The sequence below is a fragment of the Sipha flava genome, unplaced genomic scaffold (genome assembly GCF_003268045.1).
Source record: "Sipha flava isolate LNK unplaced genomic scaffold, YSA_version1 34_pilon_pilon, whole genome shotgun sequence".
Lineage (NCBI taxonomy): Eukaryota > Metazoa > Arthropoda > Insecta > Hemiptera > Aphididae > Sipha > Sipha flava.
Genome location: NW_020273045.1, coordinates 1,324,480 through 1,396,568, shown reverse-complemented (window position 1 = coordinate 1,396,568; position 72,089 = coordinate 1,324,480). Strand labels below are relative to the sequence as shown.

The window sequence follows — 72,089 nt, the reverse complement described above, 5'->3', positions numbered from 1 at the left end:
AGATATTAAGTATCACACACCGAGGTTGAGTTCCCTAGACCTCGTAAAAATAAACATAACTTTAAAAGAGTTTGATCAGCTAAGAGGTCGAAGGAATTTAAAGAGGGGTCTTTACAAGATAATAGAGAAAAATATTTTAATTGTTAAGTTTTTAATCATTACAGTATTTTCATCAGTTAGAATTTTGATATTGATCAATTTTCCTAATGTTAATATTAGGATATTTATAAATATTTTATTTTGTTCAATGAAATAAGAACAAAATTATATATCTTTCATTGAAATCAAAAGAACTGAAAAAACAATGTTACTTAAACACATTTTGTTAAAAAATTAAAAATTAAATGTAGAAATATTAAAAAAATAAAATTTATTGCTCAAAATAGTTCTAAATCTTTTTAAACACAATTTAGGTATTTTATTTTTAATTTTAGCCTTTAATTTACTAAAATGTACAACCTTGATCTTAATAAATTGTAATAACTTTTATTCATTAACAGAAAAAATTGCTCGTTTATTTGGTTATTAATTTATTTTTCTGGTTTTCTATTTAAAGAAAAAAAAAAGAGATTAACTTTTCAGTAATAAACTTTTCTAAATATGTCATTACATTTTTAATAAACACAAAAACAAAATATAAATATAAATATATATATTTTAATTAATGATTAACAAAAAAAAAAAAAAAAACCAATAAAATATTGGTTTGTTTCATTTTTGTTTGGGATTTAAATGTATAATTATATATCTATATATTTATTATTAAATTTGAGGTAACAATAGGTTTGATTAACATTTCTGAAATTTGTACTTTAAAAAAAAAACAATTATAAATTAAAACAAAATACAAACAATTGTAAAACATTGATGGAAGCAAAATTTAAAAATCATTGAGTATTTATATAAAAATATGAATATTATTAGTCAAAAGATAATAACTAAAATATATGTTTTTAATAATGGTATAATGTCAGTATAAAATCGTATCACATTCAGATTTAATTTTAAAAAAATGTTCAGTTAATATAAAATATAAATTTTCAAAAACAATGATAATAATGTAACATTTCTCTCTCTCTCTCTCTTAAATGTTGTAGGTTTAAATAAATAGTTCTTGTATGGCTAATATAAAAGTTAAGCAAAGAAAATATGAAAACATTATGGTTTCCTTAATAATGTAAATCGTATACCCAATATTGTATACTCGTTGAAAAATTATAACAATAAAAATTTGTAACGTATGTTGTGCAGTAAATTCTACCATTTATATCATAACATGTAGTTCATGACTGCACGCAAAGCAAATAGAAGTTCTGATTGCATTCGAGCTTCCATAATCATTAAATTTATGTGAATCTGTAAAATTTATAATAATAATCATAGTGTTACCAGAAATTCAATAGATTTCAATATTTAGATTTTTGTTAACCAATTAAATATTTACCTTTTCACTTAATTCAAAATGTTTTAATGTATTCTCTGTATGTGTTTTGTTCAAACGTTCTGGATAACAGGTAGCTGTTTTAACAAATACTCTTAATTGGCTTTGAAGTAATTGAGTAACTTCTTCATAATCATAATCATCATTTCTTATCCCATAAATACAATAAATGTAGTTCCAAATTGCTCTACGAAATCTTGTAGTGTCTATATGAGGGCGGCCACCCATTGTATAGTATGTCATGTTATAAGCAGTCTTGAATTTTTTATCCAATAATGATCCAATGTCATTAAATAAACGGTTAATCAAAAAGAAGCCATGATGATCCCACGAAAATTCCTGAAATATATATAAAATAATAATTAGTTGACTTATCAATTATTTCTCAATAATAAAAACAGTATGCCATAATAATAATAATAAGCATGCCATATCACAATTGATAATTAGATAAATCTTAGAAATTTTTATTTTTAATTTCACAAATTAACTCAGTATTTATATGAAAATAGTACATTTTTTTTAAACAAGATATTAACCGTTTTAAAATTATTTAAAATTATATTTTTTCTTATACATTAAATAATATCCTAGTCATCTGATAAGGTTTGTCAGTCTACTGCAGAAGTTATTAATTTTTTCAGACTCTTGTACAAAACATTAACTTATTATTAATATTAACTTATATTAAATGAATAAATGTTTAATACTAAATATTATTATTATATAATGTTTATACATTTATTAAAAATAAAAATTTAAATTATAAATTAGTAGCATATGAATCTTATTTATTCAATATATGGAATAGTTATACACAAAATTGGTAGTGTACAATGAAATAATAAATAGAAAAATGTAATGCAAATTCTATCCAGGAACCTTAGCTTTACTCACAAATGCCAAAGTATCAATTTGACCTTTATAAAGCTTAAGCTTCTATTGATAATTTATTAGCTAAAAGCCTACATACATAAGTAGTAACTCAGAAAATAAAATAAATCAACTGAAATACTCCACTATACAAGAAAACTTCCTTGTGAGTTAGGTGACATACAATAAAAATCACCAAAAATGTACTAAATTTTTATAAAAATTATTTTTAAAAATAAAAATACCTGCAAAATAAAAGATGACTGTTGAGCAAATTGTCGACGTGAGCAATCCAAGTAAAAATATCCAGAATCTTCAACAAACGGTTTAACATCTGGATCCAAACCATTATCAGAAGAAGTATCACTATCACATAATTGACTCTGAACCAGCTCATACCGTTGAATACGTTCTTGTTCTGAAGCTGGTACTACATCACTTAACTTTTTCATTCGTTCCATTATAGGTTCAAGACCTTCGTCATCAGATATAGCATTGTCGTCATAACCTTCAATACAATAATTATTTAAGATATTAATACACTATAAATAATATAGTAGATATTTTATGAAATAATTCATAACAAATACTATCACAAAAACATTTATAAATTATAAATATTGAATTTATGTAAGTGACATACCTCTGAAGCTTGTTTTACTCCTACGTCTAAAGTAAACACCAGTTACTTTAACAGCTCTTGGAATTTCATCATTTAAGTTGCAAGCATACACAAAGCTACACAAACTGTGAAAATGAACAAGTAGTATGATGGCATGTCCCAAATCTGACATGGACCAAGAGTTTGGACCTTTGACAACTTTCTATTAAAAGATATATCTGTATTAGTTTTAATACATACTAAAAATATTATTAATGTAAACATGAATATTACATTAAATGTAATATTAACTCGTACTATAATGAAGCAAATACATTTCAATTCTTATAATTATACCGTAACTATATTAATAATTAAGACACAGATTTCTTAAAGCATTTGTCATAAAAGATGCTTTCCAAGTAATAAATGTGTTTCCAGTAGTCAATGTTGTAATCACAGCATTTTTTTTTTGTATTTTTAGGGGATTCTATATGGTACTTTATATGTATTTTTGACATTTTTTAATTTTTTAAGACATTTTTGATAAATTTCTTGTATTAAAACTAAAAAAATTGACTTCATTGAAATAAAAGTTGTTGTAAAAAATAGTTTTCATTTTGAACTTTATAACATTTGGCAATCAGGTTTTAATTCAGACAAAGCTGAAATATATCTTTATGTCACACCAACTAATTAGCCATATAAATTACATACAACTTTTATTAGAGTATTCTCTCATCGAGGGATAATATTATACTAGTAGTGCATATGGCCGAATATAGTATGTTTTTAGTTGTTTAGCGGATATATTAAAAGTACGGGATGTGTGTTTCATATGTTACATATTCTACAAATGATTACATGTTTGCTTCTATCACCTCTGTTGATGTAAAGAGGTCATTTTCAGTATGTAAAATTTGTTGGCAGTTAACCGTCGATCATTTAAATTTATAAATATTAAAGAAGCTTTCATTGTACATTACAAAACAAAAAAAATTTGTGAAATTTAAGTTTTACTTGTTTTTTAATATTTACAAAATTATAAATAGTAAATGTACCTACATAATTTTAAAATGTTAAATGAATAAATAAAATATAATAAAACATTTAATGTTAAATGCATTTTTCAAAAGGGTATTTTATAAAGTTTTTAGGTCATAAATACAATTTTTTTTATATTTTCAGGGCATTTACAACCAAGCTCTATATAATATACAAATTATTTTCATGTATAAATGCATCATCAATAATGCAATTGACACACAGAACATTATACCATGATAAACGAATAAAAATACATTTTACATACAGTAGCTAGTACTTTGACAATAGTATCAACTGTTAAGTAACAGTAAATATAATTTAAAGTATTATCATAATGATTATAACTTTAAACTAATGTAGTTAATAACTATGTAATTGACCTATAGTGACAAATTAGAAGACCTTTAATACGTTTTTTTTTATAAATGCTATTTAATATGTTTAATCAGTTCATCACCCTCCCAACCTAAAGAAAATTATACTATTAAAATTATAACTACAGATAATATTTTTTATTTATGTTCTTTTACTAAGATTATTTTATTCTAAAATTTACAAATGCAAATAAAAATTTATCAGAATATTTTTTTTTTTTGCATGCTAAGAAACAATCACACCACAAAGAGCTGTGCATAAAACTGAACTATTATAAAACACTGACAACAGGTCAAAAAGCAATATTTTAATTTTAAATTAATATTATCACTAAAAATTTAACATAAAATAGTTTTATATATCAATGATAATATTATTATTTTTAATATCAAACTGGATGTAATAATTTTTGAATAATTAACTAAAGCTATTGTTTAGAAACTTTAATTTTTGTTGATATTACCTTGATTTACTTTGATTACTTTGGTATTATCTAATAGTTACACCATTCATCACCTAGATCACATATTTTCCCATCACCCTTCCTTTTCAAACTTTTTAAACTTGTAATTCATAAACTTGTTTCTTCTTCTTCTAATATAGATACAGTAGAACCTCAATTATCCGTTTTCGTGATTAACCATGCTCATACTTCCAAAAATTTGTATGTACCAAAATTAAAGTCATACATATGCCATATATTGTACGAAGGTAAGAGATGATAATTATATAATATTAATTTAATGAAAAATGTGAGGATTATCTTATAAACAGATTTATGGAAATAATTAATATCCTCCTGAATTTCTGCGAGCAGAAAATTGTTGATTTCCATAATGTCATAAATTTAAGAAAAATTAAAAGTGAAGTAAGAAAAATAATATTAAACCGCAAAAATCAAGGAATGATTACTTCAAATGCCAAGCCTTAATAATTTTAAAACACAACTATACTTATACAACATAGGATAAATTTTATATAATAATAAATATAAAGTCTAAATTAACCGTAATTTTCATTTAGCAGAATGACTTCTCCTCACCATTATTCCGTATATTGAGGTTCTACTGTAGTTTTTTTTTTACTAAACCGAGGACCGAGCAGGTGCTGTTTATTACAATACTGCCACTCAATGTATACTTTCAATAAAAAACTCTTTATCAACCATCTTATTGTATCTTATTTTTGAACATTTTCATACTGAAAATTCCAGCTACATTTATTCTTACTCGATTTAACTCTTCTGCCATTAATTCATATACATACATATTTATCTTATACTTATATAACTTTTCTCTCATTTCTTTTATAGGTACATTTTAATTTTATATTTTAATCATTATTTATGTTATGGAAGGTTCATCACATAAATGCAATTAATAAAAAAATAATACATAAAGATGAACATTTTTTAAATACCTACATCTATCCATCATTTGCAAGATATATTTTAATATCAGTAGGTATATATGTACAAATATTGATATATAAAAAAACGAATTATACATTTAAAAATGTACTTTTAAAACCGTCTTTAGATAAGTCACATTGTAGATAAACTATACGTAATATGTAATGCAGTCGCAAAAGTAAAATACACAATACATATAATAACTGACTGAATTTATCTTTTAAACTTAATATAACATTTGTTCTTAGTAGAAAATTATATCAATTTAAGAAATATTTAAGTCATTATTTTGATATATTTAGTACAAATGTAATAATGTACCTGCAATTTAAAATTCATTAAAAATAATGTAAATATAAACATAACATATAAAATAATATTATAAGAAGTAGAATAGGTACATACTTTGATATCTTCTTTTGTTACTAGCCAAGGTCGATGTGCTAAAATCTTATTGATTTCATATAAATTACGTAGTTTACGCGGTATATGTGACAGACCATCTAACCAATTAGGATCTCCATCATGTTCTAAAAATTGTTTTTTATGAAAATTTATCAGATAGGTACACTTATGACGCCCAGCAGCCTGTAAAAAAATTGAATACTAAAAATAAAGATAAATTTATATAAATAATCTAAATACATGTAATAAGAATGAATCACTCATAAATGATTAAATAGAATAAACACTGAACATAAAAACTTAAATTTAGATGTAAACAATTTAATTTTAATTACATAATACTTGGTATCATTCCATACCTCAAATAATTCAAAAAAAAATAAAGAAAAGCACATATTAAATACTAAATGAGTTTAGTAAAAAATAAAAATTAAAAAATTAAATATAAAACTAAAACTTTTTATACTATAATTATAAATATGAAGTAAACCTAGGAAGTTGGTTTAATTTTATTGTTTAGGTTTAACAATCAACATTTATTTACCATTATTGCGATATAATGCCGATAATGAATTGGCAATGGTCCTTCCCCATAAATTATGAATTCTTGCAAGCTCAAAAATGTTTCAAGGTATGAATTATGAAATTTCATAATATTTGTCACATGATCCAAACCAAAAACTGTATTAGCATTTGATATCAAGTTTTCCATTTCAATTTCTGCCTAAAATATAAATAAATTTTACATATTACTCATAGAAATTGGTAGTAATAGTATTTAATGAATACACATAGCTAAAATTATTTGATTAATTCAAATTAATTTTAAAAAGTGGGAATATTTTAAATATCTATGATAAATTCAATATAGATTTGCAAGGTAATACATAATATTAATAATAATGAGCTATTAAGATTAAATATTGTAACATTACAATTGTATTATGAATTTAGAAGTGATGATAGGTGCTAAAAACAAGCATACATTTTAATTGGACACCATTACAAGATAAATTTTAAGAACAAAATATGAATGTTGAAGACCAAATTGCAAGAAGAGAAAATACAAAAACATCCACAGCAAAACAATACTAAGCTAACCCTATTAGTATTCAATTATTCTTGTGAACCGTTGACATCGAACGGTAGTATATCATTTACAAAGGTATGGTGGTTAATATACAAACCGTAAAAGAGACAAATGGTGCCTAAAACAAGTAAAATCGATGCAAGTATTGAACAGAAAAGTTGATGTACATTTGTGTCCACATTCAAAACCGTTACGAGGAAAAAGGAAAAAAAATTAAGAAAACAGAAAACCGACTACTGAAAAATTACTTGCTACTAGGTTAATTTCTGCCTACAGGAAAATCTATCAAAAAAAAATTAACTCGTTATTCGAAGCAGATAGGAGGCGTTACCTATAAAATATATAATATATGTAATGTAGATATATGCTCACTCGAGCCAACGGAAAACACTCGACGACTGAACAAAACCGGCGGCGAGAAGAAGCGTCGAAGCAGCAGCGGCAGTGGTGAGCAAGCGCGGACGAGATCAGTTTCGTCCACCCGACTAAAGGTTATGGAACGCGTAACAAGTCGGATTAATCGCGGCGAGCCTCATCAACGGTTGTCGTCGAACAAAGGACCGCGAAACGGGAGGGGGGCTTTTGAAGTTCTTTTTTCTCTCCATTTCTATCGCCCGACACGATTGCTCATGCGGTAATAGAATAATTACCCGATACGGTTGAGAGTCGTAAAAAAAACAATATAATATTTCAAACGCTGCTTACTGCCGTCAACGGGATTCGTAGATTTTCAGCCGTGCGCACGGCGCCGTCGCCGTTTGCGTGCTGTTGTGCCGACGGAGAAGGTGGTGGTGGTGGTGGTGGTGGTCCGCACGCGGTCTGTTGCGCTGCATCCGTCGACGTCGTCGTCGTCCCGCCATCGTCCTGTTTCGCGTTTAGGACCTCCGTTTTCGCGACGAAAATTTATCACCGTAAACGGGGAAAAGGAACAAAGAGAAAAAACAAAATGTCGTATGGACGCACGGCGAACCCGAGAAACAGCTGACGGCAGCGGACAGATATTCGATTGCGGCGGCAAACGGAGGAGCAGCAGCAGCAGCAGCACGGACCTCGGGTTGAGTCGGCGCTGTGAACAGCTCGAGCGACGGCGGTGGCGGCAACGGGCGAACTACGACGACGACGACGACGACGACGAGGACGCGAGTGATAATTGGCGGCCGACGCAGCTGCAGTAGTTGTCACGCGACATAATTTCAATCTACCGATATGTACATAATGTAAACGATTATTATTATTATTATAATAATAATGCGCGTAAGACCGGATCGCGGCGGCGGCAGCGGCGGTCAGATGACGGGTGTGATAACGTCGTCGTCGTCGTCGCGGTCACGATGATGTTTTCACGGTAATCGACTTTTGACCCGCGCGCGCTCCGCGGTTACGACACCAGCTCGCAGCACGTGCACCACGAGCACGGCTCGCTGCTGCTCTTTATGTGCGATTTCGATCTACGTAATGATAATAATAGTAATAAAATAATGGTAATAATAATAACGGCAATGATGATAAACGAAAATAATGTAATACGGTTTTTAGTACTTGTGTTGATCGAGCGCGCGCGCGCGCGCACATTAAGATTCAATTAAAAATATCTTATCTAGGGTTAAAAGTACGATATTTTTAACCATCATTACGACGACGACGACGAAGAGAACGAGGGGAAAAAAAAAAAACAGTGTGACCAGACCCGACCCGTTCGGTTTGAGGTTAGGTTTTAAGCGTTCGGGCGGAATCCCGAACCGAATTTGCCGACGACGGGCCGCCCTTGCGAGCGCAGCGCACGTCACGTTAACACTGGTTGCCGTTCCTCCCCCGTTCGCCGTCGTCCATCGACATTCGTCGAACGTTGTTGTTATACGATAATGAAAAATGACGAACAGGCGCTGTTATTGTTGCAGTAATGTTATCATTTTATTATAAACGTATCTCCTTATCATCATCATCATCATCGATTATTACATTGTACAACATTCGGCACTTTTTTGCTTGATTTTATATCATATGACGTTATATCGCAGTGACCGTTGAATTCGATATCATGTGAACAGTACATTCAATATTTACGTTGCATTACATCAGAATGTATAATTTATACTTGATGCGTGCGACCGTTGAACAAATACTTAAAACGAATTCGACGACATTTTACGCGCTTTGCATACGTGCTTACGTGCTGTGCGGTACGTGCAACAGCGTTGTTTTCATTTTCACAAATAGCGAATCGGAACAGTTACCATTAACTGGATTGTAATTTTAAATGCTAGTCGATAGAACGATCGATCGTCAAACTTCGAAACTCAGCAATTGTAGTGAATATTACGATTAACATAATAGTTCGTATCAGACAGTGTTGCTGCGTAGAAAAATATCACATAATTACGTCTATTTTTAGCCATGTCCTTTATGTGTAGGTGTTTGCGCTGCAATAAAACCGCGTCAACAAGAATATTACGACAATCGGTGTTCGATTTTTGTTAAATGTCCAAAAACGTGGAACATTACCTACCGTGGCTATCGCAGAGTGTGTTAACACGTTAACTAAATATATGCAAAGAAAACATACTAATGCACCTATAATTGGGATTATTACTTTTGAGTTTACAGTGAAATGTAAACAATAGTGATTATTTCAATATTACGTGAGAACGTAAATCAACAATTACTGATTGTACAAATCGAGTAAATAACATTCGAAATTTAAAGTAGACGTACAGTTGTTTACCGGTTTATTCAGTAGCATGTCCAGGAGTTTCTTTTTAAAGAATAAAGATGTCACCGTTAATTGTAATCACGGATTATATCATCATTAGGGCTTGAATTTTGTAGCAAATGCTTCTTTTAATGAGTTTGTGATAGAAAGATAATTCTTATATAAAACACGCTTTGAATTATTAGTTGATTTCAATGTAGTAAACTTTATTCTTTTTTTTTTTCTTTTTTCCCCATTTTGTTTTATTTTTTATTTTTTACATCATTTTCATGAAAGTTTAACATATTTCTATGTATATTATGCTTTAACTACATTATTATTTCCATAAATGAAAAAGGCGAACCTTTGGCAAAAAATATAGCTACTGTGTTAGAAGCAAAACACAAATTAAAAGAAGCTAATGGTGAAACAGCGAAATTAATTTAAAAAAAATGCAATAGTGTTTTTTCAAAGAATAATGAATGGGTAGAACTTCAAAAAATCAATAAAATTCATAATGGCACTGCACTAAATATCAATGTAAAACATTATGATTTAAATTATTTAGTTTACGTGAAATATGCACCAAATACTTCAGATGAAGTATTTATTATTTATTTATTATATATAAAAGGTCATTTTTTATATATAAAAATCTATTAGTATCTAATAGGATGACTTTTAATTAACCAAATGCATGGTCGTAAATTTCTTTTTTATTATTTAATTTGTATAGTTTGTGTAAAATGTGTGATTTCAATTTGTTTTTTTTTTTAATTAAATGTAATGTTTTTTTTTGCTTTTTTTTTTTAATGTGTAATTTCAACTTGTGTTTTAAAATTTAATTTAATAAAAGCTTTGTTTTGCTTTTTTTAGCTACTTAAAATACTTTTTTAAGGATTTATTTTGCTATAAAATCCGAGCCCTAATCATGACATATGTAATTAAGTAAAAACTATTTGATTATAGTTGAGCCATTAAATTATTTAATATGTTGATAGAGTTTTATGAGATTTTTTTTTTTTATAAACTTACCAATCTAAACTATAATACAAATTTTAAATTTAAGACGGGATGATCAACCGTAAAGTATCCGTGTACAGAAAAAAAAATCTTACCGGGGTGAAATATCACCAGTTCTTAAAAATAATAATAAAATACAGAGTATTTATAAAGAGTATACAGTATATATATATATATATATATATATATATATAATTAAATGTTATAATTTTTTACGTCTTGAGTTGAACTCAATAATTTTTAGTCGGAATCAGATATTATACTAAATTTATAAATGCTCCATACGAGTTTTTGTGTTTAATATGAACGTTTATAATATGATCTTAAATTTAAGGATGAATCGACAAACTTGTTTACACACGTTTCCATAAACACATTATGCTTATTAATAGTATATTATAATATAGTGCGTCAGCAAAAACAATCTATCATTATATTTTAAACAGTTTAATAATTAATATTTATTTCGTATACTACAGCAATCATTTAAAGCAACGATACCCAAATTTTTTTTTTCCGCGGTGCTTTTTTTTTAACTCAATTTAGTCACTGTTATGAATAACATAAACGACAGAATAAAATAAAAATAAAAAAATACTCATATATTTATACCCATAGACTAACCAATTTTATTAATTTTATTAAAATGTAAACTTAAAAAATAAATAAATAAAAAACATTGTTATTATGATTATAGGTTAAAACGAGAATGTCTGAATATACAATAGAAAATATTACAGTATTCGCTATAAAGATTTTACGAAAACAATAAGGAAAATAAAATTCTATACGTTTTAAACTATTCGTTACGAACCGTAGACCACAGTGCCCTAAGATAGTGCTCGCGGTGCTCCTAGGGCACAGCCAGTGGCGTATTTAGGAATTTCAGGGTAAGGGCAACACATATTTTGCCTCCCCCCCAGTCAAAAAAAAATGTTGTTACTAATTAATATTATTTATTAAAACCTCTAATAACTGCTAGATATACAATATAAATACAAAATTTAAATCTTTTTCTTCCTTAATTCAGAACTAGCAAAATCATTAATTATTTTTTCAAAATCTAATAAAGTGGTTATTTCAGCTTCAATTGTTAATACCGCTAAAACCAAGCACTGATCTTGTGCCATTGCAGAGCGAAAATATTTTTTATTCTTTTAAGTGTTGAAAAAGAACGCTCTGCATTACAATTTGTAGATGGTGTATACAAAAAATACATAAAGCTACTCCAGTATAAAGATAAACACTATTAAAATTATGTTCTCTTATAAACTGTAATATCTGTATTGTAGTAAGCTTAACTTCAATATTTTTATATGGCCTTAAAATTGTACACACTCATTTAGAAAACACGTTGCTAAATCATTTGCGTAAGTTGTATAATTGTGTAAAGTACGAAATAAAAATTTCCGCCCCTCTAAATCTTTAAAAATATGCCGCTCTGGGCAACGGGACCCATGGCCCCTATCTAAATACGCCCCTGGGCACAGCAGTGCATGGTTCGGGAACCGCTGGTTTAAAGTGTAACGGTGCGCATTCGAGGTGTTTAAAATCTATTAAAAATTCGAGCGTTTCAATGCAACCGATTAATTCGCACTAAACACGTACGTACGTACGTACCGCAATGGTCTATAGCTGTGGTGAACAATTATTATTAATATTACTACACGAGACCATACTATTATAATAGACACAGGTTTTCTGTTTACAGTCTGAAAAACGACTACGAATGTCAGAAAATTTAGCGACCATAGTACCATCACACGGTTGGCATCTTTGATCCGCAAACGACGCCAGCGTGTTGTTTTCGTGTGCAAAGATCAACGTTATACGTGTACGGACGAAAAACGTGTTTATCAAGTTAAGTATTTTTTTGTGTACAGTGGATTTATTTTGTGTATAGTAAAAAAATAAAAGTAAATGATCGTTAAAGTCGGCAATTGTGATAATAACTATCGATTATACGAATTCGTGCCAGAACGACGTACTTCAATACCTGAACATTTAAATTTTTGCGCATTCGAATAGTGCGGACGCACAAGTGCACGATACAGTATAGGTCTTTATAATTATGTGTTAGATCTTTCACGTTCGTCGTTAGTAAAAACGAAACAAGCATGTCCCGCAGCGGTCCCGTGTACTCGTGGTAATGTACACGTAAACTCAAAGTCTACGAGCGGATAATTATTATTTGTTTGACGTGTTCCGTAATACGGTTTTTGTTGCGTTTATTTGCATAGGCTTAGGTGTTATATCTACATGTAATACGTCATGATTCTTTCGATACACCAGAGCCACAGCGAAAAATGAAATGATAATAAGTAAATAATCGCAAATTTGTACCACGAGTGAACTCCGCTATTTCATTAGAAACCCAAAACATAGCGAAACAACCAATTTAACGTTTTGATATTGTACTATTTATTACGTGCACGATCCTGTGCACAACGATTTAAGTACTTATTTAGGTGTATATAATATACATTTAATACACATGATATGTGTATTAGTTATGTATTTGTGGAAGGGAAAAAAACGAATAACGAACATGTTCGGTTAACATCATACAAGTAATTACTAATAAATATGTAGATATTTTAAAATGGTTACTTACGTTATTTTCGTCCATATTGCAGCAGCAAGGAAATTTCACAGTGACGGTCCAAAGGCATCCAATGGAATGCCTAATAAATTGTTGTTACTATCAGAGTATATAATATTCCGAGATAATGTAAAGTTTTATCGGTCTCGAGACCCAATAACATAAAGTAATGTCAATGGCATCAAATTATTTACAGTATAATTGATATTAGAAAAAAAAACAATTACGGAATAGGTATATATTGGATATTAAGGAACTATTAATACTACTGTTGTACCGCAATGAGAAGGAGAATATTATTCCATAGAACAATATACATAAATAAATACGTACGCACATGTTTATACATAAAATGTTTTATCTATATTACAAAGGAAATTAGAATCAACAGAATATTTTGTTCGAATTACTAAAACACTTATAGTAAAAAAGACGGTAGAACAACAAAAAAAAAAAAGTGTACAAAATTGTTAAAATGAACATTTTGGAGGGATAAAACTCAAGACATGAAAACAAATAAAATTATATAAAACAAATTGCACATTTTTTTCATTTCAAATAAAATTAAGTATAAAAACAATTTCTAGACATTATATCTTATTACAATGCATATATATATATTTTATGTACCTATAGGTAGTAATTAAATATTACAAAATAATATTAGCAACAGTAACAGTCCCAATTTGTTTTTTTTTTAATTCACCGTAAATTAAAATAAAAAAAACTTAACGATATTTCTATATGGTAGACAATTTTGGAATGTGCTTAATGTTTCTCTTTTATTAAAACATTTACAAATTATATACTTTTATGGCGAAAATAAAATTATGAAAATTTGGCACATAAATTAAAAAAAAAACATGTATAAAAAACGTACATTTTAGATTTAAATCTGAAATCAAATTATCTTAACTGTCTTCAGTCTCATTTCAAATTTGAAATAATAATGTATATAAGTGGGTTCTGTACGTTAATAAATCTGGCAAAAATGACTAGCGTTTTGCCAAGAAAAAATAATAATAATATTAATAATAATAATAATAATATATTTATTACATATATATGTATATATATATAACTTAAACAAATCTATAAGTACAATTTTTTTCCAATTAATCTGAATTACATCTCTAAAATATTATAGTATGTTTACAATGATTCATTTGTTACTTTAATCATTTTTATTTTCACAATAGATAATTTTTACAACTGGCACAACCATAAAGGGAGATAGAAACACAATTATAGGGCTGCATATCAGATTTATATACTTGTGTATAAATGGGTCATAATGTATTTTACTGATATCTACGGTATATAATGTAACGTTGAAACATTACTAAGGTGAGGCATAGGAACATATTAAAAATAACAAGTGATTTAAATGTTAAAATAATTGCGTTGATCTTATGTGATAACACGATATATAAGGGCATATATCGTACACGGGCACATTATAGAAATATGGACCACAAAATCACAATAAAACATATCATCTGTAATATTCTCGAATACAACCCTATACATGATAATATACGAACGAATCAATCACACGTAAATGAAAATGTATTTTTTTCTTTTTTTTAATCGTACCGTTTCAATTTAATTTTAAATCAGTAAAAGAGTATTTCAAAAATAAGTTTGCTTGGATCCTTTCGAGAAAAAAAAATAATAATAATTATAATAATAATAATAAAAATAAAAATGATAATAATAATAATAATAATAATAATAATAATAATAATAATAACGAAGCAATAGTTTTTTTAAGGTGTATTTTATTTTTAGTGGCAAACAAATGACATACATAATATATATTTCTCGAATTACACACAACATAGGGTTAACAACTAATTAAAACGATTACGTTTAGTCTTTAAGGTACAAAGGGATTATAAAGATTCTCAAAATGGCAAAAAAATAATAACGTATTTTTTTTTTTTTTATAAGAAGGAAGAGTTTCAATCAAAAATATTCAATCAATGTATGCGTCAATTGATTTTCCGTGGTCATTATTTATCGTTATATTTTCGGGCGCGCGTTTACACATGAATACATTATGTACGAACAAATGAACGGACAGAGCTACACTCATTTGTACGTTCATGACACGATTTGCTATCGTATTGCAAAAAGTACTGTTGAATATTTTCATTTTTTATTTCGTTCACGTATCATATAATATATAATATTCGCATATACTTACGAGTATATCGATTCGTCCCAATGCAGCAGTGAAAAAGAGAAAGGGAGAGAGAAACAGCCAGGTAGACGGGCAGAGATGATGAGAACACAAGTATGAGAGTAACATAGAGCCGAAGGTAAGGGGGGGGGGAGATAGGGGGTTAAAATGTACGATAAATTGAGCGAGTGTCAATGTACTATTGCTTCGCGTTGTTTACGCTACGTTACGCTAATGGCGGGCAGGGCCCGGTTGTTGGGGTGTTGTTCGGATTGCTGCTGTTGTTGGACGACAACACCAGTTTTCAGATCGCTTTGTTCCTTGGCATGGCACTTGTTGTTGACGCCGCCCGTGAGCTGGTTGACGCTGAGCGGGTTGTTGATGTCGTGTGGGTTGGTGCCGACCGGCTGGTGGTGCCTGGTGGGCACCACCACGGCCAGTGGCATGCGCACGGCCATCGGGCACTCGTACTCGGACACGTGTGGGGTGAGAGGTGTGGCCGGCGACAGGCTGGCTTGCGTCAGCATGCCGGGGCTGGTCAGGCTGGACAGCGCGCTCAGGCCGCCGGGGCTGGACACCGAGTCGGCCTCTTCGTTGTCCGAGTGGCCCAGGCTGCCGTTGGACTGGTTGTCGTCCGACTGGTTGCCCGAGTCACCGCCGCTCTCGATGTACCGTATGCAACGTTTTTTACGCCTAGAAATCAAATCATACCAACTGTCAGATGTGTTGTCACGGCATAACGCGCAATATTTCATACGGGTTGGCGACAAATAATAATAAAATAATAAATATACACATATTAGCGGTAAAATTATAACGCACGCACAACCCTCAGAAAATGTGGGTTTATTCAGTAATAATAATAATAATAATAATAATAATAATAATAATAATCACAACAACCATAATAATAATAATAATAATAATAATAATAATAATAATAATAATAATAAGACTATAAAATTAATAATAAAAGGCGCGTTCAAATTCTCCTCATTTAAATATTAAGAATATCATAATTATTACGAGATGTGTGTAAACTGTTTCACGATAAATCGATGATTATGAAATATTTAAGCTGAATCGATATATTTAAAATAATTTATAGTGCATATGGTATAGAATATAACGGCGACTAAAGAAACACTAGTGTAGTTTTTCATTAAAAATTGCACGGGAATGAGAACGAGTGATGATTAAAAATTAATAATACAACATTATATTCGAGTAAATGCCATGTTCTTATCAGATAATAACTTAAAAACTACAATTTATGGTTCAGAAAATGTATAAACAGATAAGCTGAATATGATTATCTGCTGAATAACCTATATTATAATGTAAATAATTTGATATAAAATATAATTAACCATACCTAACCATGAGAAGAATTTGAACATTTTTTTTTAACAAAAAAATTGCTAGCTAAAATAAAACGGTAAAAACAATACGAGGGTTCACACAAACTTCTACGCTAAACTATAGTCAAATTCCGATATATAAATACAAACAAATCCAATAATTAGGTAGCTAACTAATTAGTAGTTAAACGGTTAATGCAATGGTAAGAACAACAGTGAAATAAAAACAACAACAAACTAAAAAAATAAAAATAAAATAAACGAGAAAAAACGGATGAATAAGGCATAATACATCATACTGACAAAAAAAACACACGCATTAATATAGGGAAAATGAACTCACGAAATTGATGATTATTTGGGTTATTTATATTTGGATTTGTTTTTTTTTTACAGATTAACATATGTGGGCCCCTGTGGGGAAGCAGCGTTGGAAGAGCCGTGAACGTGTTGTGCTAAGATGCTTCCTCCGCCTGTTCCATCAGGGCTATAAACCATATCAGTCGTCATACACACAATACATAATACAAAATTCGACAAATATTATAGGTATCCTAATTATCTTATATACATAGTAAAATAACACTACACAAGACTATCCAGAGTTAAAAAAAATTGACTCAGTAAATTAAGTCATTCTTATTTCATCTTCTGGATGTCTTGCAAAAAAAAAAAAATGAATAAAAAAAATACACAAATCGAAATATATATTTTTACTAAATGTTCAGAAAATGTGTCTACATGCTCTAAAATTACTCAAATAAGTGGGCAATATATTTTTATACACATAAAGTATTTTCGTGCTTCAGACTGATATGGTTAAAAAGCTTTGTATTATGGATTAAGCTAAGGCTTAAAGCTTTATCATTAAGATTACTTTTCTCTGGCAAGACACATTTTCTGAATAGGTTTGCGGCGGTTAATATGACATTTATATTTTTCAAATCATTTTGATAAAGAACTCGAAGCATTAGAAATTATTTAAATAAGAACAAATTTTATGAAAGCATCAACAAATTGATCTTAAAAGTATCTGAATATTAGAAGTATGCAAACAAACAAAACATTATAATTGTATTGTTAAATTTGAAAACATAGATTAACTGTAATGCTTTTTATTTTTTTTAATGTATGTTTATCGAACACCAATTATTTGAATAATTGTTTCATGAATAATATTTAAAATATTCTTTGTCATTAATAGTTAAATACATGGTTTTGTGTTCATTGGTTCTATATTATAACGATGATGTTGGAAATGTAGAAAGCCGAATGTATTCAGACATAATTATTTTTAGCTTGAAACATACTAAAAAGTAGTACACAAATGAGGATATAATAGGAGCCAGAATAATTATACTTGTATTAGACATATTCTATTTATTGAGTTATGCTAAATTATTAATAAAATTATGGCAAAATATCATTGTCAATAATTACCTGCAGGGTTTACACCATTGGCTCTGCTGGTCAAGACCGTATCTCGCACGGCACTTTTTCATGCTGTTATTACCTATTTTATAAAAATGTTTGTATTAAAAATCAATAAGATAAGTGTAAATTAAAAGAAAAGCATAGGCCGAGCGTTCATAAGCAAAATACAACAACCATTATTTTAAAACTGCCTTGTTTGGGTACCATGCATATTGCGCCAGACAAACACCTCGTTAAACTCCAAAATTAAACAACAACAAATAAACAAATATTTCTGTCTTCGCTTGTTTTTCTGATTTCGGAAAAGTATATAGGGGGAACGTGCATCAAAAAAGCGTCTAATGTTCAGGAAACGAACGCATTAGCGTAAAATTAAAAGTATGAAGATAGAAAATAAATAAAATATATTCATTTTATTTATTTGATTTTTTTTTTTTTTGGGTTCTACCTCCGTCATGGGTTTCTTGTTTGCGCTTCCTCTTCTTGGCCCGTGTCGCATTAGTGCGCGACGACCAGTCCGGATAGAGCTGCATGTGTATCTGTCTTTCACGACGCGCCAGCTCATAGTACTTGGCCTGTTCTTCGCGACCTAACGCGTGCCACTATATAGCCACACACAGATACACAAATGTAAGGTGACAAATTGCATGAGTAAAAACAAAAAGATTAACACTAGGTATACATTTGTCTCGTACAAATAACCACCAAGAATTAAAACGGAAGAAAGAGTATGACCTAGTTGGTAACAATAAAAAAAAATAAATAAAAAAAAAAAAATTTATTGTGTTATTGTATTATCGTTTCACCTCACGAAAGAAAAATTGACATTCTGTTTAATTATTTGGAGCTAAACGTGTGTTTGTACGGCAAAGTTCTTGTGAAACAAATCTCTTGGATAAAACAAACGTTAAAAGCAAGCTACCAAAAAGTTTTTTTTTTTTTTTTTTTTAAAAAAAACATCCCAAACTATATTATATAATATATATCTTTTGGTGCACGACCACCACAAGCACGTATTTCGTTTTAACCATTATGCTCGAGCTACGACCAGGCTATAAGATTGTTAATAGTTAGTATAACGATTCATTATATCATACACACATATACGTATGTATATAAATACATAATACGTATACATGTATGTACATACATTAAAAATAAGAATAAAAACATATTGTTCAGGTTAGATGCACATACAAGACACAATTTACGTAGACAAAAATTTTTGTCTAACATGCGGCTAAATATGTATTCAATTATATTGAAATGGTAGAAATCATTAAATAAATGTTTAGAAATGAGTTTAGTGGCTGAATAACAGTTCGAGAATACAATTATATATAAATATATACAAATTTGTGAACAAATAATTCCATTGTATGAGTATTAATTTAAATATTGAGTACATGTATATATGGATATTGATGTGAATGTTAGTATTATTGCCCATTGTTCACACCAAAATAATGCAAGATGTTACGGAATATTTTATAAGACGGAGGAGGCTCGACATTATAAAACCGATCAAATATAGCATAAAAAGTTATATACTATATAACTTGTTTTCGAATCGCATATTACTTAGGAATAACGTTTAGATAAATATGAATACAAAATGCTATGTTTGTAAAAGGTAACCAGCCAGAAAGTACGTGTGAATTGAACAAGAACCATTATATCAAGCACAGGAGCTACAACCAAAAGGGAAAAATGTGGTTCTCGTTATGAATAATAAACAAATATGATAAAAATGAAGATAAAATCTTTAGCCTGGATCGGTACTGCATGCTGCTATTTGCACGTTGACACGAAAAACAAAAATAAAAATATAATGCCGATTAATAACGAGGGACTACCTCCTGAGCCAGCATCTATGACCGGTACGCGCTCTTTCTTCCGTTTCTTCTTCTTGGCGCCGTATCCATAGTTATCCCGAGCGCTCCAACCAGGATACAGTTCCATATGGAGTTGTCGTTCCTGGCGCGCTTTCTCGTAGTACTTGGCCTGCTCGTCTCGCGACAGAGAGTGCCACTATATTACACAAAACCACTTTTTCAATTCGGTTTTTCCCACTAATTTTATTTTTTATTTTTAAATTTTTTTTTAACAAGTGTTCTCCATATCTTTCTTAGATTTAAACATGTACATAAATATATACCACATTTTTAAGAATTGTATTATAGACACTCACCCGTCGCCCTAATATCTGGTTGATGGCTGCACTTTCTTTAAGCGTACACTCTGCCACCACCTTTGCCCTCATTTCTTTCATGTACAACATAAATGCATTCAGAGGTTTCTTTATGTGAGGCTTCTTTTTATCTACAAGACCAGGGAGAAATATTTAAGTAACTACTTAGTTCTCTTAAACATGCGCATTACACTGTAAAAGTCATTACCTTGGTTATTACTGTTTTGGACAGCGTCTTGGTGCTTTGAACCATCCGAGCACGATGAATTTTTACCATGGTCGTTTTGTGGCCTGAAAAACAAATCGTGAACATTAAGCAAATAACATAAAACCATTGGCGTGAATTAAAAACACGTAAGACATAAACCGTTGGGTTCACATTATGATTCAATGTTGTACACGAAAAACGAATAACTAACTACTAGAACAACCTTTTCAGCTGAAAGGTATATGTATCCCAGTAATGAGCATCTTCTATTTTCGTTAAACGTAGGGAAAAAATAAAATCGTTAGTGGAATGCAATCTGTATCAGCTGGCCTATAAATATTACTGTTTTTTTTTTTTTTTTTGTTATCAAACTGCAAACGAGACCGACGACCATTTAAGACTTAAAACGACGATAGTATAGACGACTAAAATATGAAAGCTTAACGCATATATTAGATCAAAAGACCAACCGAACTGCGGATGAACTGGTGCAAGAATTGGCGGGCGAGACGGACCTTTTATCGCGGTCCCGGTGATCGACGGCGGACGGCGTGCTGATCACAGCAGCGGCCGAAGAAGTGCTGGCGGTACACGAGGAGGAAGTCGACGATGACGATGACAAGGAGGTAACGGCTGCGGTCGAAGAGGGGGGGTTTCCCGCGGCTGCGGCGGCGGCGGCGGCTGCTGCGGCGGCCGCCGCGTAATGTTGCGCGGCCGAATTGTGCTGCTGCATCACCTGCCAGAACCTGTTCGCCGGCGTCCAGAAGGACGCGGCGGTGCCGTACTGAGCGGCCGCGGCGGCCCGCTGGAACAACTGATCGTTGAGCACGCTGTTCATGTACAGGCTGGACAGCAGCCCGGACGGGAAACCGGGCGCCGTGGCGGCCGCCATGACGGGCGGCAACACCACGGTGGACGGGGCGACCACGGCCACCGGTCGGTTTTTACGTTTCACGAGGTTCAGCGGTTCCATATAGTAGAGCACCGGATAAATCGGATAAATCGTGTAGCGTCGCCAACGACTTTTGACCTCACCGGAGATGATTCGTCGTCGTCGTCGTCGTCGTAATGGCTTGTTACGCAGTAGTGTTCCGTACCATCGTCGTACCGAGCGGACAGCGAACGGCGGCGACGGCACCGCATCGACGAGGCGCGAGCCGCGGCCGACACCGCGCGCGTGCACCCGGAACACCAGTCATCGGAAAAAACGTCGCGCCGCGGACGACCGAGACCGTTTTCATCCGTCTTCGACAAGAACACTCGCGCACCCGCACACCGCTGACACACACGCACATACGAGCGCGCGCGCACGCACGCACGACCGCGAACGCTAACGAACGAACCGACCGACGGGGCACTGCCGCGCGTGCACGGTGCAACACGATCGACCGACGAACGGTGTTCGCCGGGACGGAATACGGATAAAATAAAGATACCGACCGGTGCGTATTACGGTCTTATCGTTACATCGCGTCGTATTACTATTATTTCCGCGTAGTCCCGTTGTCGCCGCCACCGCAGCCGTCGTGACATTTGTGTCTTTCTCCCTCTCTCACGCCGACTCCCCGCGGCCCGCCGCCTGCACCCTCAGCATTGCGCGCCCGCGGGGTCACTGAGCTCACCCCCATAAACGTCAATAATGATGGAATGCCGAAGGCATTACGTCATTCATACCACCCTTTAGATATGGAAAAAGAAAAAAGAAAAAAAAAAACACCAACAACAACAAAAACAATACCCTTGCACTACGCCCTGCAAGTGTACCACACGCCGAACGGTTTTCCGATCGAACAGTGTCAAACGAATGAACAACCGTTGTCGGTGTTCACGTTATTATACAGCACCGATTCGAATATTTCTTAGAGTGTTTGAACTGTTTTCGCACACCGTTACGATTTGACGGACAATCATTGCCACGTAAAAATTTTGTTTTCTTGTTTTTTCGTTGTTAAATTGGTATTTTGCGAGCGATATGTGTGCATCAATACTAACGACTCATAGAGTGCGTTTGGTTAAAAATCATTCGTTATTATTCTCAGAGATGGCGACTTTCTAGGGGATGAAGTTGACACCAATAGATGGCACGTACGGCTTATAGAATTATTTTAATAGTGGAGCGCGCTAGTTACCAGATGGGGTGGTTGTATACACTTTTATGAAAGCATTATTTCCGTACATTATTTCAGAACCATTGTGTTATCGAGAAAAAACAAATTGGTCTTAAATGTATATCAGCAGGGCTGGCGTTAAGATTGGGGATGTAATACCACCTAATTCTAAAAGACCTAATTATATAGTCAGTAATCATCAATAAATTAATTAATTTAAGTATTGTAAAATTTCGTTTTACAAAATAGTCGGCGAATTAGTTTATATTTATAAACCTCCATCAATATTTGCTAGCAACGGTTCTGGTTATAAAAGAATCAAATGATTACCATCAAACAGATTTTTAATAATTTCAAGTTTGCAAAAAGTAACAGTCCGTAGTTGCCACACTTAAAGATCCAAATTCCAAAATAGTTAATATTAGTCAGTCATATAATTTATAATCGAAATGTTATGCAAAACCATTACAAATTCAAAATATTATTCTCGTATAGCACTTTTACCTGCAAATCTTTTTATTAAAATTATAACACTCCTTTAAAATAATGGCGTAAAATCAATAATTAAATCACTACAAAAGCTTAGGTTTACATTAAATACATCCATTTAAATAGTATATTGATCATCGATGTTACTTGTATTTTTGAATTAATTAATGTAAATTACTTCGCGTTATAATGTTAGAAATGTAATAGTGATTAATTATAATCCTATACAATAAGTTATAAATAAATAAGTTATAATTAAATATCTATCATTCAACATCATAAAGCCCTTATAATAAGGGTCATTATTGAACATCTAAATTAAATGTTGTTTTATTAGATTTAGTGTTAAAAAAATAAAACGAAACTTTCTATGAGTACTTATTTTAAATATTTGGCATTTATCATATTCATAGAAAAATGCATAAACATTGATAGTACATTGACATTAGCACCCTATAATTCTTAAATTATGGATTTAGGGAGTATTCTGAATATGAAAGGATTTGTATTTTTAGTAAGATACATAATTTCTTTTAAATACTTGAATGTTGAAAAATATATACTACAAGATTAATTTTAACGTATTCAATTATACCCTTATCTTTTAATTAGAAGCGTTTAAATCAGGGATGGAAAACGTTTTTGATTTTTTCGATTTCGTTTTTGTTTAATGTTTTTAAAAGTTTTTGATTAACATTATTAAAAAAGTTATTTTTAAATAGTGTTTATAAATAACGTTTTTTAAAACGTTATTTTTCTTTAATGTTTCCAAATAACGTTTTTGATAATTTTTTTTTATATATATATTCTTATTTCTTATACCAATAATAGATACAATGAATATTCAATATACTGAATTTAGGAATGCACTTAAGTTATAATTTATATTTTATATGAAAATAATAAAATTCAAAATTTTAAATTAAAACGTTTTTTTAAAAATTGCATTGGTAAAGAGGAAATACTAAAAAGTAAGTAAAGACGTAATGTAAAACACTTTTTCAGATTTCTATAGTCATGTTATTGTTGTAATTAACTATAATAGCCAATAGGATAATGGATAGGTATAATAAATTATAAAACAAAATCAATTCCTAATCAACTGCTAAAATCAATAGATAATAATAATATAATCATATTATCATATTATAATAATTGAAGTGGCAACCATGTTATTGATTAAACTATGATCCATGACCGTCGTCGTGAATGATAATAGAATATTACCGTCACTATTGCAATGTGTATGTGCCATATGGACTACAATAAATTATTGCGCTATGCTATTAATATATTTTATTTGTCAACAATTACCTATTAGTTATCAGAATAATTAACTTTTTGATAACAGATACATTTTTTTTTGTAATAAATAATAATAGTATAATACTATAATTTATTTTCGTTTTCGTTTTGGATTTCATTATATTTTTTTTTGTTTTCGTTTTATTAATTGATTTTGTTATTATATATTTTTTCGTTTTCGTTTTTTTAATTGTTTTCGTTTTTCATTTTTTTTCGTTTTGTAACATTTTTTTAAAATGTTTTCCATCCCTGGTTTAAATGCAAAAAACTGACTCCATGGGAAAACATTATATTTATATTTTGTAGTATTGAATACTAATATTTGAACTATCAAAACAATATTTACGATGGAAACATAAATATATTATTATTTATGTACTTATATATACTCTGAAACTAATATAATATTTGAACATTATGTTATTATAAATAAAGTAAAATACAAATTTTGATTTTGAAATATCGAATCAGAAATCTTCAAAGTTGTAAGAAGCATTATATCATATCCTTTGATGAATAATTCTGGATTTAGTTTGACTTACACATAGTGTATTTAAATACGTGTTTTTAAGAAATTGAGTACTTAAATATTTTAATTGTAATTATAAGTACAACATAGTTAAGTTAAATGATTAAATAAATAAATACATCCGTAATAAAATTGTAAAATCAAAAATTTTATAATAAAATTTTGAACAGTAAACGTAAAAGCTTTTTATAGTCTTTATTTCTTAAAATTCAAATATATCATAAATTTAAATTTAGTTAAAAAAAAAAAAAAAATGTTTAAATTCTACTGAAAACTATAATAAATCTAGCACAAATATTAATACTAAGTATCTATTATTATTTCCACGATAAATAAAAATTAAATTTTTATTTAGCATTATTTTTTATAAAATTCGAAAATTTAAAAAATAGCAAATGGTAAGAAATCAGTAAATCATAAATTTTCAGTCAGGAAGATTATTGGTGGTACGAAAAAAAAAATAAAAAAAATATATTTTATATTAAATATACAATTATTAAGCATATCGCTTACTTGTTAAAAATATTTATCAATAATTGAAGTTAAACGTAAAAATATTCAAAACTTTTGGATTATACTAAGATAAATACAAAAAGTTTAGGAATATTAAACTAGACAATCAATTAATAAGACTACATAAAACATGTAAAATAGTTAATTTTTATGAAAAAAAAAAAATGTTAGTAAAATACATTTAAAAACAAAAATAACGTAGTATGAAAATGTCTCAGGTATCTATAGTACTTAGAAATAAATAAGGTACACGTTGTAATATTATTAGTATCATAAATCGTAAAATGTTTAGTCATTGGATTAAATTGATTAATGTTTTTCACTGATGTCGAGTTATATATTATTGTTATCATAAATTAATAATATTACAACTATACTGTTTACAGGCAAAAATTCAATTCAATAATGTATTCTTAATAAAATTATAAAAATATAATCATACAATTGAAAGCATGTCTCCTTCAAATGTTATCATCACTCAAAAAAATAAACAGAATATGTACATCAAAATTAACGAAGTGCAATTTAAGCACTCTAGTTGAATCATTGGGACATTTTCAAAAGGGTAAAGTAGAAAAATAAATAAAAGAAGAGTACATACAAGTAGAAGTACGGAGAATCCCTGACTCGAACAAGGGGCGCGTTCAATAAATTCGTAACCATGGATACCATCCCACGGAAAACCACCAATGGGAGCGTTTTAAAAAAAGCTCCCTACAGTTTGTAATCCACATGCAAATTTCCCCCTCGACATCCCTTTAGAACTTCCTCTATATAGTAGTACGATTGCAATTAAAGAGCTTACACAATCAACAAAAACCCCTTCCCTAAGGCAGCTTAAAAGGAAATTCCTCTATATTTTTATTTTTTTTAATTTGAAGGAACAGTAATCAATGTATAATTTTGCAATATACCTGTGATTAGAATCCGTATGTAAATCTTGTCTCACTCCTGGAGTTACAATCGCTGGATGAGAATGGTGAGTGTGATGGGATAAATGATGATGAGGTGATGGACCACTCATCAAACCCGATGGCGAAAACCTATACAGTTCACTAAAAAAAAAAAAAAATATGCATAAATAAATGAATTTGACTATATATATGTATAAACAATATTTTGATTGAAATGATAATATAGTATGTCCTCTAATCCTCCTTCAAAAAATGAAAACAGCTCTTTAAATACATAAATTATTTCCAAAATAAACTATATGAATACTATTTTTATATTTTAAGTGAAATCAATAATATTTTACAACTCAAATTATTATAAATAAAAATGAGTAAATATGTTATAAATAAATAAGTATATGTTTTCAATAATAATTTTAGTCAAGCTTATAAACAGTGCTAATTATTTTAATTTGTTTGCAGTTTCTATTGCAAAAAAATATATTTACGCAGTTTGGTACATTAAGCCATAAAAGGACTCGTATGAATACTGAGTTACAAAATAAAATAACCATTTTAGGTTTTAAATATTCAAAAATTAACTACACAAAATATTGATGAATGTACATCACCATACAAGACATTTTACCACATATAGTTAAAAACTCTCATGAGTAGGTTCCTGCACAACAAGAAAACTTTAATAATATGTATGTTCTTTTACTTGCTAAAAATACTGACATAATATGGAGTAAGAACGATTATACATTTCAATATACAAGTTTCCTATATGGAAAAGTTAATATATTCTACATGAAAATTGAAAAATTAAAATTAAATTTATTTTCTTATCTATATAACTATTTATTTATTTTTGTGTGTTGCATGAAAAAAAATAAATTAATATAACTGTACATGGCTTATAATACAAAAGTTTAAAAAGTTTAGCATAACTATATAGATAGGTAAAATGTAAAAATTTTTGAAATAAGATATATATTTTTTAAATTTAGTATTGTTTTCGTCAGTTTTTTTTCTTTTTTACTATTTTGCATACTAAATATATAATATAATATATTAAATACGATCTACTTATACAATATGTCAACAGAGCATCACATTAAATTGATAATGGGAAAATGTACGTAACGAATTTGTGTATGGGGGATGCAAATGTGAATAGTTAACTATTCTAACTACTACATAACTATCTACACTAACTACACAATAATTAACTACACATAACTTACTGTGCCTAACGTACACGTCGATGGTTGTATGTTTTTGACGAGAAAAAACTTAAATATCTATTTACTAGTTATATTTCATGTAAAAACTTACTAAAATCAAATAATTTTATTGTAAAATCGATGTCAATTAATACTGTATATTATTGCATTACTGATTATTGATAGTTTACGAAAACGATGTACTTGTTAATATATCTATTTATCAAACTTTAAAAAAACTAATAAATCTTTAATACTTTAATATATTCATGCTATTTAAATATATTAAACAGTTTATATAATGTTTTTTAGCACATTTTGAGAGATATTTTGACAAACATTTTAATATGTGAACAAAACTAAGTACCTAATGTTAACATGATAATTTTAATATTTTGTGTTTAAAAAAAATAGAAAGAATTACAATCGTGTAAGAATTGTCATAATTTATCTACATATAATATTTTATTTACTTTTCTTTAAAATCTAAAAGTAAATTATTACATGTACTTAATTTTATGTAAAAAACGAAAATCCAATCGATTATTAATACTAATGTTTTTTAATTTGTATATAGCTTTTAGTCGGAGACTGACAGCTCAACAATTAATATTAAATACTAAATGTTTTTTTATAAAATACAGTTTAAGATTTTTTTATCTATTTATAACTATTTATTCATTTTTAATACTTTAGTAATTTATTAAATTACCACAACATTTTTATGTTTTAAACTTACCTAGTAAGACTTGGGCCTAAAGAAGGTGGGTAGGATCCTCTGAAACCAGTTCCAGCCGATGAGATCTGATGGTACATACTGGCTGGTGTGTGCCTGAAAATAAAACAAAAAACATAGTAAGAAAACTGTATAATCTAAAGGCTAAACCCATGTGTTTGAAGAAAAAAAAATGTAAAAAATGGGGAGTATAGTGGAAGAAAATCGGCTTAGATAAGTTTTGTGAGGGAGTAAAGAGATCGTTTCTGGGGAATTACGAAAGCCGTCGGCTACGAAAAGCCGATTTATTTCCCAGACTGAGAAAAAATAAGGGGAGAAAACCGATTTTCCTAGTAACAAATTGACCGGAATAAGAACAAACAAGGGTCATTGCGGTGGACAAACTAGATTAGAGGTTTTCACGGGGCGTCAACTGACCACGCCTCTACACTTTCTACAATACAGTAAATATATTTGTAGCATTTGATTGGTAATAAATTACTCTTTATAAATGTAATGTAATATTTTACAACTATAATGCTCTTTAGATTTAGTTTTTATACGTATAGGAAATTAATTTATCAGCATTATGAACAGTGTAAATTTAAGCATGTAAATAAAATAATACTCCTAATACTATTAATTCTACTGTACATACGTATATTTTAATAAATTTTATTATGAATGGTGATAAGAGTGCATTTAATGATACAAAGCCATTTAGTTTTTAAAGAAAAAAATCTAACACAAATTTACAATTCTAGTAAGTAGTTAATTATTTTCATTTAAAATTGATTTATTTATGGTAACATTACGTTTCCAAATAATCATAAAATTAATAGACCAATCATACAATTTAAAAGTAAGAATATTAACAATAGAATATAAATAAAAGCATATATTTAAAAATGCATATTGCTATTTAATTTAAAATAAAAGGACAGTAATAATAATTTTTTTTAACAAATAATATTCGACGTCAAAATTAGTATTTATAATTATATATTTATTTAATTCCAAATTAGATAAATTCCGTAAATTTTATAGCCGCTTTACTTTTAAATTATTTCATATATTTAATTCTTAATTATTATATATATGTATATATGTGTATATATTATACATATATATGAGGTTTAGGTCAAAATTGGCCAACCCCAAATGGTTGGGAGAAAAGCGAAGGAGAAGAAGAAGAAGAAGAATTATTATATTTTTATAAAATATTAAATCTTTTAGCACCCAAAAAACAATACGAGAAACTGTAAAGAGATTTCTTTGGAATTAGCGATACACAACAAACAATATCACAAAATTTATTTTAGTTTTTATTTTATTTTAGTATTTTCTTAACCGATAATAAACATTTTAAAAATAATTAAATTATTTGTTCATTGTACTACCCTACTCAATAATTTTATTATTCTTAAATTTTGAAATATAGCAAAATAACAAATACATTATTATTTGAGTACTATAAATTTCTTATATACGATTAAATAAACAAATATTTAGTAATTACCTATATAAGAAATAGATTTTTTTTTTCTTTTTATAGATAATTTTAAATAAATACTCACCATGAAGCTGCAACTTGTGACATGTCCGGACTTAATAACGGGTACGGGTATTGGCCTGTGGGAAATGGGTACATTGAGGGCCTTGGAAGTCCTAAATTAAACAGAAAATATATTAATAAATATTATTTCATTGAACTGAATAAATGTACCATTTGGTCCAATCAGAATATTTGAGATAATAGAAAAAAGCACTCAAGCGGTGTAAACAAAAGGGACTTAAAATGCGTTTAGATTTTTGAAAGAGCACTCAACTAAGAACAAAAGGGTATCGATTCTGTACATTATGGATTTTTATTTTTTTCATATTAATAATTTTAACACTTCGATAGTTAAACCACGAAAAAAGTTTTGTTAAACATTATAATCTTGAATACTATTTATATATTATCACAACATCCTATCTAAATTTTTTTTAATCATAAGACCATTTGCATGTTGTTTTTAAAAAAACCAATATTTTTTTCAACATAATTTAGCTGTGTATACTTTTAACGTTTTTTTTTTTTTTATAAACATTGTGTATAATATATATACTTAAATAACTCAAAATGGTACAAATTTTATAACAAAATTAGGTCGAGGGTACTATGATATTGAGCCCAACATACTTGAATGTTTTACACTCTCAAAAGATACACTCTTGGGCTTATATACGAGAAAAAGTAGTACTTTTACAGAAAACTTTACTTCAATTAAAATATATAAACCGTACAAATGAGGGACCGATTAAAAATTTGACCAGGAGGTTCGTTATACATTGCCATAGGGGTGAACAGAATAATTGTTAAAGAGTCGAGGACTTTTATATACCCCTTTTTTTGTGTCACCGTAATTATCATGGTACAACGGTATTGTTTTCACCGCAGGCCTTTTTAAAGGATTGGCTTCGTCAATGTCTACATGCACTCATATTTAGGGGTTCTTTAGCTTTAAAGGGTGAGAAAAAAATCGATATCAAAAAAATGTACTCACCGGGTGCTTTGTCAAGTTGGTAAGGAGGTATGCCCATATGGGCGGGTGGTGGTTGGGTACCCAGCTGCTCGCCGTTGTGGCAAAAGAACGGATGGGTTGGTCCTAAACCAATCTTGCTTGCCTGTAATAGAATAAAAAAAAAAATTAATTAAATAAAATGTCAATTCATTATTAACTGATAAGTCTTTCAATCAAAAACGATATTTGTCAAAAAGTTTGATTTTCTTTTAACATAAAAATAATAAACTATTTTACGTGCCAGCATCGTTTGAAAATACATTTTTTTCTCGTTTTGAAATTGTAAGATGAAGTGATAGCGCATACAATACGTGCCTGTTTAGCATAAGTTATCAAGTCCCTTATCGCAATAACAAACGACGGTTCAAGCGGTTGGGTTTCAACCCATAATAACGCCTTTTTAAGATAATCCACCGTTTGAGTAGCGGAAGGTGGAATTTCAATGTCCTCGGAATCTGTCGACAAATTTTCCGGTTCAGTTACTTCCTCGGGGTTGGATAAAATCCAAATTAGCATATCGTCATCAGATACTTCCAAACCAAGATCATGCGCTAACCATTGTGCACTTAAAATAATACACTTTAATGCTGAAGTATATGTACAATTTTTCCAACAAGTCGAAAAAGATTCTGTTGTGACTTGTAACCAAGCTCTATGTAATAAAATGAAAGCATCTTTTAAAGTGTATTTTCCGAAAAAGTGTTGAATCGATCTATCAGGTTGTTGATGTAATGAAGCTTGAGTAAGTAGTAAAGCAGTGTAAATAGCTTTAAATTCAATAAACAACGATGACTTAGAAATTGAATCTCCATCATGTTGTTGCAATGAAACTCCGTTATATTCACATTTTTCTGGGATAAAAGGTGTTTTATCCATCACCAACACAGCTTTTGAGTTAATAGATAACGCGACTGGGCAAAATTCGGTCTCGAACCACCATTTGAATAAATCTTGTGTAGGAAATCCGTCTCCTCCCCCTGCGTATATAACAGGTTGTCCTAACATATTCACTGTCTCCATACAAGGAGGTCTCCATCTCTTACCTATAACCAACACTCGAGTTCTGTGTCTTCCACTCTTATTGCCCGCCATTAGAAGCCACACTTTTCGATCAGGGTTGACAGCGGTATTCAATGATGTATCAGGAATACCGTAAACGTCAAAAGGAATAAGTAATCCAGCGTATACCTCATCATCGTTGTATCCTTCTAAATTACCTCGATTTTTCATGAACTTCTTCACCCAATCCAGCGTGATTATAGACATGGTGTTTGTCGAGACTTTGAGCTTTTTCAACATCATAATGGTTTTCTTCTTCAAGTTCAATGGACTTAGAGGCCGTCCAACATTTCGAGTCCATCGCGTGTACCAAATTTCCAATTTTTTGACTAACTCAAACTCGTTGGTGATTCGAACTTTGACAGGTTTTTTTACGGAGGCCTGTCGTCTCCTGGTTTTTATCCTCATCAGTTACTTTCTAGCGACGGACATATCGCACGGGCGACGACTGTAACACGACTGAAACTGGCGGGCTGGCTCACTCCAAATATATAAGTAAAAGGAGATAGACGGACATCAAAGGCCAACAACGGAGATAGCTTTTGGAAAGGCCAAAGAATAAAGCAACTTTGATAGAGAACACAGTCGGCACCGCATTATATACATTATGGTAGAAGAGCAAAACCTTTGATGTTTGTCACTTTGATGTTCCAATGCCTCACCCACCAACAGATAAATGCACTTTACCCCGTTACAAAGAGCTCTTTGACTCAAAGGCATATTTGATTCGCTTTTAATAACGATTATTTTTTTTAACTTCAAAGGGATGTTTTAAAATATTAAGTTATATTTTTTGTATAATATCATGAGGTAACATGGTTGGTATACATTTTCGCTTTTTGTAAAATAATAACTAATTTTATCAGTTTAAATATCCGTTAAATCAATATTTTCATTACTTATAACTTGAAATAAATAAAACACAAAGTTTTCAAGTATAATAACCTTTTACAAATAATCTTATGAAATTCTGTAATTTAATCAATAGAAGGTTTTATCAAATTAATTTCCAAGTGTAATCAATTTTAGGACCCTAAAATATTATTCCGGATATTATCTTCAATCTTACGTCATATTGGTCAATTTATAATTCACACCACACATTACACATACATCAATCTTCATCGAATATTAAGGAAAATATAAAAATAAAGCCAAATAATATAAAATATAATATTGTATTCTATTTTAAAAGAAAAATGTTATTTTTTTAAATAGTAAAATTATAAAATAAACATAGTATAATATATTAAATATAATATATATTATTAATATATTAATATTAAACTGATTTGATTATTATTTACAATTTGTCAAATAATCCACTAAAATATAAGTTTTAATTAAAAATACTTATTTTAAAAATAATTATTAACTTTATAATTGTTTTCGATAGTTCATTTCATAAACTGGCTTGTGCTACATTAGGTATTAATTCGAACAATGTTGTCATTGTATACTACTGAGGATTTATCGAAAAAAAGGGGCCTTTTTTTAAAATACAATTGTTAAGTCCCCTTTATCTTGTCATCAACCCCCCTTTCAATTTTTTATATTTATAATATCTTGGATGACACGCGTACCTCAATATGAATGAACACACGACAACATAATGACACGGTATTTTCGTTCACGATTATTAGACCAGTTTATTACATATTGTATCAATATTAATCATTTTCTCTCATAGGTACATCCTGTCATTTTCAGTAAAATTATAATTTTTAGTCATGTGTTTGTTTCAATATTTTTCATATTAGTACATGTTTAGAAAATAAATAAATTACTATTATAATGAACGTGGGTGTTGTACATACAACTATAATAAATAAAAGATTTTATTCAACCACATATTCATCATAAATTGTAATACCAATTTGTGTATATTTTACATAGCGTCTCATTAGAATAACATTAGGACTCCCTGCGGCCAAGGTAACCCCGCTGCGAGGATTTACACCAGAGTCCTTGGCATGCATAGAATAACATTACCATTATCTACCCAACTAATCCTTAAATAATAGACACATAAATGGGGACATGCCAAAATCCCTGTGACAACGTATTTATGGTCCTTTTGTGCATTTCTAAAAAAAAAATTAAAAAAATAATAACCCCACAAAAATAATACGTGGGTACAAAAACAAGCCATACTAAACAATTTCTCAATAACATTCATATTTTTTAAAGCCGTTGAACCACGCCCACACGCTTTTTCAATCAGGATCTGATTGCAGATCAGTGAAAGGTTTCCGGGAACAATGTGGACCGATGAATATCTTAGCGGAAAGCTCCATAATAGAGAGGGTTGGATAATATGAGGGTGCAGTTGTAATATATAAAGCCCATATGCATGATGATTCTTATCATTTGTGCAAGTAATGGCACGGTTAAGTGCATTGTCAAAACTAGGAATAAATCTGGGCTGTGACAGACTCTGTGATCAAAATTAATCTGTCAATCACCTATTGAAAATACATTTACCTACAAGGATAACAAAATATGTTTTAGGTACTAAATAGTATTTAATATAATTACATAGTTGCAAATACTAGTTAAGTCACTATATAAAATTACTTCATTTTAACATAAAATAAACGTATGCTAGCCATGCTCTCTATAATAAAATAATACATTATTTGACAGAAAAGTATTAATAAATTTGAAAAGAGACGTGATTTTTCTGTAATTTAAAAAATATTGTAAATTCAAAATATGTCCAAGTACAAATGTATAAAAATATATATATATTTATATTTAAGGATTCCATATTATTCTTTTATGCTTAATTAAAAATCTTGATCCCCGAATAATAAATAATAAACGGTTAATTCATAAAAAAAAGATTCTGAAAGAATAATATAAATCATTCGGAATTTAAAAAATTCTAAATATCCTGATTTTTAGAAATATTGATAGTAATAACTTCAATAATTTTGTTATCTGTTAATAATTCAGTCTAATTTATATTACAATAGTTTATAATAAAAGTATAGTAAAATAAAACAATATGTTCAAAGTATACTTATATATTTTATATTATTCGAAATCCTTAACTTCCCAGAAAGCTTAAAATTTTAACAGATAATGATTGTATGATATATACATTCAAGTTAATTAAAAATACGCATGAAATGGGTACTATAATTTGCTAATTTATTGCAAATAAAATCAATAAAAAATTGTTCTTACTTTAATACTAAAAAGTAAATACCATAAATTATCAAACTGATTAATGTATATTGAAAAATACAAATTTAAATTATTTATATAAACCTCATTCTCACGCCTGAATTTACAGAATAAATTGGCCAGAACGTTTTAAAATTATTATTGATGAGTGGTAAAAAAAATTGTTTATATTATGGAAAAATATTAAAAATCAATTGTTACATACATGGTGTGTTACGTAACAGGTGCGGGACCTAAGGAGGCTAATGAGCTTTAGCCCCCCTCCCCCTTAGCACGTTTTATATATTATGTAAGTATGTAATAAATACTTCATAGATATGTCTATGATTGGAGATTGGTCAAAAGACTAATGAGTTTATTAAAAATTACATATACTATCATTTTAAAATATATTACAACTAATATACACATGTATTCACTAAAATTGTATATTTTATTCTTTTATAAATACAAATAAACCCCTATATTTCATATTTCTAGTTACGCCCCTGGATAGTAATATACAAAAATTATGCATAAAAGCGTGTATACTATAATGTAGTAAACCACTGCCGTCTTAATACAAATATACAATTGTTAGTTAACAATTAAAATAGTTCACTTAATTTTGATATTAGAAAACTATTAGTAAACGATCCATTTTTACCTAAAGAGTAATAATTTAGTTAATAAAGATACTAAATCTAAAACAAAATTAATAACATACAATTTTAGCAGTAAAACAATAAATTTACTTAAATCTTTATCATTATGCATAAACGAAGAATTGTTTAAGCTTTTCAGCTTATTTAAAATTTTAATAAATAGGCCATTACAAGATATAACATTAGTGTTTTTAATATTCTTAATTATTTTGAAATCGATAATTATTATGTAAAATAATGAAAAAAAATGTACTAGAAATTCTAGAAATCAACATTGAATTTTTTTTCACAGAATCACATATAATCTTTATTGTATCTAATGAAATATAATTTTTATTTTTATTAAGTATATAAAAATAATATAATTAAATTAAATTTTTAAAACTTAGATACATGTTTCAAATCATTTTTTGATTGTTGAATGTGTAATAAAGTAATATTTTAACGAGAATAATAAATAATAATAATAAATCACCATAATTTCTTCGGTAATTATATATACTATTAAAAAACAAAAAATTAAACGTCTTATAAACTAATGTATGTTATATACCTGATAGCCATTGGGCTCATGAAGTTTTAAATTTTACTCCCTTCAAACCACAGTTCTATGTTAGTTTTATAAATGGTAAGTTATATTTAGTTATTACATGTAAAGAATACCATTTCATTATACATTCATACATTTTTAAACAATTTTGAGTAGATAAATATTTAATTAATATAATCTGTATCATTTATCATAATATTGAACTGTACTTCAAAATTATTCAAATATACTTTTGTCATTTAGTAATATTAGTAGTAACTACATGTTAGTACCTGTAGTATAAACCTGTTATACTTTTCAATATTTCAAAATTAAAAAAAAATAGCCATATTAAATCTACTTAAACTATAAAAATTATCAATATTATTTTTACTCATAACAATACTAATAACCAAAAATTACTTAAATTAATAGTTGATAAGCCTTGTTAATACCTGGTCATTTAATATATAACAGAAAAAAAACTGAAACATATTTCCTTGAATTTGGAACACTTTTAAAAAGGCAAAAAAAATTCTAGAAAAATACAAACTTATATTACATTCATAATATTGAGAGAATATGGTATCTAAATTATTTAAGTTTTAATAAAATATAGAGAATTTTTTTCATCAGAAATAAGCACACTATGCCTACTAAAAGAAATAGGACTTAATTGTAAAAACCAATAATAATAAATAAAATATAATATATAATATATATAATATAATATAATATATAAAATATAATATAATAAATAATAATAACCAATAAAATACATTCAAAGCTCAGCTCAGAATCTAAAATATTAAAGGTTTAATAAAACTGTGTATTATACTGAAGTCATTATACATTTTTATAATTTGTCCCAATACTTGAATATCTAGCATTTACATTATCATGTATTTCAATAGTACTTGACTCATTCATGAACATATTTTTTGTATACTTAATTGGACGTCGTCACAGGGTCATTTAACTATGCTCATAAGGATGAAAACACACAGGATCATTATTTCATTTTTTTAATTGTATAATGAACGATTGTTTATGTGTTATTATATAAGGAAAGCCACGTGCCTATTTTATTTTTTACATGTGCAGATTTTTTTTAAGGACGAAAATTAAAATGTCCGGTTTTCAGAAGAAAAAAAATCCTTTGGGACAAAATCGTGGGATAAATTTTTTTCATAAGAATCCGTTGTTATATACGGTTCAAAGACTTCGACTTTTTTATGTATATAAAAAAAAATAGCTGAATGGATATTTTAGCCTTTTGATAAAATCGCAAAGGACTAAATGTTTGGAATTTAAATTATCCTTTTACTCGTTTTATTTTTATTATTATTACTTTTTTTTTTTACAATAATCGATTTCTCCTATATCCTTGATGTTTCAAAACATTTAAAATTCCAATGTTCTTAATAAAAACAAAATTAAAATTTTTAAATTGTTTTATTCGTATAATATCTTAAAGATCTATTAATACGCTACCAAAAACTTCTTCATGTATGTACACAGAAAGTTTAAGATAAGATTTTAAAACATGTATTTATTCATTATTAATCGATAATATATAACCTGTATTGAGTATATATTTAATATACTGAATAAGAAAAATTATATTACACGATTACAGAAAAATATGGTGAATATTTAAAGTTAATATATTAGTTCGTTTAATTAAGATCAATGGTATAAATAATCGTTTAAACAGCTTTTTAATATCGTTAATTCACAAAAATATGGCTCAATTTCCTTGTTTATTTTACAATCGTTTTTCCATTTTACTAATGCACAAGAGGGTGAATAGCTGAATAATAACGAACAAATCCCCAACGAGTTCTTTTCATCTTCGAACACAAAAGGAAAACTTAGTAATAATTCTTACTGGGAATAAAAAAAAATACAGGAAAAAGTTTTGACTAAATAAAAATATTAAACATTATTGCAAAACTATTATATTTTAAAGTTATACTATTATTACCTATATTATTTGTGAAATGCAATCACAAAATAATATTATAAATATGTTCACAAAACTTTAGACTAATCATTTCTAGCGGTATTTAATTCATACACCTGATGATTATTTTCTATAAAGGTTACGAAGCATTATTCCACAGAAATTTAATAAAGAACGCATGAGTAGAATTTTCGATAATAATCTAGAGATAGAGGAAGTGCTCATCCGTCTTGATCGCTGGTACTGTCATCAGGGGAATGTAATGGGATAGGGTTGATTGGTTACAAGACAAGTGGACCGAATATGATGACTATCCCTCCCTTGGGCATTTGTATGTTAATGACGTGCATAGTTAGGACTGGGACACTGACGAGTGCAATTTTCATCCCTTTGATGTCTCCCTTAATCCGGTTACTCGCCTCTACAGCCCAGTTTCTACGTCTCAGGCATTTTCCAATGTTTCCGCGTTGCGTCGAAATAAAAAATATACACCGTATGTATAAAAAGGGGAAAATTTTAAGTAAAGGGCTATGAAAAAAAAGTCAAGTGCGGGTTGTACACGATCGTAATGCAAACACGTAAGAGGGAATGACCACTGTAAGTGGTTTACGAACCTAGCAGGCCGTGAAATATGGATTATGATCGGCCACATGGGGGTATTGAAAAGGGTTGGTTAATAGATTTATTATGATTGCACCAATTGGTTTGTAATTTGACCGCGGTGAGTTAACTTGTACAATCGAACAGCACATTAGTATCAATTATCATTCGACCTTTGCTGAAGAATATACTATATGTATATACCAATGAAAAAATAATTTCATTTTTTTGTAAAAAAAATTAGAAGAAAAAAATTTAAATAGAAAATGGATGTTACCTATTTGCGAAAAAAAATTTTCGATACAGCCGATTTGCACCAAAATAATAAAGTATGTTATTTCCGTAAACCTATTTACGCAAAATTGACCTGCCTAAACATTTTATATTAACGGCTTGATTTAATTTATATATTTTAAAAACGTAATTTTTAATTACGTTAATTTAATTTTAATAATTTAAAGTTATGATTATAAATATAATTATTTTTATCGTAATTATATAAATAAAAAATGTACGGGTTGTGAATATGTACAAATAGTTGCATTTAATTTCAATAAATATTAGGATGATTTGTTAAAAAAATCTTTTTTATTTATATATTTTATTGTAATTATTTTGATTGATTATTTAAAAAAAATACTATTGACACAATTATTTAAATAAAATTGTATAATTGATTATTATTTGAGAAAAAAACATATTACTTTAATTATACCAAGTAAATTTTGCGCAAATTGGCGATGTCCAGATATTTTATAAATAATGTTAAATTAATAATGTAAGTAAAAGTTCAAAAAAAATATTTTGTGATAGTACAAATAAATAAAATAATAAATTGATATGGTGGAATAGTAAACTCTAAATGTTATATCTGTTACAAATAACAATTAAGTGTTCTTGTCGAACTTGGTATTTAATTTATACCTAATTACCTAATACACATACATATATATACACACACACACACACACACACACACACACACACACACACACTCACATGTTTATTTCATATTATAAACAGTCAAAAATGTAAAAAAGATGTTTAGTGTAATTTTTACAGAACAAAATATGTTAGCCCTAAATAAATCCATTGCATGTCTACCCTAATCGCAAATTCATATTTGCTTTTTATATTTATTCTCTTCCCTCGGTTCCTATTCACCTTATCTCGTCCGTAACTAATTCGGGACCGGTGGTAGTAATCGAAACTACGTTGTACATGAAATTTAGTACCAATATTTGCTCATTGACTACCCTTTATTGTCATTGGTACTTCATCGTATACATGTTTAAAAAGAAAAAAAATCATTAGATTACACTAGAATGTCCTATCTGTGTATTAATAGATTTTAATCTGTTGGGGATCGATTGTTTGGTTTAAATAACGCGTGGTGTCCAAGGGAGGTATGTAGGGACGAGGACTGTAACATACATAAAGGGTTGACAACGGCAATTTGTCCCTTCTGTCGCCCCCTTTCACCCCATGGCTTTGAACAAAGGTCTCTTTGAAATTTTAGGTACATGACATTTACAACTGGACTTCATCATGTTCCCATGTGCAGGTTATAATTAATTAAAAAAAAAAAAAAAGATATCAAAGAAACAAAACAGTACAATTCTGATTAAATATAAATAAATAATTATATAATATTTAAAAATAAAAATTTAAAATGCAATGAACAAATTAATTTATGTTCTTAATTACATTTTACTTGAAATAATGTATATATACTTAATAAGAATTATGACAACAATACTGATAAATTTCAACATTTTTAAGTACAAATATTTAAATAAAAGGTTAAAAAAAATAGAAAGTAAATTCTGTTGTAAATTAGAAATTTTTTTTCCTATTTTCATTATTTTAGAGCTGCATTAATAAAGTAACTAAATGGACGCAAACATTTTTTGTAAGCATAATATGAAATATGAACATTAATCAAATGATAAATTATATTTTTTTAGTTAAACTAGTTCATATTTTAAAAATCCGAAATGTAAGTAAATTTATTTTCATCTATATAATATTTGATATTATACTATAGAAAGAGTTGTATTCAATAAATAATATAACTGACCCAATATAACTTTTTCAATTAATGATGCGATTAATTAATTTTACGAACAAATTATTTTATTTTTATTCTAGTATAGAACATAAAATAATCAAACGATTAAAATATTTATATTTTTTATGATACTATCAATAGTAAATATAGTTTTATATTAATTTAAGTAAACCCAATTTAAAAAATACTCATACATTTGCAATAAAATATATCAAATTTTAATCATGAACAATATTGTATTACTTAAAATAAATGAAAATTTAAACATAAATAATATTTGAAGCAAGACTTCAATAGTCTCCACATTTTGTAAATTCTTTTCTTTTTATTATTATTACTTATTTTATTTTTTACAAAGGAGAAACTGAGAAATGGCACAAGAATTTTATCAAGAGGCTGGTCGCAAGGGAATTGAAGCGAAAATTTGATTTGCACCCTTGGAAACACCGGGACCTTTCTGCAAAAAGTACGTAGAAGCCTTTGATCTCGTGGCGAAATTGCGTCAACACCACACCACGTATACTCCTATCAACCCAACCCCCTTTAACTTCCACAGCTCCTTTGTTTTGTACCCAGAAATTACCTTAAAATAACGCCCTTTTTGTTTGTTTTTGTCACAATCTATAACTTATCATTCGTGAACCTAACTATATCATCACCCGAAAGAAAAACTTTAAAAAATTAGCTACTATTCCAAAAAGTATTTTAGTAACAAATATTTCTTTTAAAATTTCAGATGAAATCAATTCCACTTTTTTTTTATATATATTTCAATTACAGTGAAACATACGAATGAATAATGAGGTATTCGTCTTAAAAAAATATTATTAGGATCACATTACGATTACAGCATAATGACTGCGGCAAGAGATCCGGCAGTATTAAGTTTTAGTATTTTCAAAGGGCGCGTGCGCGAAAATGGAAAACCCCTTTCATCCTCCTCTCAGCAGTGCTTCCACCATCGATTTCAAGATGGGCGACAACGAACCGCTCCTCTACAACCCCACTAACCATGCCCTCTTCTGATTACACGAGGGATACAGGAGAAAACAAACACCGAGATTAAAATCGTTTGCACAAGAAAATATCCGTTTTTTTAAATAAGCAATATAAAAAATGTAGACTTACGGTTAAAGGATCCCTTTGAGATTCGAGATAGGAACTCATCTGAAAAAGAAAATATTATTTTATTATTATTATTATTATTATTATTATTATTATTATTATTATTATAAATAACTATGAACAAAAAAAATTAAGATGATGTATTTTACACACATTAATAAAAAAAATATTTATAAAACTTCTACTTCATATTTTTTATAATTAAATATGATTTGAAATATTAACTTTTATAAGCGATGAAACCAACAAAAGAAAAAAAAGTAAAACCACAGTTAGATAAATAACATACGAGTATAAAGCGGCTTACATTTGAAGAAGCGCGCGATTCGTACTTAACAAAAGAAGTGCATCCATATCATTAACAAGCTCTTTGAAATAGATTGAATAAAAGTATTTTACAATTGTATCCATAGAGTAAATATTTAAAAAAACCGTTAAAAATTTAACCGTTAAAAAATTTATTCTTAATAATAAAATATGGTAAAAGGTTAAATTAAATTTTTTAAATATTTTTCAATAATTTAAGTTACCCATAAAGTACATTTTTATTTTATTGAAGCGATTCAATACACAAAGAAAATTAAACGAAACAATTATTATATCAATTCTATTTAACGTAAAAATGGACAAAAATTGTAATTTTAGAACTCTAAAAATGACAAGAAATAAACGTCAAAATAAAAAAACGGTCAAACAAAGTAAATATATACATTTATTATTATGACATATATTTGAATAAAATTTTAAAATGGCATTATTATATGACTACTTAATACGTCAGTGGAAATATCATATATTGATAAAACTCTGATTTATACTTTATATTCAATCGGTTGCAATTCTATTGAAAACTTTTACTATAACTCCATATCAAAAATTCGTATACCTAAATGTATTTTAGAATATCCCCTCTTAATATCATACTCATTTTAATTAACTAGATCATTTTTCGTAGAGACTAAAATGTTATGAGTAATTTCAGACCTTAAGTGGGTGGTATTGAAGGACAGATGCTTGGAGTTATTAAAGAAACTCCTATAATCAACTATAAAAATGCCATAAAAAAATAATATATATATATACATATACAATAGGTGCACTTTTTTTATAAACTATACTGAATTCACCTAAATAACTATACTTTTAGATAATCAACTAAGAAAGAAAAAAAGCAAAAAAACACAAATTAAAACGCCAGAGTCTAATCTTCGATCCCGTATTTCAAATACAGAAGACACTTTTCTAAGCAATCATATTTCAAATAAACATGTAGTTGAAAATATCGATGTATGTACCTCACCGACTAATCATTTAAAACCTGACATCAATATTTCATCAGAGGAAAGAAACAAAACAAAAACGATTTCAAAGATTATAGATCAAAAGCATCGAATAGTAAATACTGACGACAGTGAAAATTCATCAGAAGAGAAAGGAAATTCTAGAAAAGACAAAAAATCTTTACCATTGATATTCAATCGACCTCATCAAAGTTATTCAGATAATTATTACTCATCATCAGAAGCGTCTGAAGTTACTAAAGAAACCGATTGTAAATGTACGTATTTAGGTGAAAACGAAACATTAAAATCTTTTTGGGACAAATGTCTCTATCAGTGTTTTAAATCCAAAAGATGTGTAGCTGGGAAAAAACCTAAGCGTAATTATCGGAAAAAAACCAAAATTCCGAAACCATTAACAAAAAAACGAAAACATATAGATCCTCCTTTATCGTGCATTGATACAAAAGGTACAGCAGAGATACATAAAGGTTAGTCTTAAGAACAAAAAATCAAAATTATATTTTTTTATAACTAAAAATATTTATTATACTTATATTTTAATTTAAAAACGTAGATATTTTTTAATTAAATTAAACAAATTATTATTTATAGTAATAAATTACATATCTTTATATGATGTACAAGGATATTCAAAATTATTTATCCGATTTCAAATAGATATATGTATAATGGTTATATAATAATAGGTACACTATCTTATCAAATAATAAACCAATTTAAAGTGTATCTCCCAGTTTTCTATTGTCATTAATTGGTTATTTTAAAATAATTGCTCACGGTGATAGATTAATCCCCGCAAATATGTTGATCAGACAACACAAAGAATTTTTGCTACAAAATTTTCATCGTTATTACGGGATTGATTCACTAACTCGTGCTCAAAGCATATGTCGATAGTATAAGCAGTTTGAAAATACATTATATCTGGGTAAAGGTAAAAGCACAAGCTGACCTCGCGTATCGGAGGATAATGTGAAAAGAATTATCAACCAACCGCGCGAGTCGAGAACTTGTAATTCCTCGAACAACTGTTTGACGTATTTTAAGGCAGGGTTTAATTAAGAAACCATACAGGCTATAACAATTACAGTTAAAGATCAGTGATAAATTGAAACATTTCGAATTTAGAAATTTTATATTAAAAAATCAAATTACAACAGCGTTGGAAAAAATTATAAAATATTACTGTATGGAATGAATTCAATAACGGATCAGATGTTGTTTTTGTGACCAAAAGAGCTCACATTGAAAATGTATAAGTATAATTTAGGTATTTAAAACTTGAATCTTTTTCTTTTATTTAATGTATTCTTGATTATTTTCTAACAAAAACTTAAAAATATATAAATATTTAAAATCGGATGAATCATTTAGAATATAATAGCGTATGTTGTTAATAATATTTTTTTAAAAATCTTTTATATTTAATATTTTTTAAATTTTCTACGTTGTCTTTTATTAAATAGATTATCTGAGTCGTTATGAAATGCTATTATTTATGGACCCATTTGCCAACTCTATGACTCCTTGGCAAAAAAAAGATTTTGAAATGGCGTTTCGCATGGTAAAGCCTAGTGATGTATTTGATTTAATAGAAGATAGTGGCGAATCAACAGACTACACTAATTCTGATACTGATTAAGTAGTTTATAATACGTACATGTACTTTTTTATGCTTTATTAACAATTTTTTTTCGACATTTTTTTTTTATAACCATAATATATATATATATATATATATATATATATATATAATACATCTTCATAATTATTTTTTCACATAATATAATTGTATTAAACAAATCTATTTTCTAATTTATGTTAATTTATGTGAACTTACGATATAAAAAAACAATAAATCATCAAGATAAAACCATTTTTCCATAGTTCCAAAAAAATATAATAAAAGTTGTATACTCGAAATTAAAGACATTTATGGAAACTATTTTTATAAAATATTTCTTAAGTATAAAAATGTTAATACAAAATACTATTATAAATAATTATACATTAGTAAATTCTTTAAAAAGTAGGATAGTTAAGATATTCAATCAATTTTTCTGTGTGTTATAATATAAACCATAAGACAAATGTTTGCATCGATGGCCAATGAGAATGCGTTTATATTCACGTAGGTCAACGGAAATGATGATGCGAAAATAGCTATAAGTCTTTTAATATTAATATTTTCAAAAGTTGTATATCTGGCCAGTTTGACGATTTGGAATGATTTCAAAATCTAAATTTACACTTTTATAAAGTCTGGTGAGACGACCACATGTTCATAAAACGGAAAAGGATGCTGTTTTTTATAGTCAGACTCCTTGTGTAAATATAAGGTAAGGATTATTTTAATAACTCTTGTATGACGAGTAAAACCCCTCTAAAAATATTATGCAAATTATCAATTGGTTTCTTAAATTTTATCATGCAATATTATTATAATTTTTATTTTTATTCCCTCTATGTTGTAAAGTTTTAAATTATGTTTAGTAGAAACGGTGAAACACGAGACATTAAAAATATATTTATAATAAAATATATGTTAATAATATTTTATTAAAAATAAATTATTGAACTATCCAGAACTGTAGATACAATAAGAAGAACACTATACACTTAATAGACATGTACGATATAATTTCTTATTTCTATTATATTTATAAGTATTATTACAATAATATGATATTTATCATTTTTATTATTATTATTATTATTAATCGTTATCAATTAGTCAATGTAAGTACATTGTTATATAACGGTTTTTGTTTATTTTGATTCACTTTAAAAAGTGTTTACATAACAAGTACAATAAATTATACATCAATTTTCAATTGTAATCCTCAGTCCCTAATTGTTTTGACACTTAAACCAATGTCAGGGTGTGAACACAATACTGTCATGATATAGTATTTTCCCCTACATAGAAACTGACTATCATTTTGTGCGCAATGAATTGAAATATACCCTAATCGGCATGTACCACTGATGTACAATATAACATGAGGTGTACAACACTGTACGTAATATTAAACTCAATTCGCATTGATCAATTAATGAAAACTAAAAAAAAAAAATAAACGTGGGTTCAAGATTGGACACAGCCTTACGGCTGTATACGTACGAAAGTACGATTCCAAAAAAACAAGCCATCAAAAAGACTACAATGTATATTGTATCTGTTATTATTATTATTATTATTTTTTTTTTTTTGATTTTTATAAGACGTGAGAATATTTCACGGTTAATAAAAACGGACACAATACCGTCCAACATTTTATATACGCTACCGATATTAAAAGGATGAAAAAAAAAATCGAAATGGTATAATAACAATATTTTCGTGCATAAAAATATACACACGCATTGCATCCAATTTTGAGAGCGACGCCTACGGTCTGTTTTCTGTAGCCGTTCGTGGTGAAGTACCCTGTTTAGCATGCCACTTACCATGTGTAACGTATAGAGGCGATGGTCACACCACAGCTGCTATATGCGGGTTGTGCAAACGGAATATTTTATGTGGAGAAAACGTCCAACGGGGAAGCAAATAAATAATGCAAACCCCCACTTTTAGTGTTTTATTCCTCCTAAACGTCTATACATAGGGTACACGCGTTCAATAAAAAAGCATGTCGATTGAAACTATGGCATATGACCTTACTTTAGACATAAAAATATTAAAGCTAGAACTTTCGTGAGAATTCAAATTTTTAACGGATTTAATATTTTAGTCGAGTCAAAAGTTAATCCGACGAAAAAAACTTTTAACATACATAACAGTAATAATTGTATAGGCGAATACTATAATCAATTTTTTTTTTTTTATTATAGACTATAGATTTAAGTAGCATGCAAGTAACGACTGTTATGAAAACAAAAAATTTCAACACTTCGATTATTAAATAATTGGTACATAGATCATTCTATCTTTAATATTCACATATTAATAATAATAAATTCAGAATTACTGGAAAATATCTACAAAAATTGAAGAAAATATTTTATTACCAAACACTTGAAATAAATTTTTTAATGGAATTTTAATATTTACGGAATTAAATAACTACCAAGACATAAATCTATTTTAAATATTTTCATTTACTGCTGTAAAATGTACTGAACATAAATATCTCCATATATTATAGAAGATATATTATGCATTATATTATATTGCCACACCTTTGGTGTTTTACCCATAGACATATAATAAACGAACTAAACGTTCCCTACACCTCTTCAGTAAGAAAACAATCCACTGAAATGAGACAGATAGTATTATCATACCAAACTACCAAATACCATGTCATAAAATATATAACGATCGAAGTATGGTATATCTATGTATTGGTGGCTTATGTGTTTGTCTCGTAAACAGACACAAAAACACGATGAGAAGACGATCAAAAGTGTTATCGACACAACATAATACGTTAAATAAGGCTACATAGTTTACTCTATCTCAAATTAATAAACAAAACATTTTAGAATATTTTTTTCAAACAATAAAACAATGTTATTCAATTTATGCTATAAATTCCCTTTGTAACATGTCAAGACACAACAAATAACTATTACAATCTACACATAAAAACTATAGTTCATATACATCTAACTAATTAGATCTAATAACGATTAAAATATAATATTTACCACCAACAGACAATTATTTAACAGAAGTTCATGAATTATTAAATATCCGAAGAGATTGATACAATACGACTTAAAAATAATGACATCAATTATATAGTAATGACGATAAATTATAAAATAAACAATCTAATTCGGTTACATGCTAGAAAATACAACCATTGTACATCATTTTTATGTGAATAAGAAAAGCTGAAAGGGCAAAAGTTTGCGTGACCGACAATTTAACCTACTAAAAAAAATATCCACATACATTTTTAAAGACAATTATACCTCAGTAAAAGTGACACGAATGGTGGTCGATAATTTTATGCTTAGCAGTTCAGAAATTCAGATTTTTTAATTTCATTTAATTTAAGGGAAGGGAATGAAAAAAAAAATCCTAATAATTTCCTTTCAAACTGGTTTCTGTGTATTTTTTTTATAGTTTTTTGTGTAACTGCTACTGGGTGCGTTCTAAGTATTTTATTTTACTTTTTTTATTCACGTTTTTAACGACCGGTCCGCTTACCATTATAAACGCCGGGTTGTTTATGGTCGTGTTTATACTGGTTTCTTTCTTTTTTCCTTCGCTTATTTTGACTGCGAACCCGACGGAATTTAAATGGAGCTTAAACAGAGCTTGAAAAACATGTCTCAATGATGGTGGGCGTTGTGAGTCACACAAATTTTAAGACTATACCAGGATAATACGAAAAATATAATTCAGTAAATATTATCTTTACAGAATATGAATAGTGATTTTTTCACAAAGAGCATGTTAATAATCATAATTCTAATAAATTTAAAAATTGAGAAAAACGTGCATAGTAACCAAGATATTAATAATATATTACTAACTAAATATAATATTACATTCAATTTACATATCCGTCTCATTTATAATCTCGATAAAGATTTTTTTTTTTTTATTAAAAGCTTTTAATTACTAAATTATTCAGCTTAAATCTTATTACAAAAATAAATAATGATTTTATAGCTTAATACAGTAGCAGAATATTAATGTTAATTCGTAATCCAATTCATATTACACGAAAATAAGGTACTTTATCTATTAATAATTAACAGCACGGATCTGAAAGCGAAAACATTTTTTTAAATCGTAAAAATCGTAAAACATCAAAATTAAGAAATGAATAGTTATGAAAGACCAATGTTTCAGCAAGATTCATAAAATTAACAATAATAAATAAATGTGTTAAGAATAGTTAATAATTAAAAAAAATAATTTAAATCTAATATAGATTTATTATTTGAGTTCATGATTTAACAATAATAATACAAATTACGAATAATAACAAAATTTTGAAAACTTAAAAATATACATGGATATGTATATATATACATATATTATCAAGATATATAATTTTGAATGAAATACTAACATATGAGTATATTCTTAAAAAACTTTTCAGTTATCAAATAAAAATTCAGAGACTGAAAAAATCATACAAGATACTTAAGGAATGTAAGAGACTAAAGAGCAAATACTGAAATCCCATCGAAAAGAGGTCGGAAACACCCTCGAACGGAAAAACAACCCTGAAGATATATTGACCGAACCAACCACTCCAAAACACACAATAAATATACACAATGTAAACTAAAATACAAGTTACACACAAAATCGGAGTATAACAATGTTAAAATATATTGTATGCCCGTTCCTATTATTGGGTTTGCTTGCCAAGGTCAAAAAAGGAGGGAAACCATATTGCTGCTATCCAATGTAATATTATTTTCTTACATTTTACCTACTTCATTTGAAGATTTAATAAATAATATATACATATTAATTTATAAAATAATGAATGTTCTTCAAACAAGTAATTTTTGTTACAGTTGGGGATTTAGTTTAGGAATTATCTTTTTAATATCAAATAAAATCACAGCATACATAAATAAAATATTAAGATATCATTTTAAGTAATTTTGTTTATATTTACAATCTTATACGCCGTTCATATCCTGAAGCTTTATTTCAACATTCCTATCGTATCAGTGATATATTCTATAAGAATATGATACAAGTAATTTCTTTTTTTTATTTAAATATTTAATAAGTATAATACAGTATACATACAGGGACAACAAGACCGAAAGAACCCTACTGATACCTAGAAGGTACATAAAAAATTGATACACCGTTTGCTGCATGACATATTCAGTAATATTTTTCAAAAAATAATTATGTTATAAATATTACATACATGCAAAACTAGTAGACTACTGTAACACTTGCAGGACACTGTTACGAAATTAAGAACTACTTTCATATACCCTAATATTAACAATCGTACAAATATGATAATCGTTATTTTTAAATTTTTAAAATATAATCAATAAAAAGATTATATTTTTCATAAATGTTAAACATGTATAGTAGAATTCAATGTTAGCACTTCATAAGATCCAAGAAAAATCCAAATTTTAAATAAAAAATAGTATTATTAATTTAGAAAAAGATCACGACAACTATAAAATTGAAGCCGTCCTTCTAATATTTAATTCAAATTATTGTCAGGCAATTTTGTCAAATATAATTGCTGTTTCTATGACGTTGATTGTGATATGACGGACATGAATAGCCGACAAACGACCCGATAGATAATACGTGAGTACATTTTTGATTGATAAACGTGATCGAAAACATTTTAACATGCCCATCCGTAGTCGTAAAAAATTGTGGACACGATCCATGAGATATAGGTTGATCGTAACACAGTAAAATTTTGTTAACATCAAATGTATGTCACGAGTGTACTAAAAATTACCAGATTATGTTATGAACATACTAAACAATCAAAACCGATCCATGTAAAAATAATAGGTATTCCAGTATAACAATACAATATTAAACCATATATTGGAACGTAACACCGGATCCCCGATCTCTGTAATCCGAGATCATTACAGGTGCTTATCAATATTATGACACAACCGATGAGTGAAAAAACAAAAATTAAAGGCTAAATCGATTCACGAAATGAACAAAAACGATAAAGGAAAAAAAATATTAAAAATGTTGTGCAAAAAAAGCGTTGTAAGGGAAAGGAGAAGTTTGGAAGCCATTGAAATTCTACTAAAATGTGGTATATAATAGCTAAGCAGGACGAGGGGATGTTTTATTTCAGAAACAGCCCCAACGGCCAATGGACGACGGGAAAGCAGTATCCTGGGTAAAAACAGAACTCAGAGACGACGAAGATGATGGGAAATGAAAAACAACAATACTATGGAATTCCTTGAACCAAAGAAGAATATCCATTCTATTTTTCTGTGAATAATAATTAAAACTGCCTAAAGCAAATCTTACAGCTTTTGTTCAGCATCCGAGGAGTACGGGCCCAAGAAAAATCAGTAATAAGACACTTTTCTTCTTTTAACACCCCTTTTTGCATGCTGTTATTAACGAGATTCGAATTGTTCTCCACATGCTTTTTAAAAAAATGTGTATTTGTTCCCGTTTCTAGCGCGTTATCGTTTTGCGCGCAATAAACGGAATTCTTTGTTGTCATACACAACGACAGGAAGCTGTGCGCCGTGTTTGCTTATCGTTTAGTTTCAAAACAATGTTTTCGGATGAAAATGACCTCACTACATGCTGTTTCTTAGTACTGTAAAATATAAAGATTCACGATATATCAAAAGGAAAAATATAGAAACGAATATTATTACGAATTATTTTACGTCTAATATTCTATAAAGAATTATGTTAAAATATTATGTAAATTATTGAAATTTTTATTTAATTTATTTAATCTAATCTATTACAAATGCTTGATAAACTAATAACATTATAGAGCAAAAAACCGGTGAAACCTTTTTTTCTTACTTTTATGTACAATGCGTACTGTGGTTAATGTAAAAATAAAATAAATCCTATTACATATTACTGACTTATTTAAATGAATATTCGACCAACTTGTGACTAAAGGTATTTATATAATTGTTTATTATGGCACTCATAGAATGTTTTCAATAATTCAACTTTGACGTGTTAATATCTGAGAAGAAAAATAGTACATTTCTTGGTAAAAAAGGATATTTTGAAAGGGTAGGCATATACGAGTATGGTATACGGTGAAGGTCATCGTCATAAATATCTTCGAAATGACTATACAACATTTTCAACGGCCGCCACGAATTTTATATTTATAATAGTGTTTGAACAACATTGACAGCTGTGACGAAACTGGTTATGGGTCCGGACCAATCTTCAACAAGTATAATAATAATTATAAAAATGCACATATAGGCGGTGTACGGCCGCTGGGCGTGTAGTAGTATTCGCATGTCGATGGTCATTCAATAGGTTGGTTATATTTAATTTTTTTTTTTTTTTTTTATTGTAAAAAACTGCTTAGGAAGCACAGTGTTATTTTCGCACTGTGTTTAAAAAAAAAAAAATTGGTGGTCTCCCATTCATCTCATTGCAGTGCACAAGAAAAAAGTGTGCAAATTTTTTTTAGCTCGGAGCGCCATGTAATCAGCGTTTCATCGTAAACACATTATGTACTCAAATATTGGTCGAATAAATAATTACGGAGGACTGTCAATACGGACGCTTGTAAATTGCGCCCACATTAAGTAGGTAGTAAAAATACTATAGTACTATACTATAGTAAATTGCGCCCGGGATTTTTCGGAGTCTAAAATAGGTATAGTAAATTATGAGCCCATAGTATCTACTATCTAAGTAACTTCATATTTATAATTTTATGGATAAAATATTAGAGTTATAATCTGAAATTTATATAAAAATTAATAGTATAAATGAACATTATAGGTTCATACATTTCATTTGTTCCTACATTTCAAAACACCAAATCAAAAAAAAAAAAATTAAAAAAATGGAAAAAATTATTCAACAATACAATGAAAACATTATTACGAGTGCTAAATATGTGAAGATAACTTATAACTGTATTTTTTATTATTAACATTTTTAACCTAACAAAAAATATTTAAACAACTATAATTAATACCATAAAATTAAAAAAAAAATAAAATAATTTTCCTATTTTTATTAATTTATTTATTCATTTCAAGTAAACAAAAAAAATACATTTTTGGAAGACAGTGATAGTCGCCTCCTCACGATGTCCTATGGGTAATGCTATACGACTATCATAAAAATAATATTTCTATTGGGTGCAATTTACTATACAAAAATTTGTACCTGAAAAATACCGGGCGCAATTTACTACACAAAATGTGTAGCTGAAAAATACCGAGCGAAATTTACAATTGCTTCCCTTCGTTGGACGCAATTTACGTTTGCCTCTCAATACAATTGAGATTACAATTAATGGCTGGAGAATTCTTTTTTAATTTTTTATCTGTCAAACAATTTTAATAATATCCTAAATATTCATTGTTTCAGTTCTTTTATGTTAAAAAAGTATAAAATAAAAATATAATACCAAAATGGACTATATAGGAAAACAATAAAGTTGTAGAAGGGTAAAAACCGATATACTTTTTGAATTATTTCTTTAGATGAACAGGAGAAACGTTTAAGAAAAATAGTAAAAGATCCAAAATTACCACTTGTAAGTGTGAAATTAATGTTCAACCCTATACTCATCGAATTCAACAATCTTTCTGTGTCACATTGTTAAGAATTATTCAAGGCTAATATTATTAAATAACCAATACATAGGTTATTAAATTAAGTAACGTTATTAATATATTATTTCACAGAAAAGAAAATAATACAAAATAATTAATGGTATTAACACCTCAGCATCAATTATACCTACATTCGTATTATACTTGAATACTTAGTAATTAGATTCCAAATACCTTCGGTTTATGTAACATCTCGTATGTAATATTATGAGTATTTTAACTATAATAAAAAAAAAATTTGCGCCCACACCTTAAAATAAAATTACTTTTCAAACTAGGTAAACTGACAAAGGAAATACAATTTATAAATAACAGTGTGGACATGATTCAGAACGGTTTTGGTTATGAAACAAAATAACATGTTATGGCTATAGTTTAAAGTAACTGAGTACAGACAAAACTACCTCGTACCATACTTCTTCATGTTCAGCATATTGTATTTTCTTTAACCAGCTCGATGCCAACAAGATTATAATTTAAGATAACCACATAACATATATAGAACGTATACATTATTTGCATTTACATTTTTGAGAGGATGGATAAATGACATTGTAAATTTAGAAAAAAACACTATTTTATAATAAACAACAATTCATTAGTATGTATTATATTAGATAAAAAAATAATTCAGTTATAACTATAAATCAACTGACTACATCATATCCAAACTTAACGGCAGGTAATTTGAAATAAACACAATCTGTACTCACGAGAATCTTTCGTAAGAACAATATTTTGATAGTAAAAATGAATATTTTTATTTTCATAATCGGTTAAACCTTATCTAATACAGTATACCAAGCTATACTGTCATATTGACCATATGTAAACCAAATAATGGGCTTCTCATACGATTTGAATTGTTTTCTGACAGGAAATTATATTAAAAGTGAATTATTTTAACCAATTGAATTTCACTTGATTTCACAATACTAAGTAACCTGACAACAGACATCAAATATTCAAATACACAGTTCCGAACAAAAACAAAAACAAAAAACAGTAGTTTATTTCAATGTTTCGAAGAAGAACGACTTAAGTGTCTTTATTTTTCCAATTCGTGGTACTTGCCATTCAATTATATTTTACAGCTATACTACAACACTCCATTTCTCTCTCTCTATGTATAGGTTTGAGGTACAATAAAATAAACACGTAAGTAATAATAAATAACAAATAGACGAACAATTTGTAGCATCGATTTTAAAAATGTTTTCCTCGGCTCTTTAAGTACGATTACTTTACTACAATATTATACCGTTTGTTGTATTCTCAAATAACCCATGGGTTAACCAGAAAAATAACGATTCAAATATTTTCGCTTTCAGGGATAAAACCATTTATAACACATGCTATTTTATTCAGTTCCACGTATGCCCCCCTCGTATCGGATTCCGAGACGGCATTCAAAGATCGAAAACGATAAGTCATCGAGTGTGCCGTACGGAAGAGAAAAACGACCGTTTTACGTGTTCGCCGTCCGTCGGGGATCGAACCACGCCACCGTGGACCCGCCGGAATCATGTCGAGACCGAAAATCGAACCGTCATCACGGCCGTCGTAAAGCGCGCGGCGGTTTCGATCACGTGTCGCGGAATAACGCGGTGAAAAACTGTCGTTGCGTGTAAACGGCGCGTTTAGCACGGCGGCGGACGGAAAAAACAACGAAACCCATCCGTCCGTAATACATTATTGTTGTTGTTGTTATTACTATTATTGTTATTATTATTCCGTCGGGTTAGCACGTCGTACGCAACGTGTACACGTACGGCATACTTTTACATAATATTCGTATTATATATGTAAGTCCGCGCGCGCGCATATACGCGTACAATTTAATCGTTCTCACGCCGCGTGCATTTCATAACGACCAGACACCACGACGAGCGCGCGGAGCGGAGAAGGGAACGGGTAACGACGACGGCGGCGATTTACTCGGTTGTTAATATTGTAATAGCGTGCGGCCGGCGGACGGACGGACGGTGAGCGATGGAGAAGAGAGCAGCCCAAGTTCGGGTCAATCACGTCCGATTACGGGCAATGACGGGCAACGACGAGGTGCGGAGTACGCGAGAGAGCTGCGTGTACGAGTGTGTGCGTGTGCGCGCATATGTTATAATACGGTATGTGTGTGCGCGCGCGCGCGAGTAACATAGTTAGGTCGAGGCTTTGGTTGTCGGAAGTCCGGCAACACCGTCCAATACACGTATACACACAATAGCTGTATAATAAGTGGCCGACGCGGCGGTTGTTCTTCTTCAAGGCTATACGCGCCGCGTCGTGTACGACGCGAGCGCGCGCGTTCTCTCTCAACAGGTATGCCACACCTCGCGTGCGTCCAGTCCGTCCGATCCGAAAAACCAGTGTCGTCCACCCCGGCACCACCGCACGCGGATCCTACCGTACGTACGTACGTACGTACGCACGCGCGCACGCACGCACGCACGCACGCACGAACGGCTACGGCTACGGCGACGGCGGCGGCGACGACGACGACGACGACGACGACGACGACGACCAAACCAGTTTTCGACCCATGCGGCGGCCGCGTCGATGATCACCGGCAACGGTGGTGCGCGGCTGGATAAGGCGACGCGTTGTTGTGGTGGGAGCGCTTGCGGCAGCGACATACGTGCGCCGCGATCGCGCGCGTGTGTACGTCAAGCGCCGCCGAAGCCGCCGCCCCGCCCGTCACCGGTGGCCCCTTGTCATCGGCAAATTACCCGCCTTGTTTGTAACCCGCGATACCGAACGCATCCGTCGTAACCGCATTAACCAGACGACGAGCGCGCGCGCGCGTACGCTCACACACGCACACGCACACGCTCATACGCGCTTAAACGCACGCCGACGACGTTGCTGTTGTTCCGACCGCCGTGGTCCGGTGCTGTTACCGCCCGCCGCCGGTTTAAATAAAATTACCGCCATTCTCGTTAGACGTAATTGTCGTAATTCCAATGAATCCAATAAGGAACACGAAGAAGGACAACGTTGTTACATTTGACGCGAGGGATTGCTTTCGTCGTCGAACATTCGCCGTACTACTAACCGTGGTCAAGTAGTAGTGGAGTTACGGTGGTAACGTGTACGGGGAGCGCGTAGTAGGTAGGTGGCGGTGTTCTGTTGTTAACTACACCGCGCACACGTCGCCGGGACAAGTGTGAAAAATTCCACGGATAGCGCGTCGCGCGTCGATATACAAAACGACTTGAACGCATTGGGGAAATGATGGCTGGCGCAAGGAGATCCGACGATGTTAATTATTAACATATTAACAGTTAATATCGTTTTTGCCGAGAGATGTTCCCACCGTTAATGCGTAGGGATCTGGTGTAACAATCCTCGTCGTTAGTACGGACTTGAGCAACGCGAAATTTTAACTTTTTAACACGGACGCGCATTGTTGACGATTAGCTACGCATCGCGATATTTATGTTATTGTTATGGTAAAACAACGTATACTTTACACGTAAAATCAATGCACGATTCCAAGCCGTAACAGTATCATCGTCAACACAAAATTGTTTTTTTTTTTTTTTTGTCTTCTGCCAACGAGACTTAATATCCTGTTTTTTTTTATATTTTTAATTATTGTTGTTACATAAACCACATCTTTAAGCGCATTTCGTGGACGTCTATAATGAACGATTTTTATGCTTTGTAACTCAAGATTTTCGAACATTATTTCGCACTACGATATTTTAGACATCACATTTTTAAATTCCTATGACGAGTTTCTCGATAGGAATTCAAAAATTTTGTAAGCATATATTTTCGGATTCTTTAAACGGCGCGGACATGAAATATTGTTTACGTCACTTTATTCCTCCCCCGATGACGTACGAAAATCGGTATTTACTTTATGTACACCTTTAATTCGAATTCAAATCCTTTTTGGTCGCTTATTGTATCGTTAAAGCTAGTAGTTATAGATGTGTAACACGTTATATGCAGTTCGGTGAATTTTTACAAAGAATCGACACATGTCTTTGTAATGATTTCATCGAAATTCGTCGGTAGTTTGCCTACCATGACAATATAACATTCATAATACACTATACAAATACAAATACACAAGGCGTCGAGATTTATTGATAAAAAGCCATCCTAACCCGTACATAAACCTTAGTGTATACACACAAAAACACATAACATCCGATTGTATTTCGGTTGCTTTCAGAGTGCGACTCGAGTTTATATGAAAACCCTTTATGTTAAATTGTTTTTACTTAAATTACTAAATAATTATTTATTTCTATCACACGTTAGTCCAATATCTCGATTCGTACATACATTTACTTAGAGAAAAATTAACGTGTGTAGTTCAATTTTGTAATTTATTAATTAAAAGTAAATTATATTTTTTAATAGAACTTACCATTGACACGGACGTAGTGCCGTTCGTGTAAGGCGATGGGTAAGGCGCAACGAGATAACCCATGTTGAAAGCAGGTGGGTGAGGAGTTGGGCCGGGTTTACCTGAAACAAACGAATGTTATCCTCAATAAATCACGATACAAATCATTCCTACACAATATAAAATATTTTCATACATCGAAGGATATAAGAAACGTGCTACCTACTGCCAATATTTTTGGCATCAAAAGACTCCTATTTATTGTATAGTTATTATAAATACTGAAATACCTACAAAAAGCATACTGCACTTATTTCTTTTTTGTTATTACAGTTTACATATTGTATTTGAACCCATTTTATCCCAAAAAAGGTAGTATAGGAAATGAATTTTCTTATATAATAAAAATTATATTCCTGCACGTATTATTTTTTATTATTTTACAATAACAATTTAAACAATAATATCTAAAATAAAAGCAAACCAAGTAAAATCGTACATTATTCCCAAGTACAAAAAAATAAATAAATAAATAAATAAATATTAGTTAATTGTGCATAAAGATAAATGTGGAGTCTTAGCCAAGTATGAACCAAATTATCGTTAAGAGTCCACAATGAGAGTAAACATTCATTTACTTTGTTTGAACACGTTGATTATGCATTTTACAAGAATATAGTGAGTTAATATTATTTTTTTTCTAAAAAACCAAAAAATTACTATGTTTAGTACAGTTGGTGGACGCTGTCAACACTGAAAATAAGAATTACTAACAATAGCCGCTAACTATTTTACGTGGATAGATGACTGCTTAATTATGAGTTTCGCGTTGTAAGAAATATGAGCTCAAGTTTAATGAAGATCGCTTACATTTTGAATAATAAGCACTAGGAGTAATTCTTCAAAAATAAAATGAAGTATTCAAGTAAAGGTTATGGTTAAATATGCATGTTCCTAAGATTAAAATACTACAATTATAGTTTAAGTACAAAAAAAAACAATACTTATAAAATACGTTTTGTTTTTGTCGGAATTAATTTAATAATAGGTAATTTACGACAAAAATTCTAGGCTAAAAACGATAACTGATAACAATGATAATTTTAAATTTTAAACATCAACCAACCCCAGATAAATCGTGATCATAAGAATAGTAAGCATACAAAATGAAGTTCGAGATTATTTCTCAATATTTTATGTTAATATAAAAATTAGTTAACATTAAATGTTGAAAAGAAAACATATAGAACGTTCTATACTTCAATACATATCAAAGGAACGAAGTAATAATAATTTCATGCTTAAATGAACAATTCAAAATCAAAATATATAGTATATAGAATACTACTTTATTGATTTTTAACGAAATATAGTTCATACCACGAAACTCAATAATATAAATCAATATTATTACCAAATACTTAATAATAATAATAATAATAAAGTAAAATATACGTTCACGATTAAACCATTATTTTAAAAACTTTAATCATGGTATTGCAAAATAATTATCTCGTATGATAGTTAAATATACTATATATATAACCATATAAGAAAAAATAATAAGATTGAATCAGTGAATAATAATTTGATCGGCATTGGAAGGTTTAGAAGTTTTAATTGGTATAATTGACTGATAAATGATAACGGTCAACAGGTTCACTTTTGCCGTAGTGTTAAACGATAAAATTAAATTATAGGACTTTGTATGAATCGTAAAAAAAAAATAAACGTTAGTAATAACACGGACTACTAAAGTGTTTAAGCAAAACTTCCATTCGTGGATTTATGTTTGCATGGTTTTGATATGGTTTACGATTACGACCAAATTTCTGTACAATTATTGATAAAAATTTAAATAAATATACAGCACCGACTGTTATCATCACATATACATACGAGTTCTAAACGTTCTAGACGACCTTTTTCCGAGAAACACAATTTACGCAGCAATTTGAACACAATAAATATTAATGTTCAGAAGCAACGTAGTTAAATGTTATCAGAAAGGGAACTGAGCGTCTGAGAACGACTACCATTTTTTAAGTGTATAATAACGTTCAATCCAAATTGTAAATAAACATGAGCGGTATGTTAATTAGTCGTGTAACTATTGAAGTTTACTTCAAATTTAAATTAAATATGATATTTAACTACAACATAACATCTAAATAATTAGTGTTGTTAACGGTTCGCTGTGATTTCAACTAGCTGCTTATAAACGTAAGAATAGCATACGCTAATTCTGCATATTATATGCGGTGTAATTTATTGTATTTTTTGGTAAACATGGAACAATTGATTCACGATTTGAGACTTTTTATATTTAGAATTTGTTTTTTAACAAAAAATAACTCACGACCAAAAAAAAAAAGATGTACAATATTGTCACATGAAGTTATACAACATGTAAAAAAAAATGATTTCGGCAAATCCCCGTAAAGCCGTAAGCTGATATTATTGAAGTAATAGCGTATACAAATATCGTCACTGGCGGTTTGCGCGGCGATACCGATCAGCAGAGACACGGCGCAAGCACGATGTAGTTTCGCATTTTTACGACCGTCTACAACTAGGACTCGGGAAGAATGGAAAATTAAAAATAAAACCCTTTCATGACGACCGCTCGCGGGAGTTTCTAAACATTTTATTGTGCACGGTTTTAGCCGAAACCCGACTTCTCGGGGCACCGCCGCGGTCGTATAATCTCTGGTTAGCACACGATATCCGCTAACGCGAAATAATAATAATAATAATACGCATAGTAATGAGCCGGCTGCTGCTGCGGCGGCGTGTGACGTCGTCGTCGTCGGGAGAGACCATGTGATATTTACACGGCGCGTCACCCACCGTGCGTGCCGGCATAATATAATAAATCTCCGAAGATTCTCTTCTCTCTCACTTACGCTCTCTCACTCTCTCTCTCGCGCTCGCTCAATCTCGCTCGCTAGTGCTCCGGCCAACATGCCTACATACGCACCATCGTTACCATCGATACGGCAACGTCGCAACGACGGCGACGAGTCTTCTCTCTCTTTCTCTCTCTCTCAACAGCGCGCGCCCGTGTGTGTGTGTGTGTGTGCGCAGTAGTCGTGTATAGTTTTGGTTAACGAGCACCGCTTGAGAGATAGCACACACAACGCATGGAGCACATGCACTCACACACGCGCGCGCGCCCGCGCGTCCGGCTAACAAAGATCTGTCGTCGTCGTCGTATAGTAGTAGTAGTCGTAGTAGTAGTCGTATTAGTAGTAGTAGTAGTAGTAGTCGTCGTCGTCGTCGTCACCGCCGCCGCCGCAGTTGCCCGCCAGGTTTAACGTGTGCGTCGGTGTGACGCGGGCGGGAAGGGGGTGCAAAGAAAGCGTAAAAACCTACTGCGGCGCGGTGAGCGCGGCGAGGAGGTGTCAAAAAACAAAACGAGCCTCGTTTAGGAAGCCTTGTGGAACCCCGCCTCGAGACCGTATACGCGCAGCCCTGCCCAGAGACCATGGCTGTACACAACAGCCACGTTGTTTATACGTTATACCGTTGTGTACGTGTGCGAGTATTATACGCGCGTGTATGTTTAGTACACACACGTACACACGGACTGGAGAATTATTACAGGCACAGCGTCTCCTCCGGGTTATTATAATACGCTCGGTTCGACCACCTCTTTTCTTTTATTATCATTATTAGCTCTTCTGTCATTATGCGCGGTTCTCGATGGACAATAACGTTCAAGGTCATACTTATGTGGAGTACAGATGAGAAATTCGAAAGACGTTATACTATTACCATGGAAGCAACGGACCAGTGAAATAGATTTAAGGTTTCTACATCCATATACATTATTTTTTTTTTTTTTTTTTTTGCGTCACCGACCCCCACCATATGACAACCACCACCGACACCACCGCCACCCGGAATATGACATTCTTTCGGTCAGATTCCGAGAACCGCCACCCGTTGAGTGTGTTCAACACATGTTCGGTGTGCGTATACCTGTGCGAGAAGGATTTGGGTATTTTTTCTCACTCGAAATTAAATACACAAGGGCACACACACACACACACACAATAACGACCACACCACGTGGTGTACTTTTTGTGTAATATACAATCCCCACACCATGCAATAAGCTATTTGGTTTTCAAACGGGCCCAGCATTGTATTTATATTATTTTTTTTTTGTTTTTTTTTTCTCTCTTATGAATGACGCGTCGCTTTGTTTATTAAATTTATTGTTTGTTATATACGCACCGGTCTTGTTAATGTACCGCGATAAATTACGCATGGTCTTTAAATATAGGAAAATAATGTAAATTTACACCGGTTATCCGGTGAAACTGGGCGCGAGCGCGCGCGCGCGCGCGCGACCGATCGAAACGAGTGGGACGAAAGATGTGAAACAAGGTGCCGGGGCCCGTTGTGTTGTTGTCGCTCGCGGCTGTCCGGGCACCTAATTAAAGGCTCGAGTCGGCTACGACTACGGGCGGTGGCAGCCGATCACTAATTATTAAACGCGAAGGAAAGTTTGTTTTTCAAAACGGATTTAATACGAACATGAATGAAATCTTGCAGGGTATAACCATATTATTTTTTTTTTCCATCAGAAAACCATAAACCAGAGTGTATACGCCGTTCGATGACGCAAGAATGATCGTTAGTTACTTACTTCGGTTGAGATCAGGAGTAGAACTGCTGGTTTTAACAGGAGAACATCGATGGTTCGAACTGACTTTCTGGAATCATAAAAAAAACACACGAGATTATTGTTGGCCAAACGATGACAACGTTTGAGATTTACTACCCCAGAGAATTTTAATTGCGCTCGACGGATTAAAAATAACTATACACGACGACGTCTTCTCTGCACTGCAGTATTAATGGTAGTCGGCGGTGTGCGTAAAAAAAAATATCATGCCGATGATTTATACGCTAATGCGCGACGTCTAATATAACGGTTAACGATGATACGCCAAAATTTAGAAATATGTATTTAAATGCGGAGAAGGGCGTAGAGACGCGCGCTTATCCTCCTGCTGGGATGGCGCCTAATAATGTTAAGATTCAATAGACCAGGCCGTGGCGCCCCCGCGGAGCGCCACCGACAATTGTTATCCAATTGTACATACCTGGTCGCCAATTAAACCCGTCTATGCGTAGCAGATTTTTTTGAGCGAACCTGTCCGATGTCTTAACATTATGAAAATTCCATTAAATGGACCCTTGCATGCGCATTATCCAATGCCAGATAACTGCATACGTAATAACGTATAGCTGAAATCCACAACGGTTTAGGGCCGATTCGATTCGATACGTGTACGGCTAATTAGAAATACAGAGAGAAGAATGGGTACAATAAAATTACACGTTTATCTGTACGGCTGTGCGATAGAGGTGCTGGTCCGAGTGGTCTAGGGTCATTATCCCGTAGTTTTATTTCTAAAAAGGAATTTAAGACTTTTTCTCCTTTTTATGTGTACTGAGGAAGTGGGTAGAGGGTATTATAATAGCCCATCATCTTGCCGACTAGTATTTTCTCGGAATTACGCAATGTAACCAGATTACGCCATTACCGAGTCAATTAAAGTAGCTCGCGCCAATCATCTACAAGTGTTCATGATTACTATCAATCATCAAATACTTCTAATGGTACCGGTTATTGTTACTTAGGTACATTGTACGTATACCTAATGTATACAATATACGGCGTATGTATCGTGGTTAAACAGATTTTACGGCACGCACAGGTAACGATAATAACATCGTAAACGAATGGCCGCGAAATATATCACCATTGTTGGTTTATTAATCATTTTTTTTTTTGTTTTTGTTGAATTTGAAAATAACCTTTTATTACATCCCTGTGCGTGTCCCCCTACTACATTTTTGTGTGGGTGGTGCAATTCCAAAAACGATGGTTCGCGATAATAATTTATCGTAATTCCATGACAGCGGGACACAATACCGAAAACCCACCATGAGTTCGTTTTCGTCGTAATCCCTGTACACACAACAAATGGAACAGGTTTGAACACTTGTAGGGTTGATATTTCCTCGGCATTCTTTATAATACGTTTCTTCTCTCAATACATTTCTTCTTTCCCGTCCTTTTTTTTTTTTTTTTTGTGTGACCGCACAAAATATTATTAAACAAGGACCCAGAACCCCTCCGAATCTCTCAATCCCAGAAGGTGTGCATTTATTGTGTTTACTATTGTGTCAAAGAGTCCGGGTGATAAAAACGGGAACACAAAAGTAAATCGAAATTTCAGAGAAAAAATATAAATAATGAATACATTTCGGCGTTACACAGTCCTCACTCCTGAGGGACAGGAGCGATAAGGTGGTGGCCGAATAATAAGACGTATGCAATGTATATCACGATGCGTTTAGTACATATTTTTTTTTTTTTTACAAGTTACGCGTCTCGCCGTGGGTGGTTTAACAAACCCAGCAAAAATAATAACCACCTTCCATACTAAATTTGCTTATTACACGATTTATTATATTATCCTACCCGCATCTTTCTCAGAACGTTAAGACGGCAGAACAACGGCCGGTCGGACGTATAATATTATCATTATTACAATAAATTGTATTTACATTGACGCACGCGAGCAACGATTCGAATCGCGTGCGAAATAATAACCCGTTTAAATTGTTCGGAAAAAAGTAAGTATAACAGGTAACGATTAATTATACCAGTGGATATTTGATAAATGTACCATCGAGTAATAATTACAATGTGTACAGTTGCACGTCTCTTCCTTGTTCGCAGAGAGAGAGAGAGTGAGAGAGAGAGTGTGCGCCTAGTTATTAAAAATACATTTTTAATAATGACCTTGTCGGTAGTTGTCGCCTGATTAAGTGTTTATGATTGACGGGGCGTCTAGGTGTTGGTGTGTGTGTGTATTTTTGAGTGCGTATAACTATGCATGTACATTATTCCGTACAGTTAATTGAATTCATTACGGAGCCGATGGGTAACGCGATACCCGCAGGCCCCGTAATTAACAGCGTCTCGGTCTGATGCGCAAAACGTCTCGGAAACAAATAAATCCACACGCGCAGCCGACGAGAAAGACACCAACGAAAGAAAAGAAAAGAGAGCGCGATCGCGTGTGTAATACGAGAGAGGGAAGAAAAAACTAAAGCAACACGAAATTATCGAATATGAATTTTTTTACGCCTAGTTAACTAACTAGTGTGTGTACGTGTGAGGAGTACGTGTGTATTCAACGGAGTACCATTATTATAATCACGGGTTTCGGGACGGAGGCGAGAGGGGTTTAACAATGGTGTTACACCTGTTTTCACCTGTTCGTCGTGAAACAACCCCTCGGCATTATAATTGGACTTGCCACGGATAAGATAAATAATAATGATAATCTGGGATTTTGGCGATCGTCTACTACTACTACTACTACTACTATGTGTACACGAAGGATGGGTTCTTCGGTTGTAAGGATTCGTATCTCAAATTACACGGAATTGAAGATAAACAATACCGGTACAACAAAATATTATAACGACAGTTATCGTAACCGTTTTGAAAATACAGCCTATACACACACCGACACCGGGTCGCTGTAACACGTTGATATTTATACGGAACCTCGCAATATTAATTACGGTTTTATCGGTATTCACCACGACGTTTACCTCAGATTCTGATAGGTCTATGAGGTCGGACTTTTCCTCGGTGACTTTATCCGAGGACCGTTTGACCACGTCTTCGCCGCCGTCCTCGTCCTTGAACACGATCAGCTCGTCCGAGCTGCACGCGTCCTCGCCGGCCGCGCCTCCGTCTTCGCTCGCATGGGGCATCACCACGGCGGCTTGCGTGGCGGTAACCGCTACGCTCGTTCAGGTGCGAGTCGTGGAGACACGTAAACGGTACACCGGCAACAACAGCGACACGCGACTTACTGATTCGAATACTTTTCGTAGCGACAACTACCGGCGGCGGCGCATCACTGGATCGGCGCACCTATCGCGGCGGCCGGCGTACGGTAGCCGGCGCCGCCGGAACGCTACCTTTGTCCGCGTGCCGATAACGCACCATCTCACTAGAGAAGACACACCGGTGTGCGCGAAAAATGATGTCGGGGAAAAACTCGCGGCAACGCGGAATAATACGAACTCGAACGGGGAGGGAGGTGGTGAAACTCACGCACGACTTTTACTCACGTTTTTTTAACCATCCCTCTGTCGAGAGAGACGTTTAATTTTTTTTTTTTTTTTTTGTTTTTTGACACTTGTTGACGTTTACCCGTACGCGTGCACTTTCGTATCGGCCGATTTGTGTGTAAACGCGCGCGCGCCCGAACGTATACGGATGTGTAAGTCGGTATTTGTGTATGTGTGCGTGTTTGTATGTAGATATAGTGTATTATTGTCTGGCGTGGAGCGCGCGCGAACGAGTGTGCGTTGCGAGCGGACTGGCGTGCGTGCGCTGACGGACGTGGTTTTCAACCGGACGGTACACTAATGTCGACGCGAACACGCGCGGCGGACTTCTCGACTCGTCCGGTCGGCCGCATACCACGGGGCAGAGCAGGGAGCCGACCAATCGACACGCGGATAACCTCCCCCGCAGGTCCCCGCGTCGCCCGGCGCGAGATGCGCCGCGCTCCCCGCGGTGCCCGCGCTCGCGCGCATACACGCACACAAACGTGCATAAACACGGGCGGGCGCGCGCGCACGCACTCTTTCACGCACGCACGCACGCACCAATACGCGCTTGCGCGCACACGCACACACGTACGTACGCGTTCCCCGGGTACGTACGCACACAATATGCGCGTGCGCCCGTTCAGACGCAAACGCGTTACTGCACAGGGATTCTCAATGTGTATATTATTATTATTATTATTATTATTATTTATTTTCATAAAAACTATGTACACCGTGTACGTGTTGTAGTGATTTTGTCGTTGCTGGTGCTACCTACGTTTTCGTGTACGGTCCCCGGGACTCTTTTTTAGGGACTCGTTTAGGAACGTTGCGGCGCGATGTCTTCAGCGGTCGGTTTTACCGCCCTAAGTCACCGTAACAGTTCATACATCGACACGAGACCCCCTGCCCCTTACCCGGCACTGTGTATTGTACGCGAGTTACGTATGTATACGTATGGTATATATACAATCGAACCGTCCGGCGTAACACACCGACATTTTTCCAAACGTTTGTTGCCACAATGGTAATGCAACGCATTATGTATACGCGCTCCCGACATTCCTATACGCGCATACATAAAAACGTTTATCATGACGTGTAGAGAAAAATAACCGAGAAATTATTATAACATCCGAATGTTATTTATACAATCGGAAAAAAAAAAATTTAATTAAACACTCATTTCAGTTAATTTTTTTGTCTGGACCTATAGTGCAGGGTAAGCGAAAAAAAGTTTTCGAATCTAAGAACCACAGTGACAAATGATTTGAATAACTATAGTTATAGTATATATATACACAATACTTCAAAAGTCTACATCATAATAGTTATAAAAAACACGGCGTATTAAAATTTATCAGTAAATTGGAAGGGTTTGGATACTTATGTCACTATGCGTGTAATGTATACGTTTGCCATATAATATAGCAAATCTCGAACGTGGGACGATGAATAATTATTACATCGATATAGCACATAACAAATAAATAAAATGTTTAAATTTTGTATTTATTGTAATACATCTAAAACTTTTAAAGAAATACGATATATGATTTTAAATAATTATTTTATAAAATGTAATTTACCTTTCCTGTACAATTAAGGGTTGCTTTAACCGTTACGAAAGACTTAGTTGTCTCTACATTTCCAAGCCCGGTTCCAGATGTTTTAATATAATAGGTGGATATTGATATACAATTTATTAACAACGAGTTGTTCTGTCTATATTATAGACAAATAACATTTTTTTACTTTAAACCAACAATAAAAATTTTTTACTGTATTTACTCTACATAAAATGTATTTCATGTGTATGCATGTAATAAATTTATATATCAATTAAATGTTAACTAAATTATGTTAACAAGTAGAAGAAATACAGTGATATCTATTAAATATACCTTCTACCAATTATTATACAGTACTGTAAATAATTTCTGTGGTAAAAAAACAAACATAATATTTATGAGTAAAAAAAAATTGTTTTATTTGAAAAGGAAACTGATAAAAAAAAACTTGATGAAAAAAAATTTAATTACCTATGGGCGTACCTATATATTATATTTGTTATATCTATAAGGTTGTATTAAATGTGTAATTAATTTTATTTTTTTGTTTATAAAAGTTATATAATATATTAAACAAACTTTATATTGATTTTACAAATATGAATTGAGGAAAATCACTCTGCTATAAAATTACCAAGGATTTACCCATAACATTTTATCATCAATTATTTTACTTTGCTGTTTACATTGCTTATAAAAATACATATATAAACCACTCGACTTTTCTTACTTTCAGTAAATTATTGGTGTAAAAAACAGTATTTATAGATAAATAGTACAAGTAATACTATTTTAAAATTAATCTATTATAATAACCGATGCGCTTGTATAATTATAAATATTTTTTATTATTAATTAAACTATTAAATTAAATGTACCATAGGTATTGATTGACACATATAAAACAGACAGTTTAATCCAACTTATATTAATATTAATGAACACTAATACAGATATAAATTTTAACATTAAGCAATACGTTCGGATTTTATTATCATATTAACGCCTGATCACGTTTTTTCCGAAAAATTTGTCATCATGTCAATACAATTTTTAGTTTTATTTACAGATAAAATTGTAAATTGTACTGTCACCAATTAGTCTGTTAAAATTTTAATTGATTATTGTTATAAAGTACGTAAACGTATGTTAATTTACGTTGTCGTGGTCGTTATGGATTTTTAAATGATACTCAAAATATTTTATGAATAGTTTAAATATGTATGATAAGAATACTATTCTAGTACCATAGGCGGACATTTGGTTGAATTTTTGGGGGGGCTATAATAATTCAATGTAAAATAACCCGCAAGAGCTTCGCCCCCACACCCCCTTTCCATGTAAAAGTAAAACTTATTGCTATTAAAAAGAAATGTTTAAATTGAATTAAAAAAAAACTAAATAACTTATATTTAAAAATAATTAATTTTTTATTTTAATGACAAATATCTATTTGTATTAGCAAAGATATTCAAAATATCATCGCCTTTTATATTTTATGATATATCTTTTTCAATATATAGTATTGAAAGATCGCTGAAGCTATCCTGAACAAACGATGTCTTTAGTCCAGTTTTTATTTTTTTCATTGCACTGAAACTTCTTTCACAAGTAGCCGAACTAATTGGTATTGTTAATGGTTAATGATATTGTAAATAATTTTTTATTATTTCTTATTTTACGATTTTCAAAAAAACGAACAGATAATTATAAAAACAGTGAATAACATTTATAATAAAGTTTAGATTTTAGAGGGACTATTAAAATATTTGGGGGACTAAGCCTCTCTAAAGTCTGTCTGTTTAAGTTATATCTTTAAGTCGTTTAAGAAGGAGGGGTGCCAAAATAATTTTTGCACTGTGCGCTAAAAGAGCTAAAACCGGCCCTGAGCAGCATAGTATAATTTAAATTATATATAATTGATTAACGATATAGAAAATTTTTTTAGGTCAAAGAGATTTAAATACTATTGTCAAAGAATATTTGTATAATTTTTTTTTTTTTATTAAATTAATTAAAATTCTTGATGGCTTATAATCATTATTAAGTTATTTATGTGTTCGATTTTGGATTATTTAGTACTATGTATATAATATGAACAAATTTCATCTTATAGAAGCACTAAAATGTAGACACATTTAAATTGCATTGTTATATACTGTCATTATAACGCTAAAATTTAAAACCCGTAAAAATTGAATAAGTGTATAAAATATGTACTTTATACATTTTTCTTTTATACTGTTTGTTGTATAGTTAGCATTAATGTATTATAGTACCTAGTATTAATTATATAATTATTCATATATATCAATATCATGCTACAATCGTTTGGGACTGTGTACAAGTTGGTGTCTTGCATACAAAACCAATGCAATCATAAACTTTTTTACTGTTAATAATTCAGGATTATAAAAACACTTCGTTATTTTATACTATGTAGGTACATTAATAAGACATAAAAAATTGACGACGTGGAAAATGATTTTTAAAAAATTAAAAATTTTATTTTTCTTTATAATTCGCAATCAAATTAAATAAATATAATGTCAAATGCTTAAACATTCATATTAATACCACAGTAGAGTTAAAATATATCAAGACGAAAACAAATTTTTATAAACTCATATCAAATTATTGGTTCACCAGGTACATTTGAAACGGACGTGGATTTATATCCATGATTTATATCTATAAAAATATGAATGAAATTTAAATAATTTTTTGAAACATCGCAAATTCTATCATAAGTGACAACCAAAAAAGAGCCATAATAATTTCTTATAGAATGTTTCATCTGTCGGTGAAGAAGTAAGGTTGTATAAAATTTATGATTTTCGAGCAAACCCAATCGCAATCCATATGATACGTTAATGGTGAGTTTAAATAAATATTTTCAACCGTCGAAGTCTTACTTTGAAGAAAGGCACATATTTTACAAAGCAAGGCGAAAACAAGTTAAATGAATGTGCTTAGTGAGATGCAAACGTCAAAAATCTAATTTCTAAGTGTGGTTTTTTTTTTTCTTTTTTTATTATAGATGCAGAACCAACTTAAGATCACTTACTAAAAGAAGACATATCAAAAATTGGAACAACGTATTCAGTTTAATGGAATTAGCCACCACAAAAGACTTGCACGAAAAAATGGTTAGAAAAGAAAAAGTATTATAAAAATAATAGATATAAAATACTGCAAGAAAACCAAAGTTTCCTGTCAACTAAAGTAATGGCCTGACACGTTTGAATACCTCAAAGTAGAATGTGGAGTTTATGGTGGTTCCAACCACAGGGGCTGATCGAGAGAACGGGAAATTTCTCGATAGGTCGGCCGAAAGTTAAATTGGCCCATGTGATTGTAATATTTTATTGCGATTTTTATAGTACAATAATAATTTTACTTTATCTAAAATTTTAAATTTGTAAATAATACATTTACAATGATACCCAATATTACATGATTTGTCGCACTAATTAAATTATTTTAATAATTATTAAAACTCAATTTACCACTTGACATTTTGCATTAATTACTTATTTTTTAATGAACAAGTCAAAAATTAATTTTTATTATATATTTATATTATGTTTTATAGTTCATGTTTTGAATATCCAACTGAAAAATGCGTGGTATTAAAAAATAAAATAAATTTTGAAATAGTGTAAAAGGTTAAAAAATGGTTTTCAGGCTGCTTTCAAAAAAAAATGTCTTGGCTGCACTGAAGAAGTCTGTCCGCCTCTGTTCAATCGTGCTAAAAAAGACTACAGATAAAAATAATACGAATGCAACAACTGTAGCTCCAAAATTAATTTGTCTACTGTTTTATAAAAGGGTTATGTAAACAAAATATTCTATTAAGACATAAAATAAGTTACTGTCAAATAATGAAGAGGATGATACAATTTACTATGATCTTTAAAATATTTATTTATATATA

General features: G+C 30.7%; 2 protein-coding genes across 9 annotated transcripts; both read right to left on the bottom strand.

The window, feature by feature from the left end:
• Nucleotides 1–1,083: 1,083 nt before the first annotated feature.
• Nucleotides 1,084–8,873, bottom strand: LOC112687399 (sestrin homolog). 3 transcript variants are annotated; one of them, XM_025560083.1, is made up of 7 exons: nucleotides 7,949–8,873; nucleotides 6,698–6,877; nucleotides 6,154–6,336; nucleotides 2,958–3,138; nucleotides 2,560–2,822; nucleotides 1,445–1,780; nucleotides 1,084–1,356 (listed from the first exon to the last, which is right to left on the bottom strand). In XM_025560083.1, the coding sequence occupies exons 2-7, from the start codon at nucleotides 6,863–6,865 to the stop codon at nucleotides 1,270–1,272; spliced, it is 1,218 nt and encodes a 405-aa protein (XP_025415868.1). In that variant the 5' UTR covers nucleotides 6,866–6,877; nucleotides 7,949–8,873; the 3' UTR covers nucleotides 1,084–1,269. The 3 variants fall into 3 exon arrangements, with proteins under 3 accessions (XP_025415868.1, XP_025415870.1, XP_025415869.1); XM_025560085.1 differs by lacking the exon at nucleotides 7,949–8,873 and adding an exon at nucleotides 7,575–7,934; XM_025560084.1 differs by lacking the exon at nucleotides 7,949–8,873 and adding an exon at nucleotides 7,616–7,934.
• Nucleotides 8,874–15,466: 6,593 nt separating this feature from the next.
• LOC112687509 (protein pangolin, isoforms A/H/I/S) lies at nucleotides 15,467–66,923 on the bottom strand. 6 transcript variants are annotated; one of them, XM_025560250.1, is made up of 13 exons: nucleotides 66,069–66,923; nucleotides 63,076–63,142; nucleotides 58,440–58,540; nucleotides 42,474–42,512; nucleotides 31,267–31,387; nucleotides 30,295–30,385; nucleotides 28,742–28,834; nucleotides 26,795–26,935; nucleotides 20,937–21,019; nucleotides 20,729–20,859; nucleotides 20,394–20,568; nucleotides 18,544–18,616; nucleotides 15,964–16,435 (listed from the first exon to the last, which is right to left on the bottom strand). In XM_025560250.1, exons 1-13 carry the CDS (start codon nucleotides 66,231–66,233, stop codon nucleotides 15,964–15,966), a joined length of 1,752 nt encoding a protein of 583 aa, XP_025416035.1. In that variant the 5' UTR covers nucleotides 66,234–66,923. The 6 variants fall into 6 exon arrangements, with proteins under 6 accessions (XP_025416031.1, XP_025416030.1, XP_025416035.1 ...); XM_025560246.1 differs by lacking the exons at nucleotides 20,394–20,568; nucleotides 42,474–42,512; nucleotides 58,440–58,540; nucleotides 63,076–63,142; nucleotides 66,069–66,923 and adding exons at nucleotides 18,986–19,139; nucleotides 31,600–32,796 and having other exon boundaries at nucleotides 15,467–16,435; XM_025560245.1 differs by lacking the exons at nucleotides 42,474–42,512; nucleotides 58,440–58,540; nucleotides 63,076–63,142; nucleotides 66,069–66,923 and adding an exon at nucleotides 31,600–32,751 and having other exon boundaries at nucleotides 15,467–16,435.
• Between the last annotated feature and the right edge of the window lie 5,166 nt (nucleotides 66,924–72,089).

Coding starts and splice junctions, on each gene's coding strand:
- LOC112687509 (XM_025560245.1), bottom strand. CDS start 32,751: ATGAGGATAAAAACCAGGAGACGACAGGCCTCCGTAAAAAAACCTGTC. Junction 30,386..31,266: donor CCAACTTGACAAAGCACCCG/GTGAGTACATTT, acceptor TGTTTAATTTAG/GACTTCCAAGGCCCTCAATG. Junction 26,936..28,741: donor TTAGGCCCAAGTCTTACTAG/GTAAGTTTAAAA, acceptor TTTTTTTTTTAG/TGAACTGTATAGGTTTTCGC.
- LOC112687399 (XM_025560083.1), bottom strand. CDS start 6,865: ATGGAAAACTTGATATCAAATGCTAATACAGTTTTTGGTTTGGATCAT. Junction 6,337..6,697: donor GGCATTATATCGCAATAATG/GTAAATAAATGT, acceptor ATTTTTTTACAG/GCTGCTGGGCGTCATAAGTG. Junction 3,139..6,153: donor TAACAAAAGAAGATATCAAA/GTATGTACCTAT, acceptor ATCTTTTAATAG/AAAGTTGTCAAAGGTCCAAA.